This window comes from Anastrepha obliqua, chromosome 2 (assembly GCF_027943255.1).
Source record: "Anastrepha obliqua isolate idAnaObli1 chromosome 2, idAnaObli1_1.0, whole genome shotgun sequence".
NCBI classification, from domain to species: domain Eukaryota; kingdom Metazoa; phylum Arthropoda; class Insecta; order Diptera; family Tephritidae; genus Anastrepha; species Anastrepha obliqua.
The window spans coordinates 107,192,827-107,264,915 of NC_072893.1; the positions used below are offsets into that span (position 1 = coordinate 107,192,827).

The following is a 72,089-nucleotide window of genomic DNA, read 5'->3' on the forward strand; positions in this document are numbered from 1 at the left end:
CTCTTCTTTTTAAAGCTTATGTCATTAAATACGTAACTGAAGCAATCTTGAAGAAATTTGATTGCACACTTGACGACAAAGTTATTATTGTCACTGACAATAGCAACACGATGATGGATGCATTCCCGTCAAACGATCGCATCTACTGTATAAACCATCTATTGCATTGTGCACTTGAAGAGGCCATAGATGAAACTCCCGAAATAAGAGAACTGTTTGAAATGTCTACAAAACTTTTCAATTTCTTAAGAATTATTAGTGATACATTCACCATCTCCGTAGCAGATGCTACCTCCGATGGGTGGGAGACAAATTTCCATATGCTCTCTTTAATAGCCGATAACTGGAATGAAGCAGTCGAAATAAGTAAGCTGCTCGCGCAAAAGGATTCACACTTAATGGAAAATCTAAGCTCGCAACCTATTACTGAGTTACTAGATATTTTAAAAAACTTCATGAGGGCAGTGAAAATGGTGCGTTTCGTTAAATTACCGACACTTTATTTGGTAATGCTTAATGCATATCGCTTTAGGCACGTTTGCGAAGATATGAATGATGTGGATATTATAAAGAAATTTAAAGCAAATTTGCTACGATCCTTGGATATATTTCTTTTTCCATATTTGACAATACACCACAAACTCGCTTTGTATCTTTATCCCCTGGGCAGACCAATGATTTCGCGCCATCCAAAGGATAAAGACTTGGCACGAGCTGAATGCAAACGGCTTATGCAAACTTATATAGACGAACAGACTACAGAGTTAAATATCGTCGGTCATGGACTCTCACCCCTCATGTCTGGGGAATGTTTACCCTGCTACGACATCAACGAGGAAGAGATAACAAGGGAATTCCTTAGTATATTCAGTGAAGAAGATGCTCAAGGCGCATCAACAATTAAGCGTGAAGTTTTTGAGGAATTTGTGGTGCCATGCCAAGCGTTAAATAATGCCGAAGAAATTATAAATAACGAAATACAATTGTATGAGAGCGTGGGTGTTGAGGCCCGTGAGAGTTACAATCCACTTCTATGGTGGCATTTGCACCGAAAAGAATTCCCCTTATTGCATAAAATCAGTTGCAAAATATTCGCTGTGCCAGCCTCCAGTGTGGCTGCCGAAAAGTTCATTTCAAGGGCAAGACCTCTAATTTTTGAAAGCTGCAACGGAGACGAGGATTTTATGAACGGAGTGTTGTTCTTGCATTTGAATGTAGATGAAAGGGAAATGTTTTATAAAATAATGGATGAAAACTTTTAAAACTATGTGAATATTAATATTTTAGAAGCCATTGAGCGCATTGTGATAAATTATGTTGAGTTTTACGTTAGATATTTATTTGTATTGCCACAAAGTGCACCTTTATGTATTTGTATAAGTATTTATTTAACAAAAATGTTTTCCACTTTTATTGGCAATCAAAAACAAAAAAATTAATAAATTGTTTTTATGTTCATATCTACGTAAAATACTTTAAATAGCGTAGAATATATTTAGCCGCTATCATCCCAGTGTTTCATTTTCCGATTGGTTAGGAGAAACTGAAGTTAAAACTTGAAAAGGTCGAGCCAAAGAGCACCAGGAGATTTGGTGGCTTCTAAAACACTCAGGCTAAAAAGCCCATTGTATTTAAAGCTCTGGAAAGAGGGTAGATAGTCAAGGAGGGAAGGAGAAAAGTATCAGAAAAAGAGGTAGGAAAGAATAGAGACAGAGATAGAGATAGTTAGTCCTGTGAGAATTTTCCAGATTCTTTTCGAAACCAAAAACTCGTAGCCGTGCTCTAGCAAAGGCAGGACACTCACAGAGAAAGTGCTCAGTGCTATCCGCCTCCTCCTAGCACGACAGGCACATTGGGTCCTCAATGATTCCAATGGTGGCCAAACGCTGATCCCATGGATACACAGGACACATGTAATGATACCGACCATCAACCGCACGCCTTTCCTTCCAAGTTTTAGAGGAAAGTGCCACAGCTTTCTGTTCGCGCTTGTCACAAAACACTTTGCAGTTCTGCAGCGTTCTAGACCGGATCATTGTTGTTGTTGGAGCAGTACCTTTGCCCTGTCAGTGTAGTGTAATCACCGGTCGTCTTCGTCTAGCTCATCTAACGGTAGGCCCAGGAAACTAGCTGTTTCGACGGGTTGGGTCCAGAGGGATAGAGGTGTTAGATGAGTGGGTTTGATGGGGCATATGAAAAGATGGTTAGTGTCGTGCCGGGTGCCTTCACATGCCGGACATATGTTTAGTATGTCGGGGTCGATTTTGGATAGGTAGGAGTTTAACCTGCTCCGATAACGGCATTCGGAGGTCGGGAGCTTAAGAAGGTGGTGAGGATCTCCCAATGAATGTCGTTTATGGTCTGTCTATAAACTGTCCGATCCTGGAGTGGTCTGTCTGTTTTGTCTAGGATCTCGTCCACGTAATTTAGGAAGTGCCTCCTGATGTGCCTGGGAGGTGGCTCAGGCTCAAGCAGATGTCTGCATGGGTGAGGCCTACGGTGACACCCTAGCAGAAACTGCTTGCTGAGCAGCTTGTTATGCTCCTTCACAGGTAGCATATGAGCCTCGTCGTGCAGGTGTTGTATGGGGGACATCAGATGACGTCCTCTCGCGGTCCTTATTGCAGTATTTTGGCAGGTCTGGAGCCTCGTCCACTGCGTATCACTGGTTCCAGGCGACAAGACAGGCACAGTAAGGTTAAGAACCGGTCGGCCTATTGCTTTGAAAGTCGACAGCAACATTTCTTTGTCTTTACCCCAAGCGCTGCCGGCAAGCGACTTGAGGACCTTGTAACGATTCTGTATTTTCGTTGCAATAGCGGTTGGTTGCGCTGAGAAGGAGAGCAAGCTGTGAAAGGTGACTCCCAATATTCTGGGGTTGCTTACCGTCGGTATAGGGGTATCATCGACGTGTACCTGAAGTTGCAGCTTGACCTCCTCTGTCCAGGTGGTGAAAAGGGTCACCCTGGATTTAGTGGGAGAAAGTTGTAGGTTTCTCGCAGTGAAGAAGCGAGAAAGGCGGGCGAGGTAGTCGTTTACTTTGGTGCACAGGTCATCAATGTCATTGCCCATTATCGTACAGTCGTCGGCGGATGAGACCAGAGAGACTCCCTCTGGTGGCTGGGGGAGTTTCGAAATATAGACATTAAAAAGCAAAGGTGAAAGGACACCACCCTGCGGTACTCCTTGTTTTATTTTTCTCTGTTTAGACGTTTGGTCTAGAAATATCACCGACGAGGGACGACCACTCAGGTAGTTCGCGGCCCACCTCTTCAGCCCTGGCGGGAGTGTCGACTGTAAAATGTCACCTAGTAGCGTGGCGTGGCTGACTGTATCGAAAGCCTTTTGTAAATCCAACGCTACTAGGACAGTCCTCTCGCAGGAGCGGTTTTAGTTAAGTCCGCAGTTTACCTGGGTGTTAATGACGGTGAGTGCCGTGGTGGTGCTGTGCACTCTTCGGAAACCATGCTGGTATGGGGCTGGGGTCAGTTGTTCTGTGTTTCCACTTATCAGGTATGATGAGAGTGGCCATAGACAGGTTGAAGACCTTGGTGAGGAATTCTACTCCCAGTGGACCCAGCTTTTTCAGCATTAGCATGTTTAGTCCGTCAGGGCCAATGGCTTTAGATGGTTTCATGAGTTTGATGGCCCCCTGAACCTTGTCGCTGGAGAAAGCAAGCGGTGCACTGTTGTGTGTCAGTTTGTGCAACCGTCTGGTAGCACAACTTTTGGATCTGTCGGCCGGAGGATGCAGTATAAATTGCCGGCTAAAGTAGCTCGCGCATCTCTTCGGATCCGACGAAGTACGACCGTTCAAGGTGATATCCACCTTGTCGTTGTGCTTCGTCGGGTTCGACAGGGACCTTACGGTGGACCAGAGCTTGCTCACACCAGAGGTGTAGTTGCAGGACTTCAGATGCTCTTCCCATTTAGTCCGCTTATGTCAGGTTACCTGTTGCCGGATCTCCGCATTGATCGGCTTGGCGTAGGTGGAAATTGGGGCGGATGTCCCAGATCCGTCTAGCGGGTATGAAGCGAGCCGCGGCGGCTGTGATCGCCTTACGGAATACGCGTTCGCCTGCGCGCACATCGGTGGGAATGGGTAGAGCCGCAAAGATGTCCTCAGTGAATTCCGCGAATCTAGTCCAATCAGCTTTGTGGAAGTTGATGTATGACCGGTGATCCGCGGAAACAAAGCCGGCAGGTTTCTCGACCGGATCATCACTTTTTATATAGATTGCCTACATAATCGCTGAACCAATTCATGATTCCTGCGGAACTGATTCCGATTATTCCGGGGAATCGCTGATCCACGGTTGGCCAATTCATCGGCAAGTTCGTTTCCTTGAACACCGGAGTGTCCTGGAAGCCATATAAGTACAAGCCTGTTTTGTCTTGCGACAGAATTAAGCTTCTTCTTACACTCTTGAATAATCTTTGAGGATTGCTTCGCGTTCTCCAGGGCCTTCAATGCCGCCTGACTGATTGGTTAGGTACAAGAAATGTCATACAAGCAGTCTAGCTGGAGATGTTCCTATTTTTATTATTAGGTTGGGGAATAAGTTCGTAGCGTTTTTAGCGAATACTTTTATTTAAACAAAAAACAATAATTACATCAATAAGTTAATCAATTATATATTAGCCGTTGCTATTTACAGCCTTCTGCCCCTTCTCGACCAATTTTTGATGCCGTTCCGCCAAAAATCATCTGGTCTGGTGTCAAAGAAGTGCTTGAGCCAGTTTTTACGGACCTCTTTCTTATCGAAAGTAACGTCCTTCTTATGGTTTGACAGCGGAGCGGAAAAGATAGTGATCGGTCGGTGCGGTGAATACGGGGAATGCTGAAGGACCTCCCATACGAGCACTTGAAGTACGGCTTTGACGGCTTGTGCAACATGTATGGTTTGATCATAACGATCAGGTCGTTTCAGTTGCATGGTGTAGCGTTCAGTCAGTATCTCCTGGAGCCACACACCCCTTTCTTTGTTTTATATTGATGTTTAGGCACCATTTCTCATCTCCCGTGACGATTCGATACAAAAAGAGTGGGCGAGATGCTGAGAAGAAATTTGAAGGTGACTTTCTTTTTATTTTCCTTTGAGCTCGTGAGGCACCCAGGCTCACAATTTTTCTGTAAATCCCATTGAATGAAGGTGATTGAGAATAGTTTTATAATCGCGGGTGAAGGTGATTGATAATAGTTTTATAATCTCATGAACGCAATCCTCAATTGCCATCTGCCAGTAACCACTTTTTAAATCAAGCGTGGAAAACCATTTTGGACCAGATAAAGCGTCGAGAGTATCATCTATTCGTGGTAATTCATACTTATCCTTTTCGTGGCTTCATTCAGCCACCTATAATCTACACAAAACCGGGTACTACTATCATTTTTTTTAACGAGCGCAGCAGGTAATTTTTTACAATCACCTTTGAATATGTGGCCGTATTTCTTCCTTAATTTTCGTCGTTCCTAGTCCTCTCACTTCATGCAATAAGTCCTTATTATGCCGGCAGTTTCTCTGCTTGCTTCTTGGAATTCATTGCTACCCTGTTGAGATCTGTCGCAGTTTACTAAGGCTTCTACAGCCTGACATTCATTCATTCAGATCTCATTTATTCAGAATTAACTGGTGACTTGAAATTATTTAGCACCCCACTGGAAGTCGCTTCGCTCTTCTCGTTTTTACTAGTGCTCCAAAGATTATGTTTCCTGTCTCTTGGAGAGCTTCCACGACGGAACAGCCTCCACATATTAGTCCATATGACAGTTTCAGATTTTGGCGGTTTACAGTTACCTTTCTGGACTGTTCACTGTGCTCATACCCGGAACTTGAATCCCAGTAACAGCCTCCTTCTGATACGACGTTACCCTTGTACTTAAATCCAATTTAAAACCCGCGGCCGTATGCTCCACTGGAAGCAGATGATAGCAATAAATAAGTAATATAAAACCGTGCAGCAACATGAAATATACGCCAATTATTACATCATTCATGATTTCAGCCAGTAAAAATGTGTGAACAACTGACAAAGCTCCCATAACAACCTCGCAAACTACCTTTCTGGAAATCGTAGCTTTCTCTGCTGCAACTGTCTGAAGCTTGTTCCCACATTACGGTTTACCAAGCGTGACCGGATAGCCGAGTTCGTCGCAAATGTGTTCAGGGTAAGCACTTGAGAGCGACCATTTACAATTCCCCTTACAGTCAGGTTTTTGCTTTTCCGTCCAATTTGCGAGGCGGAGGCTCTGGACCATTCAGTTGTGGGAGCCAGTTCGCGCACTTTAGAGCTGGTTGGTTTTAGTTTAACACCTGCTGAGCATCAAGAGCGTCGTAGTCAGACCCAGCGCTTCGCTTCCTTCCCCCTGAGTGCGTCTTCAGTTGGCTGTGTGGTATAGTAACAAAGAAATGCCTGCCTTATAGTGAATTCCCTAAAAAAGTATGTTAAAAAATGGTAGTGTTTGTGCCAGAAGCTAGGCGAGTTTATCGCATCCGAAATATAGCCAGATCTGGCAGCAAGCGACTTCCACCCTTTCATGCATTGAACTGAAAACTTTTCTTAATGGTACAAAACTGGTTTTAAGAGAAGCTTGCGAGAATGCATTGCTCAATTTTTTTACCAATAGAGACGGCGATATTTAACTGTATGGAGAACATGCTTCGGCCAATGGTACCTTGCAGAATATCTCAAAACGTAATCTCGATGTATAATGAGCTGCAACAGGTTTTCCTGCACTTTTTGCTTAGATGGCCATGTTTATATGTTGCAGTTTTACATGTAATGAGTTTTTAATAATATTGATTTTAAGATTTCAATACCACCAATAATATTTGTACGAGGGGTGCCTTTTATATGTCGCGATTAGAGAAAAAAAAACAAATTTTAATCATCGAAAATCACTTTATTGTTTTTCAAAATATTCTCCATGAAGATCTATACACTTTTGCATGCGTTTGAACCAATTGTCGAAGCACTTTTGCCACTCTGAATGAGGTACCTCCAAAACATGCATTCTGAATGCCGCAACCGCTTCTTCAGGTGTCGAAAAACGTTGATCTCTCAGTTTGTTTTTTACGTACGGGAATAAAAAGAAGTCATTCGGTGCCAAGTCAGGACTACGAGTATACGGCGGATGACCCATTAATTCGATGTTTTGGGTGCTCAAAAATGCAGTTGTTTGAGCCGATGTGTGAGAGCTCGCATTGTCCTGGTGAAGAGTGATCCGTCTTTGGTGATTGGTTTTCCTAATTTCTTGGAAGACAACTGGCAAACAAATGGTTGTGTACCACTCAGAATTTACTGTTCTGCGTTGTTCTAGTGGTACGGTTGCGACATGTCCAGTTTTTCCGAAAAAACAGGCGACCATTTGTTTGGAAGTGCTTCGTGCGCGAACAACTTTTGTTGGACTTGGCTCATCTTGAAACACCCATACAGTCGACTGCTGTTTACTTTCGGGCTCATACGCGTAAATCCATGATTCATCACCTGTCACGATGTCATAGACGTGTTTCGAAGCCCCGCGATCGTATTTTTTGAGCATTTCCTTCAACCAATCGACACGAGCCTTTGACAAATTTTGAGCGATTGACAAATTGTGTGGGATCCAACGCGAACAAATTTTTTTGACAGTCAAATGTTTATGCAATATTGAATGTATGCTGGTCCCACTAATGCCTAAGATTGTCTCAATCTCACGATAGGTCACATGACGATCTTGCAATATCAGTTGGTTTTCGGAACAACAACTGATTTTGGACGACCTTCACGAAATTCGTCTTGGAGTGAACTACGACCACGATTGAATTCACCATACCAGCGATAAACACTGGTCCTTGATGGAGCTTCATCGCCAAAAAATGAATTAAGTTCATCCATGCAATGTTGCTGAGTTACGAGTAATCCACGTCGAAAGTTGTAAAAAATAATCGCACGAAAATGTTCACGACTTAATTCCATTTTTGGACCGAGATGAATCTTTTAAGTTACTGTAAACAACACAAATAGCGCTGGTATTTCAAAATGTTCTGAGTACGTAAAAGCCAAAAAATGTCAAACTTTGCGATACAGCTGTCAGTTGCCAGATTTCAACACCAGGGTTGCCAAATCCCGAAATATAAAAGGCACCCCTCGTATATATATGTGTATGAATAAAAATAAAGTGATTTGAAATATTTAAATTCACTAATCGCATTTCGTATTTTGTTAAGCAAAAGTGTTACATATTAATGAAACCCGAAGAGAAAAATTACGTAGTGGGCCTGATAAGACAAGTTGGTTATGGCTTAACTTTTGATGTTCGGGGCGAGGAATATTTAGAGGCAACATAGCCATTCCTAATAATTCACTACATAAAATATGAAAAATTAGTTATTTCTTTAGTTACTTAAAATAACCAAACAAAAAAACATTGTATAAAATATGTTTTAAGAATATCTTAAATGTGGGTGTACACAGTCAAGAGTAAAGTGGTCGGAAAGCAAATTTCTTATTGCCGCTAAAATCATTGATGTATAGTCCAGCAATTCTATAGAAATAATTATCAGCACTTTAAAAATTAAATTAATTAAATTAAATGATATCCAGCTGGAACTGTGGATCTCTCAAATGAGGGAGATGTTGAAGAATCTCTTTTTTATAAATAGTATAACGGGTGTGCACGCAGAGAATACATTCACTCTTGGAACGAAAGTAGCTGGCGGGAAAGTCTCTCACTCTCTATAAATGTGACATCGACCATTGAGAATGCACACACATAAGTACTTTCTTGAAGAAACCGAGTAGGTCAGTTAGGTATGAAGAGCGCAAAGCTTAACTTAGTAGAAATTATTGTGTACAAATAAACTCGAATTGAGCGAATAGTGGAGAAAATAATATAATAATTTAATATTCGACAATCTTTAAGCTAGAATTGTGTTGAGAGGAAGAATTTATATTTATATGTGGAATAGATAATTTTCAGAAAAAAACTTCGCTGTGGTTGAAGCGCAAATTACGTTCATCTAAATTAGTAAAAGGTTTGTCCCAATGAGAGGAGCTTTGAGGCCTGTCAGAATAATCAGCTTTAAGCTCCGAAATATGAAGAATTGTTCGGAGCTAATGACATTCATAACGAGTAATTAATTAGTATAAATAGTTTTATTTAAAATTGAGAATTAACGCTGGTAAAAGGCAAAAACGATTGAAAACATACAAATCAACGCGAGGCATTTAAATGCGGAAAGCCTAAAGTGCGGTGAAGTAAAACTAAACGGCATTCGATACTTTAAAGCGCGTTAAACAAAGGTACAATTTTGCAGCAACAACACGTCACACGTTACTTTGCGACGAGTAGAGAAGGAATGAACACCATTAAGGGTTTTTCGATTCGTCTCGCATTGTGTTTCGTTAGAATTCAGTTTATTTTCAATTTATTTCCTATTGATTTCCAAGTGGATTCTTGTACGTATGGTGAACTGCTGGTGTTGCTGGTTTCAGATATGGTCTTAGATTTGAAGTTTTTTACGATTTGTCACATTGGTAAACGTTAGGTATCTATTCGAGTCAGGTCATTCAACTGCCTTTGAGTTGATTCCATTATTTTGCTTGCCAAATAAAAGTAGCTGAATTGAATGCATTAACAAACTCATTTAATCTACTCGCTATCGAAGGCCGTAATTTGTGTTCTCTCTGCTGATGTTTTTCTCGATTCGTTGAGTACCGCTGCTTTGAGTCCGTTTTTAAGTGCAAGGCTCGCGCATTACAATCAACAGCGCTAAGCTTTCTATATTCACACAGTCGTCCAATCAGAAGTTTTTCAGACCACAGATGACTAGATGCGAGGCGTATTCATTAAAGTTGGTGACGCAAGACCAACAACAATTTGATTTGATAGAAATATCACGACAAAAGGATGCAGAAAAGAAAGAGAAAAGAACGCCACGCACAGCCAACATGCAGTTGGAGCAAGAAGTATACGACGATAGTGCAAATGGATCGGCTTTTCATCATTTCGTTTTATGCTGACCCGGCGAATGCACTATGGGGGTTTTTTTTTAATTTTTTTGGCATAAATCACAAATTTAAAGATAATGACTTAAATTTTTACAGGTGAATCACGTAGATTAAAGTAGAATTTCGGTTTTTGTTTATTTTTTCATTCGATTACGCCTACACCTCCGCCCTGAACATGGTCTTTAAAATAATGTGACAATTTATAGTAAATTTGTGTTTCCAAATATTTCATTTATTTCGCGAATTTGTGCATTCTTAAACAATACGTATTTATTTAAAATTAATTAAATTATTTCTTTGTTTTATATTAAATTTGTCTGGGTGTATAATTCCCCTCCAAAATGGCTTAGGTACATTTTTAAACTGCATATATGTGTTCTAAGAAGAAAGAAAAATATTACGTAACTTACAAACAGCTTATGAGACTACTTACTACCAATATGAACTTAGTTTTCTTCAATTTTAATATATTCTTCTTCAGAAGTAATCACATCAAGTTCAATATCTTCGTCATATTCTTCATCTTCTACCTGATAATCTTTGTCATTATTTGTTAAAATATTTAAAGATGGCGATTGAAGCAGCGCGAAAACTTCTTTTGGTATGTCTTTCTTTTTATTTTTGTTTTGTCGTTCTTTTAAAAAGATAGTGTACAAAAATGGGTCCGAAGTATCTAAGGCTCTGTTAAAAATATCTGTCATATTATCCAGCCGACTGCATTTTCTTGCATGCCTCCTTCTATCGCTCTTATAAAACTTATTTCGGGATTCGGATGCATGTTCCCCAAGACAGCCAACAGAAACCAAGGAGTTTTTTATTATTTGATGACCATGTACTAGTACCTTGTGAACAGTAGGAGACATAGGATACCAAGGATAATTATAATGGTACAGTTCAAAAACCTTTCCACAAAAGATTTCAAACATGCTTGAGCTAATTTCATGCTCATAGGAAATGCTCACTAAAATTATATAGAAGTTTTTCAGTAATTGTTCTTCAACATTTAAAATTGAGGCTAATAAGGCTGCGTCAGAAAATGCCCTCCTTGCTGTGTTGCCATCATTGGAGTTTCCGCTGCCGTTTGGAATAGGCTTGTCTACATCGAGGCCCATTTCCTTTAAAAGTGCCCTTTGTATTAATTGTTTTCGAGCTATTAATTGAGGTTTATCGCAATCTTTAACGTGCCACTTTTTCATCTCGACTCTATATGAAAGTTTCAACACAAACCCGAAAAAGCGGATCCAAGCATGCAAAGGGTTTGTGTTTTGGGCTTGAAAACTTCTGAATTAATATCTTTAATATTAAGTAATTGCTTTGCAGATGGGACAAGACTGGCATGAGTTGTATCCCGACATTATACCTATTTAAAACTTTCCCATCAATTAGGGTCATTTGTCCTAAATATTCCACAAATATCTTTTTACCATTATACCCGTACATATGTATATGATTTCAGATTTCGAATCTACCTTAGATTCATTCAGACTTTCACCAATTTTTTTTAATATATGCTGCTTAACTGCGACTTCTGCCCGATTATTTTTGATATAAATATCTAGCAGCTCTACATTTCCGAACGTATATCCCTCTGTAAAAGGCGATTTTATCAAAAAGGGGCAAATTTGTGCAAACAAAGTTAGTTACATATTATTGTGGACGTTTTAGTAAGTAACTCTACATTTAAAACTCTGTGCACTTCTGTGCGCCTTGGAAGTTCTATTATACGAAACGCACCTATACTTGTTAAGACTAATTTAAATAATACGTATGAATAAAACACGATATACAAAATCTAAACCACACTTAATTGAAAAAATGTTACTAAACTATAATCTTATATACCTGGACTATGACCTTCCACCATTTAAATTTGGATTCTTTGTTTTATTTGGATAACTCGAGCAATCAAACTTTTTTCAATGTATTCCACTAAACTGTGCACAAAGCGAACACGATAATCAGCTGACTTTGAAGGCGTACCGTTCAATCAGTGTGACCGTAAAAAATTTTAACGACTAATTTCTCAACTAATTAGGGTATGGTAAAAACAAAAATAAAGCTTATTTTAAAATACAGGATACGTTATTTTTTTAATACATGCAAAAAAAAACGCCAAAAACCCCATAGTGGAATGGAAAAAAAGGTGTACTGATGCCACCTTTAATATATTCGCATTGACCAGATGCGAAACTCTCGTTAGAGCGCTGGCAAAATGTGTATTTTTGATAACTTTTTAAAACAAAAAATTGGGGATTTTCAATTTTTTACTGCACCATTGAGGTTAGTATTCAGCGATCGGTTGCCAGTAGGCTTATAAAGGGGTTTTCAATTGGCGCGGGTCGATTTTGGTGCCCTGTGGCAGCCATTTTGTTTTGGTGACATCTGTCAAATCTTTTGTTTATTATTCAGTTGCTTATGGCAAATCATCATGGCAAGTTACACGATTGAACAGCACGTTCAAATGATAAAACTTTATTATCAAAATCAGTGTTCATTAACGCAAACGTTGCGCGCATTGTGTCCATTTTTCGGTAGACGTGGTGGCCCTTCCAATTTCTTAGGGCCCATATTGAACCATATGGACCTAGACGACATGTAGTTCCAGCAGGACGGCGCTACGTGCCACACAGCAAACGCCATTTTATTCCATTTCAACATCTACCCGCCCTTATTGAAAAACCCTTTATTAGCCATATTCACATACATACAATAAAAATGAGCACAATCAGCATAAAATGCATGAGCATGAAAAACGTAAGTTCCCACGACAGTCGGTTCTACGTAACCGCAACGAGCCAGATTTATACCCGGCCATGGTCATGTATGGGGATTGTTTATGCTGCTACAACAACAACAACAACGACGAAAAACGTTATTATAAAGAAATACATAAAATATTTTAATTTTTGAAAATAAAATAAAAAGTGGGTAACAAAAACCAATTTGTGAAACAACAAACAGAATGAGATAAAACAAACTAAAGTTAACAATAACATTTAGCGAAGATAATTTTTAATTTTTTATGACTTAAAAATAGTTAAGAAAAGTATGATGTTTAAATAACTCAGACTAAAGATATCACAAATCGAGTTCAGTTCAATTACAATACATATATTGAACTTTTAAAGGAAAGAATAAAATATTTACATATAAACTTAATTACATAAACCAACACCTAGTGTTGAATACAATTACGTGCATATAAGTAAAATGAATACAGCAATTTGACAATACTAGGATGTTCAAGAAGTTTTGCGGCTCGATAAGAAAGGACGTTGTCACTACCTTAAATTTTGTTTTGTTATGTTTCTGCACTCTTCATATGAATGTGTGTGAAGTTTCATTCCAATCTGCCATTTCATTCTTTGTTTACGAGCCATATAGTATCGACGTTTTACAGTATTTTCTACAATGGAGAAAATCAAGTATCGTGCAGTGAATGAATTTTTATTTTTGGAAGGTTTAAAAGCTCAGGAAATTTTTAAACGAATGTTGAAAGTGTGTAAGGACTCTTCGCTTTCAATTAGTACCTACAGTAGAAAGGTGAGTTGCTGAATTTCAACGTGGTTGTGTAAGCCTTATAGATGATCCACGTGAAGGACGTCCAAAAATAGCAACAACACCAGAAATCGTAAAGAAAATATAAGAAATCGTATTGGAAAATCGTCAGTCGGCATATTTTGACTGAAATATTGGGTTTCAGAAAACTGTTTGCATAATGGGTGCCTCATTTCCTAACAATGGAAAAAAATTTTTTTCAAGAGTTACCGGCAATTTTGTTTTTCGGCTTAAAATCGATTTTTTTAACTATATAAGAATTTTTTTTTTTAAATGCTCATAACTTTGTCAAAAATGAACCGATTTTAATAATTCTGTATTCAAAATGATCGTCATTACTTACACGAGCGACTTAATGTAAATAAACTCGAAGTTATCAGAACAAAGCTCCTGTCATCTATATTTTAGCTCAGTCTTGTTTATTTGGACTTTATCTTGTATATCGCCAACATAATCTCAATTTTTTTGTAAACTAGGCGGCCACTGTAGCCGAATGGGTTGGTGCGTGACTACCATTTGGAATTCACAGACGTTGGTTCGAATCTCGGTGAAACAGCAAAATTAGGAAAAAAGTTTTTTCTAATAGCGGTCGCCCCTCGGCAGGCAATGGCAAACCTCCGAGTATATTTCTGCCATGAAAAAGCTCCTCATAAAAATATCTGACGCTCGGAGTTGGCTTGAAACTGTAGGTCCCTCCATTTGTGGAACAACATCAAGACGCACGCCACAAATAGGGCGAGAGGCTCGGCCAAACACCCAAACAGGGTGTACGCGCCAATTATATAATATGTATGTATATATATATTAGGGCGGGTCGATTTAAAAATCGCTCATTGCTCTCTGAAAATCGTATTCTAGGGATCAAAATAAGAAACTTTGCCGAAGGAACCATACCTCTAAAACGAATTCTGATGTCCCCCAATTTGAGTCGAACGAAAAATCCCACTTTGACCCATTTAGAGTGCTCCAATCGAGTCCAAATGTATGACCGACCCCCACTAACTTTGGACGGCCGATCCACCCATGCCAGTGGCACACCCCCTGGAACTCCCCTGGAGGATTTCCCATACAATCATTTCAAAATATCACCATTTTTGGCCTTTGCATGAGAAAAGAAACTAAAAAGTTCGACCCAAATTGGGGGATATCAGAATTCGTTTTAGAAGTATGGTTCCTTCGGCAAAGCTTCTTATTTTGATCCCTAGAATATGATTTTCACAGAGCAATGGGCGATTGTTTTGCCTCCCCACAAATCGACCCGGCCTAATATATTATATTATAATATATATATATATAATATAAGGGCTGTCATGCCCCCGGTTACGTCAGCCAGTCAGCTGATTCCTTCAAGTTCGTTAAGAGCCGGTTAACGGTCTGATGTTGGCCACACCTCTAAAATTTTTTCAGCATGGGTTGTATTAAGTTTTGTTTACATATGTTTGTTGACAAACAACTTTTTTATTTTTAGTTAATTTTTATTTAGAGGATAAGAAGATAACACTTTGTTTACATTAACCTAACCTAACTAAATTACATATTTCTTTAATATTCATAATTAATACTAAATATTTCTAATTTGCTACTTAATATGGCTTAAGGAGTCAAGAACTACATAAATTTTCATCCCATTTGCTTCACCGTAAGCCCACTAATATATTTGCATTCTGTACTCGTCGTTTTTAGCGGTAGTGGCCTTCCCTAACTATGATACTCTCTTTTTAGTTCTCTAATACACCTCATCTACAACTACAATTACGATATTAAAAGGCCAATTTCCGCAGCTGTTTCATCGGCTTCTTAACAGGAGAGAATTTAGAAATTTAACAGAGCCGAGATGAGTGCTGATCAGGCTTCAACGAGCCAGGTAAGAAACAAGAAATGCTTTCATAAAACCACAGTATTTTGATTGATTATAAGCAAAAAAAGATCATAACATATATATTCTTACCTATGTTTGTAAAAATAACAAAATAAAAATAAACTTTTACAGTAACTTTTTAACACTCATAGTTAGATAATCGTCTGAATTTGGCATCCCCGCAAAACTAATACTGCTATGTAGATGACGTTGCTCAACACCAGCAGCGCCGTCAGAATTGGGAAGGACCTCTCCGAGCCGTTTGATACCAAACGAGGTTTCAGACAGGGTGACTCGCAGTCGTGTGACTTCTTTAACCTGATGTTGGAGAGCATCGTACGAGCCGGAGAACTTAATCGCTCAGGCACAATTTTTTATAAGAGCGTACAATTGTTGGCGTATGCCGATGATATTGACATCATCGGCCTTAACAACCGCGCTGTTAGTTCTGCCTTCTCCAAACTCCAAAGCGTGGTGGTGAACGAGGACAAAACGAAGTACCTCCTGTCTTCAAACAAACAGTCGGCGCACTCGCGTTTCGGCACCCACGTCCTTGTAGACAGTTATAATTTCGAGGTTGTAAAAGACTTCGTCTATTTAGGAACCAGCATTAACACCGATAACAATGTCAGCCTTGAAATCCAACGTAGAATCTCTCTTGCCAACAAGTGCTACTTTGGACTAAGTAGGCAACTGAGCAGTAAAGTTCTCTCTCGACGAACAAAACTAACACTCTACAAGACTCTCATCATGCCTGTCCTAACGTATGGCGCAGAAGCTTGGACGATGACAACATCCGATGAAGCGACGTTTGGAGTGTTCAAGAGAAAGATTCTGCGTAAGATTTTTGGACCTTTGCACGTTGGCAACGGCGAATATCGCAGACGATGGAACGATGAGCTGTATGAGCTTTACGACGACATAGACATAGCGCAGCGAATAAAGATTCAGCGGCTACGTTGGCTGGGTCATGTCGTCCGAATGGATACAAACGCTCCGGCTTTGAAAGTATTCGATGTGGTACCAGCTGGTGGCAGCAGAGGAAGAGGGTGGCCTCCTCTGCGTTGGAAAGATCAGGTGGAGAAGGACTTGGCCTCGCTTGGTGTGTCCAACTGGCGCCGGTTAGCACGAGAAAGAAACGACTGGCGCGCTTTGTTAAACTCGGCCAAAATCGCGTAAGCGGTTATAGCGCCAATTAAGAAGAAGAAGAAGTTAGATAATCGTACATTGTAATACAAAAATTGAAGTACTCGGCACTTTTCACTTGCAAGCAGCATCGTCTTTCGGTGCAGAGCTGAATTGCAGCAGTGAGCAATATTTTCTAACAGAAAATGTTAAAAATTGTAATTTCTGGGTAGCGGCTATTCATTAAGATAACTATTCACTTTGTCATTTAATGGAAGCAAATCATATTACCATGACGTAAATTCCAATAGATGTTTTGAATATTTTCATATGGCTGAAAAATAAAAAATTTTCGGTAAAAGCTTGGCTTTTTTCCTTCTTTTACTTGCCGAAGCCGAACTGAACTTATGCGATCGAACATGGCTGAAGCCGAAGTTCTCTATTAACATTCTCCGGGTATTTAAAGTTCGGTCCGGACCGAAGTTAGTCCGTGCATATTGGAATCTAAGATCGATATAGTAAAATCTTTTTTTGTGTTGTAGAGTAATAGAATTTCCAAACACTTTTGTAACATTTTAACTCATATATAAATACATATATTTTTTTCAGGCACCTAAGAGCGGCTCACCATTACGCATCATTAAGCAGAAACTCTCAGCTAATGTTTATCGAATGGTTTCGAATAAAAATGAGAGCACATCACAAAGCAGTATATGGCAAATGTTTGCGAAAATCAAAACTGACACTGGAATGTTTATTGAAAACTTTGTTGTATGTAGTAAATGTAGTAAAATATTTGTATTCACCGACAACATTTGGAAGTTGCTTAAACATAAATGTTATGTCACTATGAAACTCGAAAAGACACATCAAATTTGGACTAGTATTGAACTCAAAATGAAGGAGAATTTAGAACGCATATGTTTGCAATGGACAATTGACAATTGTCGACCAATTGATACGATCGAAGACTCCTGGACACAAAAGCTTGCTGCATATTTAAGAAATATTGGGGCGAAATATGGACAACCTCTAAATATGGAAGACGTATTGCCTGAAACGGTATCAATATCGCAATATGTGCAGAAATTATACACAAACTATTTTGAGGAAGTGAAGACTGAATTGAAGTGGATGCAAAGAATAGGTTATGGCTTAACTATTGATGTTTGGAGCGCGGATCAGTTAGAGAAATCATATGTTTTCCTAGCGATTCACTACATAAAAAATGAGAAAATAGAAAATCGCTTTTTGGGAATGCATAGGATTCAAAGTGCTATTTATACAAGTGAGTAATTGAAAAACCTTGAAAATAAGTGCTTTGTGGTGTGCCGACATCATACAACGCAATACAAAATCATCTGTAGTTAAAAAAATCAAAATGCATTTTTTAAAGGAGATTTTCTCATGGTAGAACTGGCACAAGTTTATTTCTTTTTTGTTTTTGGCTCTTCAATTTTTCGTAACACTTGGAAGCACAAAACCCCATCCAATTGGTCAAACTTCATCCGACGCTTCTGTTGTTTTTCGATCTCAATCAAGCAAACGCCGGCGTGAAACTCTCCCCGAAGCTTGGATGTGAGGATGGCGGACCTGCTCTTTCAACGAGTGGTGTTTTTGTTTGTAATTGGCATGAATTAACAAATAATTCACTCACTCTCAAATGAATTACTTGGAAGAAGAAGTGTTTGCGTGTATATGCTTGGCCTTGGAACCACCAGGCAGCAGAATTCAAAGTATTGAACGCAGGCGTCGTTTTACCTGTACAAGGTGAAGTTAGAGTTTAATAAAAAACGGTCTTGAAATTCGTTCCTTTTGACCAAAAATTGTACTAAAATGATAATGATAATCAGACACTTGCGGGTTAATTGAGATAATATTATAATTTGATAGATGAAAATGTTCTGATTTTTTGTGTGAAAATAACGAGTGCATATGGCGATCAATTTAGCTTTAAAAGGAAATTTAGCACGATGAGTCCATTTTTCCTTATGGCCATGGAGCTTTACTCGCTGGCTAGTCAAGAAAAACTGTCACACTATCCTCATTCCGCTATAGTCGCGTACTTTTTGGTTTTGTTGCTATTCTATGCACAATTTCGAAAATAATTAAAAAATTGAAAAGAAATTTTCACAATTTTTTTTTTGTTTAAATGTATTCAATATCAATTTGCGTTCCAGTTGTTCTCGTTTTTTTGCTTTCGTAAAATTTCGCCTTTTCATTCAACATACTTTTCTCTTCGCATTGAGCCCGAGGCGCAGGGGGAATCTGCCTTCCAGTTGTTCTCGTTTTTTTTTTTGCTTTCGTAAAATTTCGTCTTCTCATTCAACATACTTTTCTCTTCGCATTGAGCCCGAGGCGCAGGGGGAATCTGCCTTCCAGTTGTTCTCGTTTTTTTTTTTGCTTTCGTAAAATTTCGTCTTCTCATTCAACATACTTTTCTCTTCGCATTGAGCCCGAGGTGAAGGGGGAATCTGCCTTCCAGTTGTTCTCGTTTGTTTTTTGCTTTCGTAAAATTTCGTCTTCTCATTCAACATACTTTTCTCTTCGCATAGAGCCCGAGGCGCATGGGGAATCTGCCTTCATGCTTATCTCATTTTTTTGCTTTCGTAAAATTTCGTCTTCTCATTCAACATACTTTTCTCTTCGCATTGAGCCCGAGGTGAAGGGGGAATCTGCCTTCCAGTTGGTCTCGTTTTTTTGTTTTCGTAAAATTTCGCCTTCTCATTCAACATACTTTTCTCTTCGCATTGAGCCCGAGGCGCAGGCAGAATCTGGAATTAAGTATTAATTGCAGAGTTTATTAATTGGGTTCTTGTATGGTAAATTGAGCGCAATTAAAATCTTAGTCACCTGAGTTTGTAAATTGCATAGCCTGCGCATGGCGCCGATAGTTTTGTAGCTGGAGAAACCGCGAACATTTACACGAATTAGTTTCTCTGCTACCCCTCCAAGCGTCCAAACTGTGATATAATATAGGTTGTCAAAAAAGTCTTGCGGTATTTTTATTGAATTTTCAATTGTTCATAAAATTGGTTATAATAATGCGATTTAAGTCAAATATGCGCCGTTTTGTTCGATGACGAGTTCCCAACGAGATGCCAACTTCATAATGCCCCTCTGAAAGAAGCTCGCTTCCCTATTGTCAAAAAACTCGGAGAGCCAATTTTCACAGGACTCTCTTGTGGACAACTTCCGACTACCAAGCTCGTTCGCCATGGACAGAAATAGGTGGTAATCACTTGATGCGAGAACCGGACTATACGGTAGATGAAAAAGAACCTCCCATCCGAGCTCCCGGAGCTTCTGGCGCGTCATCAAAGATGTGTGTGGCCTGGCGTTGTCCTGATGGAAGACAATTCGGCCTCTGTTGTTCAAAGATGACCTCTTCTGCATGAGTGCTGCATTCAAGCGGTCCAGTTGTTGGCAGTACAGGTCCGAATTGAGCGTTTGGCCATAGGGGAGCAGCTCATAGTGGATGATTCCCTGCCAATCCCACCAAACACACAGAAGAACCTTCCTGGCCAACAATCCAGGCTTGGCCACCGTCTGGGCAGCTTCACCGCTTTCGACCACGACCGTTTGCGCTTCACGTTGTCGTAAGTGACCCACTTTTCATCGCCAGTCACCATCCGCTTCAAAAACGGGTCGATTTTGTTGCGATTCAGAAGCGATTCGCATGCATCCATACGGGCAAAAATGTTTTTTTGCGTCAAGTCGTGTGGCACCCATATATCGAGCTTCTTTTTGAATCCCAGCTTCTTCAAATGGTTTATAACGGTTTGATGACTCATGCCCAGCTCTTGGCCGATGCTACGGCTGCTACTATGCCGGCCTCTTTCGATCAATTCAGCGATTTTATCGCAATTTTTGACGACAGGCCTTCCGGACCGTGCCGCATCTTCGATCACCTCTGCACCAGAACGAAAACGTTGAAACCATCGTTGTGCGGTGGAAATGGAAACTGTATCGGGTCCATAAACTGCACAAATTTTATTGGCAGCATGAGATGCATTTTTGCCTTTATCGTAGTAGTACTGTAAAATATGCCGTATTTTCTCTTTATTTTGCTCCATGTTTGCGACGCTATAACTCACGAACGACTAAAAGCAAACAACAATTAATCAAACACGTGTTAGTCCGTGAAAAGAGCTTTCCAAAAAGCTCTAGCGTGAACCGATGCGACGAATACAACTAGAACTACGCGCTTGCAAAGACAAGCTTGCGGAAATACCGCAAGACTTTTTTGACAACCTTTATTTCTGTACGTAACTGTACGGTGGAAAAGAATTGTAAGAGGGAATAATTACTTGATATTTTCCCCATATCCTAAGCCGCATAGCTGCGAAATAATTTGAATTGGTTAGAAATGCAGTTTAAGTATTAATTAATTTGTTTATTTATTTATTTACTTATTTTTAATTTTTTTTTTTGTTCATTTGAAGTGTCTTCACTTATTCCCAAATCTCTCAGACGTCTACCATTTAAACATTTTGATGGGTCTTCTTTTTAAAGGTGACGACATTAAATCCGCAGCTGAAGAAATCTTGAAAAAATTTGATTGCGCACTTGACGACAAGGCTATTATTGTCACTGACAAGGGCGAAATCATGATGGAAGCCTTTAAGTCGAACAATCGAATTTACTGCCTAAACTATCTACTACAAAGCGCGATGGATGAGGCCATATTTAGAACTCCCGAAATCGGAGAACTGTTGGAGACGTGTACAAAACTTTACAATTTCTTAATAAGTGTTAGTGATTTATTTACCATCTCCGATCAATTTGTTTCCCAACGATGGGAGACAGATTTCCGTATTCTTTCTTCACTAGCCGATTACTGGAATGAAGCACTTGAAATATGTAAGGGACACGAGGGCGAAGAGTCACGCATAATTGAAAATCTAAACTTGCAACACATTATTGGATTACTCAAAATTTATAACGTTTACGAGTTGCCAACTAAAGACCTGGATTGTGGTTACATTCCGACGATTCATTTGGCAGTAATTCATGTAAAACTCTTAGAGAGGCTTTATGCCAATACCTTAAATAATTCGGATATAATAAAGAAATTTAAAGAAAATTTGCTAGAGGTCTTGGGAACATTTTTCCTGAGCAATATGACAATACACCACAAACTCGCTTTGTATCTATTCCCTGCACTCAGAGAACTAATTATGCTCAGTCCAAATGATAAAGAGTTGGTACGAGCTGAATGCAAACGGATTATGCAAAGATATATGGATGAAGAACCTTCCGTGGCAAGTTTGGTATACGCAACACTGCAAGCCGAACATGAACAGTTAATACTAGGATTCTTCAATATGCTCACTGTAAGAGATATTCAAGAAACAAATTTAGTTGATCCTGCAGCTTTTGCCGATTTTGTGATACCATACGAAGGGATGGATAATGCCGAGGAAAAGATAAATAACGAAATACGAGAGTATGAGGACACCAATGTCACAGTTCATGATAGTTTCAATCCACTTAATTGGTGGGATGTGTATAAGCCACAATTTCCCTTATTGTACAGAATCTGTTGCAAAATATTCGCAGTGCCAGCCACGGCTGAAGCTTGCAAAGCCATAATAGAGAAAGCAATACCCCTAATTTTTGAATGTGAAAGCAGAGACGATGATCTCCATCCAACATTTGTGAATGATGTGCTGTTCTTGCATTTTAATGTAGAAAAAAGCAAATTGTTTTATAAAATAATGGAGGAAAACTTTGAAAAATTTGTGAATATTGTAGAAAACACGTAATATTGTGATGTATGATGATGATAAAAATAAGTTCTTTATAAAAAAATATCTGCCGAAAATTCACTTAAAACTGTAGATCCCTCCATTTGTGGAACAACATCAAGACGCCACAAATAGGAGAGGAAGCTCGTCTACACACCTAACCAATTATTTTTTTTTTATTTTTATTTATTTGTTTTCTATTTATTTTTTTTATATGGCAACAAACCGCACATTTATGTATTTATGTAAGTATTTATTTAAGACTTTATTTAAAATAATTTGTTTTGCACCTTTACTGACAATCAGAAAGAAAAAATAAAAATAAATTGTTTGCATGCTCAGATTTTTGTAAAATACTTCGAATTGCGTATCATATCTTTAGCGCACATCATTCCAGTGTTTCATTTCCGGATAGGTTAGGTTTTGTGCGCAGCGCACATAGGTAGATTTAAGCTATTTAGGCGGCCATAACTGGATTTCAGAAAGTTGTCACAACTACAAAAAAAGCACTCCCACAACTTGAAAATAGACCGAGGAACAACAATTCAACCTCCTACGGTCCATCCCATACTTTGCATTAGCTGTCAGTTAATCAAAACATAGCTATTTCTGAAACGCACGTTATCGTTTTGTTTAACCGCTGTAAAATCGTATGTTTCGCAATTAGCTCGCCACGTGCATAAAAGTTAGCTGCAGATACTTGCAGATAGAGGGTCATATAAAGGTTTTGTTACACGCTTGTCTAAAGTCAATATAAAAATTATTGCATTTGTTTTGATTTCTAAGCCTATTTTGCTTATTTTAGGTATTGCCAGCTCATCAGGCACTAGACAAGTAACTCGTCAATATCTCTACAATCAAATGCAAGGGCAGAATTTGACATCTTTGGAGGAAAAATTAGATTTCTTAGAAGATAACCTGCTGTCTTGTCATGCATATTCAGCTGAATATGTGCAAACATTTAAAAGCTTTTCTTATTTTAAAGCACAGCTTAAGGAAAAGTGGACTAAAGCCAGAAGAAAGAAGGACGCTTTTCTAAAAGCTAACCAGTCTTGGTTAAATGGAACAATCGAAATTCCAAAGAAGTCACATTTTCGCCCTGGCCGTCCATTGAAATCATTCGAAAAGTGTAGTGAGTGAAGCAAACGTAAGAAAACGGAAGAAGTCCGTTCCGTGGTAGAAGATACAGTTATTATACATGCTGCGCAATCCACTCTAATAGCAAAAGGGCAGAGGGACGCCTCGCAATATTCTGAAAGAAATCACAGAATCACCATCACGCGCAGCAAAATATAATACAAAAGTGCATACAAATAATCAACAAGCCCGAGGAGAGGTAATATATTGACACCACATGCAGCCTTAGCTATGTTTATAGAAGCAGACTTAACAAGAGAGCAATATGAAATAATTCGTAATACAAACCCTTACCTTTATCCCTGTTACGATCGCTTATTAGAAGCTAAAAAAGAATGTTACCAAACGCAAATACGGGTAACTAGTTCTTACGCAGAAACGGACTTGCAAAGCCTCATCGATAAGACAATTATGCGCTTATCAATGTATTTAGAGGAGGTGCTCCTCACTCTAAGCGAGGACGAAAGAAATTCTCTTACAATAATATGCAAGTGGGGATGCGATGGTTCCCAGCAAGCTAAATATAAAAAAAAAACATTGAGGATACTTCTGGTTCGGATGCCAACATTTTTCTTAGCTCTTTTGTGCCACTACAAATCACCTATGGAAACGAAAACAGAAAAATTGTTTGGCAAAACCCTTCTCCTTCATGGTTCCATGTGTAGAAGTCCCCGAAAGTGGGGAAAGTTACTGATCGCCATTCACTTGGGAGTGGCCAGGACGATTGTTCTGCATATGGTTCAAGCAGCTCAAAACGTGCGGAATTAGCCCACGTATCCTCTGGGTAGCTTCCGAACACCCGTTCGGGAGTGAGCTAACATGAGTTGTGCATTGGGTTTGGGACCCGCCACTTAAAAATCCCCCCCAATGAAAACTTTAAAAAAGCCTCGGATGAGACCTCCCTATACTGATGACGACCCCTGCAAACGAACTAAGGACTATGATTTGAGGGCCTGCACCTGGAATGTACGATTGATGTCCTCGTGAGATTAAAGGCTGACATCACTGCCATCCAAGAGATGCGATGGATGGAGCAAGGTAAGAAAACCATAGGACCTTGTGACGTCTACTACAGCTGCCATGCAAAGGAGCGCGAATTCGGTGTGGGATTTGTTGTGGGAGAGAGACTTCGTCACCAAGTACTGTCGTTCCATCCGGTGGACGAGCGTCGCGCAACAACCCGCACCAAAGCGCGATTTTTTAACATCTCGCTAATTTGCGCCCACGCCCCGACGGAAGAGAAGGACGATGCGACCAAAGATTCCTTCTATGAGCGCTTGGAACGTTCATATGAGCGCTGCCCCCACCACGACATAAAAATCGTGCTTGACTACTTCAACGTCAGGGTGGGCAAGGAGGAATTTCTGGTCCCACAGTCGGAAAATTCAGCCTGCACAACGAAACATCCGGTAACGGACAGAGGCTGATCGAATTCGCCGGAGCCCGAAACATGGTAGTCTGCAGCACCAGATTCCAGCATAAAAAGATACACCAAGCTACCTGGCTGTCTCCTGATCGAAAAACGCGAAACCAGATCGATCATGTTTTGATAGATGGACGACACGCTTCTAGTGTATTAGATGTACGTACGATCCGAGGACCCAACATCGACTCGGATCATTACCTTGTTGCAGACAAACTGCGCACCGCCTCTGTGCAGTAAAAAACGTACATCTACCTACGCAAATAATGTTCAACATCGAAATGCTGCAATCAAAACAGACAGCCAGAAGATTCGCCACTCGACTCCCACTCCTGCTCTCAGAGAGCACTGCCCAACAAACCGGCATGCACGAGCAATAGGAGCAACATTTCTCGTTCACTACGTACCGCCGCCGAAGAAGAAATCGGATTCCGGCGAGCTCGAAAAAACAGTTGGTACGACGAGGAATGTTATGCTGCCGCTGAAAGAAAGGATGCCGCGTACAGAGCCACGCTGCGTTCGGGCGCAACGCGAGCCATGTGGGATCGCTACAGAGAGCTAAAAAAGGAAGAGAGACATATTATCCGACAGCAGAAACAAGAGGCCGAAATACGTGAATGCGAGGAGCTTGAGATGATGGCCAACAGGACTAGCGCCCGGAAATTCTACCAGAAAGTTCGGCGGCTTACAGAAGGTTTTAAGACCAGGTCGTTTTCGTGTAAGAACAAAGACGGCGAACTGGCGACTGACATCCAGAGCAATCTTAAATTATTGGGGGAACACTTCTCGAACCCGTTAAACAGTGACAGCTGCGCATGTCACAGAGAATGTGAAGATCCCGATACCCCAACCGTTGACGACGGAATTGTCGTTCCGCTACCCGACCATGACGAGGTGAGAACAGCGATAACGCGGCTAAAGAACAATAAAGCCGCGGGCGCCGACAGACTGCCGGCTGAGCTATTCAAACATGGCGGCGAGGAGCTCGTAAGGTGCATGCATCAGCTCCTATTCAAAATATGGTCGAATGAAAGCATGCCTGCTGATTGGAGTTTAAGTGTGCTCTGCCCAATCCATAAGAAGGGCGATCGTGCAATTTGTGGCAATTACCGCGGGATTAGTCTTCTAAACATCGCCTACAAGGTTCTAGCGAGCGTATTGTGTGAAAGGCTGAAGCCCACCGTCAACCAACTGATTGGCTTATCAGTGTGGCTTCAGACCTGGAAAGTCTACCATCGACCAAATATTTACAATACGCCAAATCTTGGAAAAGGCCCACGAAAGGAGAATCGACACAAACCATCTTTTCGTCGATTTCAAAGCTGCATTCTACAGTACGGAAAGGAGTTTCCTGTATGCCACGATGTCTGAATTTGGTATCCCCACAAAACTAATACGGCTTTGCAAGATGACGTTGCTCATCACCAGCAGCGCCGTCAGAATTGGGAAGGACCTCTCCGAGCCGTTTGATACCAAACGAGGTTTCAGACAGGGTGACTCGTTGTCGTGTGACTTCTTTAACCTGATGTTGGAGAGCATCGTACGAGCCGGAGAACTTAATCGCTCAGGCACAATATTTTATAAGAGCGTACAACTGTTGGCGTATGCCGATGATATCGATATCATCGCCCGTAACAACTGCGCTGTTAGTTCCGCCTTCTCCAAACTGGATAAAGAGGCAAAGCGAATGGGTCTGGTGGTGAACGAGGACAAAACGAAGTACCTCCTGTCATCAAACAAACAGTCGGCGCACTCGCGTATCGGCACCCACGTCACTGTAGACAGTTGTAATTTCGAGGTTGTAAAAGACTTCGTTTATTTAGGAACCAGCATTAACACCGATAACAATGTCAGCCTTGAAATCCAACCTAGAATCTCTCTCTTGCCAACAAGTGCTACTTTGGACTAAGTAGACAATTGAGTAGTAAAATCCTCTCTCGACGAACAAAACTAACACTCTACAAGACTCTCATCATGCCCGTCCTAACGTATGGCGCAGAAGCTTGGAGGATGACAACATCCGATGAAGCGACGCTTGGAGTGTTTGAGAAAAAGATTCTGCGTAAGATTTTTAGACCTTTGCACGTTGGCAACGGCGAATAGCGCAGACGATGGAACGATGAGCTGTATGAGCTTTACGACGACATAGACATAGCGCAGCGAATAAAGATCCAGCGGCTACGTTGGCTGGGTCATGTCGTCCGAATGGATACAAACGCTCCGGCTTTGAAAGTATTCGATGCGGTACCAGCTGGAGGTAGCAGAGGAAGAGGAAGGCCTCCTCTGCGTTGGAAAGATCAGGTGGAGAAGGACTTGGCTTCACTTGGTGTGTCCAATTGGCGCCGGTTAGCACCAGAAAGAAACGACTGGCGCGGTTTGTTGAACTCGGCCAAAATCGCGTAAGCGGTTATCGCGCCAATTAAGAAGAAGAAGAGAAAATTGATAGTAGAAGGTTGTTTCACACTCGTTTTTTTATATATAAAGTTTTTTTATTTAGCGCACATAAATTTTCCTATATAATATAACAAATAATAAATGTGTTAGAATTAAGTATTTCTCAATAGAAAATAAATGAAAACACACAAGCCTTTTTAATTTTAGTTTTTGTTTATTTGCTTAAGTCTATGATTACTGGAATCATACATATATTTCATCTCCATATGCACATATAAATGCTGATTCATGTGTAAGCGCATCACCCACGAACGGCTTTTCAGATTTTTTTAAATATTTTTCTTCTACTAGTATTTTGCTTCTTTTTGGCTTAGGAGGTTTGTAAAGAAAAAATTTGTGAAAAATTGCGTTGACATTCATAACACAGTGCGACATAAAAAATCAAACCGCACCGGACCTTTTTTTTCTGAAAATATACCTATTCAATAGCAAAACCCTAGCTGGGTTTTTAAAAGTTAGCTCGATTTTTTTTTTATTGCGTTTTGAAGTTTTCTATTTTCATGAGATTTTGGAGTTTTACCTGTACGCTAAATTTGACTTATAAATCGATTTTTGTTTGATTTAATCGATTTATTTTGTCATAGCTTGATGCAGAAATTTCGTACATGTACAAATAAACTTATTTTGAGAAGAACCTATATCTCAATATGCAATTTTGAATACCAAAATTTCGAAAAATTTTATGTTTTTACCATTTTTTACTGTAATTATGAAAATAATTAAAATTTCTCACTATTTCTTCTAGCAAAAATGTTGCAAAATGTACTAAAAAAGTCATGTATAAGATAAAAACATAAAACTGAACTTTAAGTTTGTTATTTTCTAAAAAAATAAATTTTTAACAAGATTTTTCTTCATAAAAATAATTTTTTTATACTCTGCTTTAAATTTTTTTTTAAATATCTAAAAACTCTGTAGGTAAAAATATTAAATAGATTAAGTAAAAAGAATATAGACTTGAATTCTTATAATTTTTTTTTTTATTAAAATAAAGAATTTTTACGTACTAAAACCTTAGAGACGAGCTCTTTTCGACAATGATTGAATTTCAACATCATCATTATCAGAGTAATCAGATTCATCAGTAAAGAATTCCTTGCCTGTCTCTTCTTCTTCTACCTCATATTCTTTTTCCTCCTGGTTACTCCATTTTCCTTCATTTTCTTCCTGGTCGTATTGAAAAATATGTTTACTCCACCAACATATTTCGGCTAGTATGGCACCTTAGAACAGGTAAAATCGTTGGGAACAAATTTTGGAATTTCTAAAACAAACATTTCCTGATAAGACAGACTACAACCTTCTTTATACTTTTTATTTTGGAATGTGTGCTAGCCACTTTTCTATGTACTTAACAGGCTAAAAGTCTTGTGAGACCAATCTTGCTTTTCACTACTCACGATCACATTTTGTTACATCCAATATTCATTGGAAAACCGTATCTGGAAAAAATACTAGCAAAAATAGAAAAATCTGAAAATGTGTATAACGGGTGGTTACGTATAAAATTATTTTCATAATTACAGTAAAAAATGGTAAAAACATTTTTCAAAATTTTGGTATTCAAAATTGTGTATTGAGATATAGGTTCTTCGCAAAATAAGTTTATTTGTACATGTACGAAATTTCTGCATCAAGCTATGACAAAATAAATCGATTAAATCAAACAATGGTCGATTTATAAGTCAAATTTAGCGTACAGGTAAAACTCCAAAATCTCCTGAAAATAGAAAACTTCAAAACGCTATAAAAAAAAAAATCGAGCTAACTTTTAAAAACCCAGCTAGGGTTTTGCTATTGAATAGGTATATTTTCAGAAAAAAAAGGTCCGGTGCGGTTTGATTTTGATGACCCCAAAATTGTCGCACAGTGTAAGCGGCAAAGTCTTAACGAAGAAAACGGCTACAATCTTATAAAGTATGTACATGGAATTGTAATTTTTAGGAAGTAAATCAAATTAGGCCGCCATAGCCGAATGGGTTGGTGCGTGACTACCATTACTAAGTACGTAGGTACGAATCTCCATGTATGAAACACCAAAATGATAGAGAAAGTGTTTTTCTAATAGCGTACGGCCCTCGGCAAGCATTGGCAAACCTCCGAGTGTATTTCTGCCATGAAAAAGTTCCTTAAAAAAAGTGTCTGCCATTCGGGATCGTCTTAAAACTGTAGGTGCTTTCATTTTTGGAACAACTTCAGGGTGCACACAACAAATAGGAAGAGGAGCTCATCCAAACATGTAACAGAAGTGTACGCGCCAATAGTTTATATTTTTTATTTTTGTTTTAGTTTCGCGGCGTTATAAAATTCAGATATCGCTACCCGCAAGAAGTTTCATGCTCTACAAATGCGGTTTAAAATTGGGTATCGATTATCCTTTCATGGGTCCTTTACGAGGCTAAGTCAAATCATGTTGCGTCAAGGGTGATCGATTGTTGATCTCCCAGATCTGAAGCCAAACTGGTTAGGTGCAATAAACTGGTAGATGCTGGGCTTCAACTTTTCTTTCAATACGCTCGATAAAGCCTTTTATGTGATATTTACAATACGGGTTTCGCGGTAGGGCATACTCCATAACGCAAGTAAACGCCCTGGGCTTGAATCCTATAAGTCGCTGAACTTGTTGGTAGAATTCCCCGGTGTCTTTCCTACCAGCGTATTTCGATCTCCCATTTTTTAATTTAAATAATCTCCTCCCTTCCTTTATAAACTTCTGGTATTGACCCTGAATCGCCATTTTTTCTGTAACTCCTACCAATTAGGAATAGGTATAATTTTCGGAATGTGGCACCAAAACTGTCTTCCTTTTCCACACTGGCATTGAAGTGGTCAAGCACAATTTTTATATTGAGACGAGGGTAAGTTCTGCCCCCTCATCGAGCCGAACTTTGGTTGCATCCTCCTTTTCCTTTGACGAAGTGTGGCCGCAAACAAAGCTTTGATACGGATTTTGCGAAACTCTCGTCCATCGTAGTGATTGTAATTACTTGGCGGCGTATGCTGCCTCTCATCACAAGTTCGACATTATTCCGTCCATTGCATTTGATGAATTAAGTTGATGTCAGCCTTTGCTCTTACGATGACATCAACCAGACGGCAAAGCAAGCAAATAACGGTAGTCAAAACTGTGCGACGCATACGTCCCAAATGCGCTTGAAAGGTTCAACCCATTTTACCTCCTTCTAGAATAACTAAATAAAAGACAATAAAAATGTTCACAAAACCCCTTTGGGCGGTAATTTTCCACGATTTCCTTTACATTGCTTTATGGGGCTCACTGCATTTCGTATCCCACACATGCACACACTTTTCTTTGTTTCATATTTCTCCTGCTATACGACGGTCGTCTCAACAGCGCTGAAGTGCTTTATGTGCCTGCACGTTTCTGTGCACCTTGGAGTATTCTGAGCACAGACCTGGAAGGTCCAACAAAGCGCTGCATGCTACTAATTGTGAGTTGGTTGGATCGTCGGTATTGCGTGTGCACTCACTGTTCTGCAGCAAATTGAAATCTTTGCTTGTATACTCGTAAATGTTGTAAAAATGTTTATTTTGTTGTTTCATTGGATTTTGCCTTTTCTATGCGCCATTAGAAAATAAATACCATTAAACAACTACGGGTGTGTATTCTTTTGTTGTTGTAGGAAAGGTTTGGGTTTAGTTATATGGCTAGTTCCAATATGTATGAGAGGTACTAATAGAGCACTTAAGCATTAGACTCTTAAAATAAAATATAGGGATCTCTCTTCTTCCAGAACTCATGGCCTGTTTGTAGAAGGCACCCGTTTATTTCTTTGTGGCTCGTTATTTCAATGAAAAGTCCCTCTGCCATTACAACTATCACGATCCTCCTACCCTCGAGGAACGAGTGGGAATGGCACGATGTAAGACGGGATGAGTCCATCCATGTATACACAAATGGCTCAAAGCTCGAGTACAGCGTGGGCGGAGGTGTATATTCCCAGCATCTGGGAATCTCCTTAAGTTTTCGGCTTCCCGACTACTGAAGTGTCTTTCAAACTGAACTGATGGCAATAATGAAAGCCGTGACACTGGTACAGTGCGATGCGATACCTGGAGATGATAGCGACATTTTTACTGATAGCCGGCGATAAAATCCCTCCCAAAGCAGTCGTCAACCTCCAAGGTAGGCATAGAATGGCGCGAATCTCTTAACGAGATGGCTGAGTCATTTCACATAATGAAAACATTTGTTCCTGGCTATTGTGACATTAAGAGGACCTGCAGAGCCGATGAATTAGCAAAACTCGGCACCAAATTGACCGATGAGTACATAGACAATGAAGAAATCGTAAGGAAAGCAAACAAAAGATGGCGTAATGAAGCCACCTGCAAAATCGCTCGTCAACCGTGGCCGACTCTCAATGCTAAACGCACAGAATTTCTACTAAGAAGAGGTATGCACAGTTATAACGGAGTATTGCCTAATCGGTAGGTACGCCCGGAGAATCGGTGTGCAAGCCCATGACTTCTGCAAAAGTTGTCTAACGAGGAAGAGACAATCTTGCACCTTCTTTGCTGTTGTCCTGCTCTCTCCAGACGCAGATTTACCATTCTAGGCAGTTCATTTTTTAACGAATTGGAAGATCTCAGTTCTGCCGAAATAGGAGGTATTCTAAAATTTGTTGTCCCATGGCATTTAGTTCCGAGGCTACATCACCTCTACCCAATACATCAACTAAATCGTTCCAAGATATGCCTTAATGCCCTGGAACCCATATGAGTTGAATGCGAATACGCCCTCCTGGTTGATTTAAACTTTTGATCAGCTTAAGTACTAACCTCAAAGAATGGCAAGACCGTAAGTGTCGCCTGATTAACGCTCGGAATAGCAATCCACTCAATTCGGCAGGTTTTTGCGTGATTGATCGGTGCGCATAGACTTCCTTTTTGTCTTTTGCTTCTCCATTTACATTATCTCAAGTCGTACTTTCGGTCGGTTCAATAAGCACCCGTGTTTGGTGATAGAGGGGTTTCCTGAGGGAAGTTCGTGTTAACATAGGGTGTTGACATCTATCAAACGACGGGAAAACAAAATTCAGACTGACTCATACGTTATTTTGGGCTTGGCATCTATTCAAGTAAGAAGTGTTTCGTGATTTTCGCTAAGATGGAAAAAAGTAGTACCCGCTTTTTGTTTTTGAACGGGAGATTTTGAAAGGAGATAAAATCGAAGTTGGATGTTGTCTATAGGGACGTTTCGCCTTCTATGCTCACAATAAGATATTGGTTCAACGAATTTAAGCGTTTCCGCTATTGACGAGGAGCAACCAGGACGCCAGGCAGACTTGGTTACCGTGGAAATCATTCAAAAAGGCCACGACATGATCGACGAATGAAAGTGCGCAAAGTAACAGAGGCCATAGGTGTGTCGGTCCTGGTGTTTAATATTTTACACAATAACTTGGCGATGAAAAAATTGCGGCTGTTAACTTCGAACCAGTGTTTGGAGCAATTTAAGCGAGATCCGAAGGAATTTTTGCGTCCAGTTGGCATGAAACCTGGATTCATCATTACACACCAGAAAACATGGGATTTCTCCCGGAGCAGATTCCAAAGAAGGTGAAGGTGAAGACAGGAAGACAGTCCCATCTGACTGAAAAGGTCATGGTGACGTCATCCTCATGGATTTTTAGGAAAAAGGAAGCACGATCACTGGTCAATACTCTCTCTCTCCCTCTCTTAGCTTCACAGTCTTTGGTACACCATAGCTTCAGCAACAATCCCCCTCCAATTCAGTCTCTCTCTTGCCTCATTTCTCCAATTACGAACGTTCATCGCTCTTAAATCTGCTTCTACGTCATCAAGCCATCTCTTTCTTAGTCGGCCTCTCTTTCGTCCTCCAATTGGATGCAAAGTAAACACCCCTTTTTTGGATTTTTTCGTTGCGCATTCTTATGATGTAGCCAATTCATATAATCCGCTGCGCTTTAATAAAACATATTACATTTTCACCAATAAGTTTTTCAATTTCGTGGTTCGCTATTCTTTCGGATAGCCAAGCGCAATCCAGGCACTGGGTTCAGCTACAACAACCTCTAAAGTAGTGGAGCAAAGCAGGAATAGCCTCACCACCTTGAACGAAAACCATAAAGTTACCTTAATCTGGGTCCCGGTACATTGGAGCATCGAAGGTAATGAAAAAGCGGACGAACTGGCAAGAAGGGGATCTGCCACGAATAACGCTCTTGCAGAATCGGTATTCACACCATTAGGTGCAGTCAAGTGTGCAATTTCCCTAAAATACCTCCGAATCGCAGATTGTAGATGGAGAGACCAGACGAAATGCAAATTCAGCAGGACGTTATGGCCCACCTACAACCTCAAGCAATCGTCGACATTGATAAATATGAAACGACGGGACGCCTGTAGACTAACGGCAGTATAACTGGCTTCTGGTCTATCGGAGAACAAGCCGCCAAAATGTACACCCCTCACAACACATACACATACAACTGTGACTTGTAAACAACCGGAGAAAAAGGAAACAATCTTCCATTTCCTCTGCGAATGCCCTGCCCTATGGAAGGACACAATGTTAACCCTGGGTAAACTGCTGTTCGGAGTCTGGAACAGCTGTCTGGCTTAGATGATAAGGTTCCTGAACCGCACAGACTGGATATAGTCATGCTGTAAATAACTGGTAAACAAGTTGGTAACGAGGATGTTGGATTCTGGAAGAATCACCACTTAAACCAACCAACCCACCAACCACACATAGCTTAATATTTTTATTTTTTCTCGTTGTTTTCTTTGTGCTGATTATTTCTCAGATACTGCTAATAAGTTAGTCAAAATAATTGCAGTGCAAGGAGTGAGTTGCTAAGAACGTCATATAAAATATTTATTTGTGCCAATAATTCACCAAAAGGTACGAACTGCATTTTTTGCTGTATTTCCATATCATCATTTTGTGAAAATTGACAATTTTTCAGCTATGGAGCGAGGCAAATACTGTCCCGCTGAACAGCACAACCTTATCAAAAAACTAATTCCGAAACCGAAAACTTACAAAGAAGTTGAAGATATCATGGGCTGTTCAACGGAATGATTTGTAACGTGTGGTTAGGTGTTCAAAGAATAATCCTTTTGCACCGGCTACTGAAATTTAAAGTGGATTGGAGCTGGACGCAAGAATGGAAACTAATCGTAGACGTTTGCTGGCACTGAACTTGGCAGCTCATAGCCCAAGAAAAGTGCCATTACTGACTAAAGGGTATGTGGCACAAAGCCTAAAGTTTGCAAATGAGCTCTTCGATTTGCCCATCGAGAAATGGCAAAACATTTTGTGGACAGACGAATCCAAAATCGTGCTGTTTGGTGCAAGAGGATCTCTACAATACATCAGACGACCTGCTCATTCCGAGTACAACCCGAAATACGCAAGGAAATCTAGTAAACATGGAGGATCAAGTATACAGATTTGGGCATATTTTTCATTTTACGGTATTGGACCGATATACTGGATAAAGGAAGCCATGGATCGTGCTGAGTATGTTCGAATTATATAGGAAATCACGCTTCCAAATGCCATTGCTTTGGGTCACAATGCCACAAGCAAGTTGGCGCAACAGTGGTTTCAGAGAAATAGGGTTGACGCTATGAAATGACCTGCCCTGTCTCCACACCTCAATCCAATAGAGTATTTGTGGTGCGATGTAAAGGAGGTAGTTACTGATGCTCATCCAACAAAACAGAATCAGCTTTGCGAAATAGAAAAGCGGGCATGGAAATCGATACCTAACGAACGATGTGAAAACTCGTTAATTCGATGCATCGGCGATGTGTTGCGGTAATATCGAACCAGGCCCGTGCGCAGAAAATTTCCGAGTAGGTGGTTTTAACTCAAGTTACGTAATCAATGAAAAAAGAAAAAAAAAAAATTTTTAGAGTACAGAAATTTTATTGTCAAAAGTAATAATCAGCTACATTTAGGTATGTAATAAATTAACTCTTCGAGGTACTGAAAAAAACTCTTTCAAAATTATTTGCGGATCGATTTTGACATCGCGATGTACATTGAGTGAGGCTAAGCCGTTCAGGCGATCTTCAGACATTATTTGAGATCAACATACGTTTTCAGTCGTCGCAAAGTTGAGAAGGATCGTTCATTCGTCGTTGTTGTCACAGGCAAAACTGCCATCACGCGAAGCATCTGGTTAACATTAGGAAACGCATCTTCATTACAAATATCGAGTGTTTCAAGTGAGTTTTTTTATTTCCTTTCCGGCAATGAGCTTCCGCCAAAGTTGTACTTCGTTCACCCAGATTTCATGGGAATCGTCGTGCAAAATTGAACAGTATGGTTGGAATAGTTGAGCGCAGGACTCTTCCTCGAAAATTTGCATTTTGTTGGGAAAAAGGCAAGCGAAATTTGATAAAATATTGCGGTGATTTAAGAATCGAGATTGCAATTGTACCAGAAGCGAATCAATATACGGTATGTAGATTGTTCTGCGGAAATAATCTTCAGCTGAATCAGCTTGTACGTTGGAACGTTGGGTCTGTTTCGACGCAATCCTTGGCTTTCGCAATTCAATTTCATATTGTTCGCTAATTTCGCTCACGCTTTTGAAAATTTGTCTAAACTCACCCTCAGCGTTTTCTCTTCTTTCCATCAAAATTTGTTTCGCTGCATCAGCCAATTTGATAGCCTCTCCCAGATCTTGATTTTCTCCTTGAAGTACTCGACTCAGGGACAATGTGAGAGAATGCACCGAGCTCAAAATATGCATGGATATCTGGAAATTTGCGGTTTTTATAGCTGAAAGCAATAGAAAAGTTCCAGACGAAGTCGTTTGGTCTTTCCAGGTAGTAGAAATCACTTCAAGAGCGCGAATCACTGCTGGTTGCAAATGAAGATATGCTGCGACGGACTCGTGCTGCTCTACCCATCTGGTTTTACAAAATTGTTTCAATTTCTTTACTCGAGATTCCGATAGATGTTCGTTTTCATTTATCGCACCCTGAAGGGCATTTTGGCGTTTCGGATAAATGAAGAAGGAATGGATATTAAAGATAAATTATTATTTAATGCTTCTGTGATTAAGTACTATGAGATTTATAAAGAAATTTATAAAATGTCACAGTTCCTACTTAAGTAGCAACACTTGCTTTGTGAGTTGTCGTCGGCAAAATTAGAAATAGATTTTGAGGGGTTCAAAAGTTGATTTCGTTCTCATTGTGTGTGCACTACTATTATTTTTACCGCAGCTGTATCTGTACTTCTATAAGTGCTCTTTTCGGCCAGTTAAAGGTGTGTGGTATTAACCTAAAACTATTTTGTCTGTGTACATATGTATGCATGTGTGTTTGTGTGTATGATTTTAAGTGAGCAACAAATGCGCATTTTTATGGTAGTAAAATAAAAAATTACTGACCAGCTTAATCAGTATATGTATGGATAATAAAATAATCCGTAAAAATTGCGGTTCATATATTTTTAATAACAAAGCGTTCAAGCCACAAACAAAATTGTCATAAAAGCTTAACCGGCAATGAGCGGCGATGAGAAGGCAAATTCAATTTGTTGATTTTTTTTTATAAAGTAATATTTAATGGAAAGTGTGCGATGGTTGGAGGAGACGGGTGGGAGCAGTTATTAGCGTTGCTGAAAATTGAATTAAATGTGGACAGGTGAACGAACCTGGGCAAGATTAAGCGGCGGCAACAGATGTCGCACACAATTTGCGTGCTAAAATAGACATAATTACGCCCATGTACATACACAGGCTCATAAATAAATACATGTGTATGCATCTATGTATGCATGCATGTATATTAAGGCGGGTCGATTTAAAAATCGCTCACTGCCCTCTGAAAATCGTATTCTAGGGATCAAAATAAGAAACTTTGCCGAAGGAACCATACCTCTAAAACGAATTCTGATGTCCCCCAATTTGCGTCGAACGAAAAATCCCACTTTGACCCATTTAGAGTGCTCCAATCGAGTCCAAATGTATGACCGACCACCACTAACTTTGGACGGCCGATCCACCCATGCCAGTGGCACACCCCCTGGAACTCCCCTGGGGGCATCCCCATACAATCATTTCAAAATATCACCATTTTTGGCCTTTACATGAGAAAAGAAACTAAAAAGTTCGACCCAAATTGGGGGACATCAGAATTCGTTTTAGAGGTATGGTTCCTTCGGCAAAGTTTCTTATTTGGATCCCTAGAATATGATTTTCACAGAGCAATGGGCAATTTTTTTGCCTCCCCACAAATCGACCCGGCCTAATGTATATATATGTAATTAATATATAATAAAAAAATATGAAATATTGAAAAAATGGCAACAATGGAGGTGCATTACTAATTCTATTGTTTTCCTTCTAAATAAATAAATTTACCTTTTTCAGGAACACCGAAAAAAATGCACAGACGGGTGTTTTATTATGCGTGTAGAACTTCGAAATGTGTGCCTAGCTAAGGACTTTGGCAATATTTATCTCAAAACAGTTTTCAATAAAAAAATTACGCGAATAAAAAAATTCACAAATCAATTTAGCGAAAGAAGGGAGAGAAAGACAAGATCATCCTTTTCATTGATTTTACTAAATATTCAGATTAGGCAGGTAGGTGAAATGGTTGAAGTACCAGACTGGCACTCCACAAGAGGCACTAAAGCGCCATTTTGGATACCGATGTGAGATCTTCCACAAGCAGATAGACACAGCAACCCAGAGCTGTTGATGTAATGGAGAAGATTTATGGAATTTTGGTTCGCGTAATGCCCCAGACTGTCGAAGAAAGAAGCGCCTTAGTCATCTACCAGCCAAACCCGGATATTTACAAAGAAAGTGCTCAACTATCCCTTTCTCTGAATGATTGGCACAGCTGCTGCAATAGGAATTAAATGGTAACCATCGTTCAATGACCGGTAAAAACCTCCTCAAGCTACGAATTTAGAAAGTGAATGGATTTTATGAATTCCCCAGCAATTTCTGCGTTCTGCGGTTATTGTACTGGAGCAGCCATAAGATTTTCGAAATAGCACATGATGAAATGGAACTCCACCTGTTCTATGCTATTCTGCGAAATACGTTGTGCAATTCCCCTTTAACAACAATTGGTGGATGTTGATGACCGGGTGGAAGACCTATGTATGAAAAAATCAAAATAATTTCTCTCTATGTTCTCATGTCTTGGAAGCCACAACTCCATGGAGCTGAGTTAGTGCAAAACGACATTAAAAGCAGCAGTGGGACAAGCTCTTCATGCTCCCGTATAAGCAGTCCTTTATACCTTCCTCAGTTTAGTGATATTATAGCCTTTCCGAAGCGCATCCCACCAAACCAGGCACCTGTACGTTAAAATTGACAGAACCGCAACCCTGTGGCTTAAGTTCCCAATTTTTGCCGAACAGGAGTAGAAATCTATGCTGGCTCTCTTTACCCCGTTTTTTAATGTGTAGCTTCCAATGGAGCTTGGAGTCAAGTATCACCCCAAGATATCTAACTTTTGCTGAAAGCTGGCGAACATGGTTATATAACCTTGAAAGTCTAAAATCCGCAAGCTTATATTTTTTGATAAATAAAATCAGCTCCATTTTATCAGAGTTGATTCTGAGACTACAACTGGCAGCCCAGCAACTGAGTACAGACATTGATGACCCTTCCAAGATTAAAGCCATAACTGAGGGGAATGGTTGGTATAACATTAAGGCCAAGTCATCGGCGTATGCCACTTCCTAAACCCCACCACTCACCCAGAAGTGAAAGGGCACCACCCTGCGGCGTCCTCCTGTGGACATATCTAGAGTATTTAGCTTCTCCTGCCACCGCAGGCATACAGCCTAGCTCGGAAGAGATCCAGTGTGACAAATATGCAAATTGCATAAAGTTTGAAGGTTTCATTTATATAATTTAGCTCAAAGAATGAACATGAATGAATAAGTTCGTGCGGTTTTTTGAATTTCGGATCATTCCCATGGCTTTTAAACGTTTGGAAATGGTTGATTGATCAACTCCCAAAGTTTTTGCAACCTCTTCTTGCGTTTGAGCCGGATCTTGATCGAGCAATTCCTCCAATTCGGTATCCATGAACTTTGGCGGCGCGGCCAAAATCACCACTTTTAAAGCGTGCAAACCACTTCTGGCACGTTCGCTCAGCTAGAGCATGCTCACCATAAACTTCCACCAAGATACGATGACTTTCGGCTGCTTTTTTCTTCATATTAAAATAATGAAGAAGAATTCCCCGCAAAAACACATTATTTGGCACGAAATTCGACATTTTCAAGTGTGGTAAAAATATTGTTGTTTACGCTTCAAATAAAAAACTTATACTGACGTTTGTGCCTTACGACAGTAGCTCTCCAATGAATGTTTGGAAATGTGGATCGATGGAATAATAATCAAGTTACGCCATCTGTTGTAAAACCGCACGAACTTATCCATAGACCATTAACAAATATCAGAACTCGTAAACTATTGTAAATATTAAACGAATATCGTCATGCACTAAGTTTTACTAGCCACTGGACTTAGATTTAGAAGAAAAATTCTGCTTTCAGTTTTTATTTCTCCAGCATTCCCAACATGCGCTTTAATTTTTTTTTTTTTTTGGTTTGTTGAGTCTCAAACTATCTTTAAAATTTGTAAAACTTCAACAAATTTTAAAAAATTGTCCTCTGAATTTCAAACTTTTTGATCCGAATTTTTAGTTACTTTTTAGGTACGACGTTTTAGGGCTCACTAAATTTTAGTGTAATAAAATATCATATCGGCCTTAAAGGCCGCGCTGTTAGTTCTGGGTTTTCTAAACTGGGTAAGAACGAGGTCAAAACCATGTAACTCCTGTCATCTAACAAACCCACACGCCACTTTCGACAGTTACGATTTTGAAGTAGTAAGAAATTTCGCCTTTGAAAGCCATTGGGGAATCTCTCCTGCCGACAAGTGCTACTTTGGACTAAGTGGGCAATAGAGTAGTAAAGTCCTATCCCGACGAGCACAACTAATACTCTACAAGGCTCTCATCATGCCCATCCTAACGTAAGGTGCAGAAGCTTCTTCTTCTGCTTAATTGACGCGATAACACGATTTTGGCTGAGTTCAACAAAGCGCGCCAGTCGTTACTTTCTCGTGCTAACCGGCGTCAATTGGAGTGTTAGTTTTGTTCCTCGAGAGAGGATTTTACTACTGAATTGTCTACTTAGTCCAAAGTAGCACTTGTTGGCAAAAGAGATTCTAGGTTGGATTTCAAGGCTGACATTGTTATCGGTTTTAATACTGGTTCCTAAATAAACGAAGTCTTTTACAACTTCGAAATTATAACTGTCTACAGTGACGTGGGTGCCGATACGCGAGTGCGCCGACTGTTTGTTTGAAGGCAGGAGGTACTTCGTTTTGTCCTCGTTCACCACCAAACCCATTCGCTTTGCCTCTTTATCCAGTTTGGAGAAGGCAGAACTAACAGCGCGGTTGTTAAGGCCGATGATGTCGATATCATCGGCGTACGCCAACAATTGTACGCTCTTATAAAATATTGTGCCTGAGCGATTAAGTTCTGCGGCTCGTACGATCCTCTCCAACATCAGGTTAAAGAAGTCACACGACAGCGAGTCACCCTGTCTGAAACCTCGTTTGGTATCATACGGCTCGAAGAGGTCCTTCCCAATTCTGACGGCGCTGCTAGTGTTGAGCAACGTCATCTTGCATAGCCGTATTAGTTTTGCGGGGATACCAAATTCATACGTAGCGGCATACAGGAAACTCCTTTTCGTACTGTCGAATGCAGCTTTGAAGTAGATGAAAAGATGGTATGTGTCGATTCTCCTATCGTGGGTCTTTTCCAAGATTTGGCGTATTGTATATATTTGGTCGATGGTCGACTTTCGAGGTCTAAAGCCACGCTGATAAGGTCCAATCAGTTGGTTGACGGTGGGCTTCAGCCTTTCACACATTACGCTCGCTAGAACTTTACAGGCGATATTGAGAAGACTAATCCCGCGGTAATTGGCACAGATTGCAGGATCGCCGTTCTTATGGATTGGGCAGAGCACACTTAAATTCCAATCGGCAGGCATGCTTGCAGAAGCTTGGACGATGAAAATATCCGATGAGGCGTCCCTTGAAGTGGTTGAGAGAAAGATTCTGCGGAAGATTTTTGCTCCTTTTGCTTCACTTGGTGCGCCCAAAATACGACGGTTAGCACGAGAGAAAAACGACCGGCGCGTTTTGTTAGCTTGCTTTGGCTTTAGAGTTTTTTTGTTTTTTTGCTGACGGTCGTTTGTATGTTCTTCTATGTATACAATTCTCCACAAGTTTTAAATGGTTTTTGTATGAAAGAAAGTGCGCAAGGCCCTCAGCTGGAAAAAGTACCAAGCATTTTATTGTACTGGAATTTACTGAATTACAAAACTGCATATCTACTCGACTACTGCACTGTCTCTGGCTTTGCAGTCTTTGTAATCAGTGGGGAGATACCCGTCGATCTCATGGCTCGGGAACGAATGGATGCGTGGGAGAACACGAGGGAAGACCACGTCATAACTAGCGTCACGGAAGGGATATGACAAACCATGCTGCGGTGTCAAAGCCGATGGAACACTGAACCGAGTGACAGAAGGACGGGGAAACTCATTCCATGAATTGGCAAATGGGCCTAAAGGAACTGCGGAGAAGTGAATTACTGCCTTACTCGGTTCCCGTCGAGTCACGGATACTTCCGGATACCGCATGGGGAAGTAAATTACTTCTTTACTCAGTTCCCGTCGAGTCACGGATACTTCCGGATACCGCATGGGCAAGTTAAGCGATTCCCAGTGCATATACTGCGAAGGACCGAGCGATGACGTTGAATATACATTTTTTATTTGTGAAAGATGGCTCAAGGAAAGATATGCTTTGAGGAAACAGATTAGCGACATTGCGCCGAGCAGCACAATCAGCAAAATACTCAAACGCGAGGGCAGCTGGAAAGCGGCGAAGAAATACATGGAGAACGTACTACGGAAAAAACGATAGACTTTGACACAGTGCAACAAAGCGAAGCCGCACAGATAGACACAAGAAAGCGAGCCTATAGCATGAAAGCTGGCTACAAATGCAGTGGAACTAGATGTTGGTGAATAAAATTGGTACATTACGGATGCCGTTTCGGGCCGTTCCGAAGAAATATATTGTAGAAAGTAGTCCCGGGAAGGGTGTCTTCCCAGAAGAAGATTTGTTTTAGTGGTCACACCAGCCGAGGTAGTAGACGACGGTCGCTGTAAGTGCGAAAGCATTTAGAACCCTGGGTACGTTCGCGAAAATGTATAACTGCAGCAATACAGCAACCCTGTTGCTTATTTTGCACTACGCTGCTGATACTCAGCTGTTATATTGCTGTAATGTTGCAGGTATCAATTTGAGAAAAAGTTTTGATTTCAGATCGCAGTAGAATTGGAAATTAATTTAATAATAGATGAGATTGAGAAAAGTGCTGATAGTTTTTTAATAAATTTTGAAAAAAGGAGGAGGCACGCAAACAAAAAAAAGAATTTTCTTTTTGAAGAAACTCTTAGGAGAAGACGAATCGTGAAGGTCTAACATTTTTGTATCACGATTGAACTATACGACGATGACGTATTCCTTTTCCACTGCATGTAAGTATTAAATTTGGCTTTATTTATAATTTAATTTTAATAATGTGTTTAGAAACTGATAACTGCCTTGCACCCTTTCTGGTCAATGCTGGGTACAAGATATTCATTGAAACAGGCAATGTACCTGACTCTATGGAAGCTAAGTAACAGCCGAATTATATTACATTTCGTCAGCTCTCTGACCAATTCAATGTGGGGAAGGGTACAGCTCATAAACTCTTTTACAAAAAGGAAATTTGTTGGCCTATGGTCGCAGAGCAACAGAATGTGATGGAAAAGTTCCAGGAAAAACGACCCAATTCGTTTTCCTATGTTGTAGGATGTATGGAATCCACTGTAGGAATCCACTTTAAAATCCATATGTAGGAATCCACTTTAAAATAAATACTCCAAAACAAGATGCAGTGAGCTATTACGACCGCAAGGGGCATTTTTCCATAATAATGCAGGTAAACAATGTATATGTACATATAATGTATATAAGGGACATGTGACTAAATTTTTTCAATCTTCTTAGGCTATTTGTGATAGCAGTCTTCGATTTCGAGACGTTTTTATTGGTTATCCTGGAAGTTGTCATGATGCTAACTTATGGAAGAATAGCCCAATTTACCAAAAAATCACGTCGGGAGAAGTTCAGCTCGCTAATGGGGCAATAATTTTAGCAGACTCAGCTTATCCGATAGGAAAATATTTAATGGTGCCATTTAGGGACAATGGGCATCTTTCTACCGAAGAAAGAAGATTCAACTACTACCTCAGTTCAACGCGTGTATTAATAGAACAGTCCTTCGGCGTTTTTCGAAAAAAATTTAAAATACTAAATCACATTGATGCATCAACTATAAAGAAAGCTTCTAAAATTATAATGGCCTGCTCTATATTACAAAATTTTATCATAACCCCCGATGGCGATTCAAGTTCAGCGGATATTTTGAACAGCATTAATTTAGATTAAAGCATAAATTCTGCTCATGTTCAAACCTTAGAAGCTGTCGAAAATATTACTGAAAGCAGTGAAGGAGTCATAAAAAGAAACGATTTAAAAATGTTATTTAAGTCTTAAATTTGAGGTTTATTAAAAGAAATAAAGATCAACAAAAGAAAGGTACAATTTATTGGAGGTTGAATTAGTTTTAAAGGTCTTTTTTCGAAGATTTGGGGCTTTATTGTGAAAAAACGGTACAAAATATTTTATTCGAAGTATTGGCCATCGCTAGCTAAAACTTTCGCCCATCTTTCGGGCAATTTCCGGATGCCGTTTCTCCAAAATTCTGGCCGCTGCTTGGCTATCCATGACTCAACCCATATTTTGGTAGCCTCGTACGAGGAGAACCGCTGGTCCGCCAAATCGAGACTCATATGCCGGAACAAATGATAATCGGAGGGAGCTATGTCTGGACTATACGGCGGGTGGGGTAACACTTCCCATCCAAGCGTTCCAAGGTATTTTTTGACAGGTTGAGCGACATGCGGCCGAGCGTTGTCATGTTGCAAAATAACCTTGTCGTGCCTTTTTACCGTTTCCGGCCGTTTTTCTTTCAATTCCCGGCTTAAACGCATCAATTGCAGTCGGTAACGATCCCCCGTGATTGTTTCGCACGGTTGGAGCAGCTCAAAATATACGACGCCGACCTGATCCCACCAAATGCAGAGCATGATTTTCTTGCCGTGAATATTCTGCTTGGCCGTCGACGTTGATGCGTGGCCGGGCAAACCCCATGATTTTTTGCGTTTTGGGTTATCGTAGTGGATCCATTTTTCGTCGCCAGTCACCACCCGATGCAAAAAAACCCTTCCGATTTTGTCGCTCGATCAGCAATTCGCACGTAAAAAATCGCCGTTCCACGTCGCGCAGCTTCAACTCGTACGGGACCCAATGTCCTTGCTTTTGGATCATTCCCATCGCTTCTAGACGCTTGCAAACGGTTGATTTATCAACGCCCAATGATTCAGCAAGCTCTTCTTGGGTTTGGCACGAGTCCTCGTTTACCAATTCCCCCAATTCCGCGTCCTCGAACTTTTTGGGCTGGCCAAGACGCTCCTTGTCTTCGGTGTGAAAATCACCACTTTTGAATCGTCGAAACCAGTACTCACATGTTGAAATCGACGGAGTATGGTCTGGGTAGGCCTCCTGCAGCAATTCACGGGCTTGGGATGTATTTTTTTTTTTTCAAATTGAAGCAGAAAAGCAAAGCTTCCCGCAAATTGCATTTCGACGGCACGAAAGTTGACATACTCGGAGCACGAAAACACTGCGATGTTTATACTTCAGCGAAATGACAGATACTGATAAACAAAGCCTAGGGATGAGGCTTTGTCATGAATATATATTCAGTATTGCCAACGCGATAAAGTGATAAATAGCGCCATCTGTGTGTCACCTTTAAAACTAATTCAACCTCCTATAATTCATATCACCATATATGTGTTTTTGTACTGCGTTTACAAAACATTGCAAAATTATCTTCAAAAATTAATTTCGTATCAAAATTTGTTTAAGCATTAACGTCCTCTTAGCTAAAATGTCGCACAAAGAGTTTAGCACACCAATTTTCTCCTTTTCAATCTCATGCTTTTCCCTCTCTAACCGTAGTACATCCTCATGACGTTTTTGTTCCTTGCTGGCTTCTTCCTTAAAAAATGATATCGCCTCATTTGCCGTTTTCTTGGAACGTTTCCTTGCGCTGCCAACCTGCTCTTCCAAATCGCACTCGCTTTCATCACCCGATGGGCTTGCCAAGGAAGACTGCAAATTTTCCTCTGGCAGCTCAATTGAATGCCGACAACCGTACATGGCATCAAACCCGTCGAAGTACTTCCAGGTGGTTGCGTCCCGACCTGATTCTTTATTTCGCTTTTTTATGCGTTTATACGATGCTAACAAATTAAGAAATTTTCCCTGGAGTACTTCCTTACTATCAGGAACATCTGGATTTACTGCCTTCATGGAATCTAGGACTTTACCCCAGAGAACAGATATTTTCTTTTTACCGGCAGCGAATTCGGCCAGCATGTGCAGCCGGCATCCAATTAGTAGCTTGCTTATGGCAGTATTCAGTCTTTCGCTGCAAATAAAGTAAAAATATATTAAATTAATCGGTATTATAATTATTAAAGTGCATAAAACATGAAACACATAACAATTACGCTTCCCTTTCTTTTTCCATTGCATTTGTGTTAAGCTTGCAGACAAAAATTTTGTGTTGCCGGTTATTGAGGTTATTTGCGCGCGTGATGAGTAAATAGAACGTTTGACTTTTGCAAGTGTTGCCACAGATTCAAGAAGAACGTGATACTTTGCAAAATTTGCAACACTGCTGTTCTGATTGCCATCGCGAACGTACCCCTACCTCCAAAGAAAAAGCAAAAACTCGAAAATTTTCTAAAAATTTAGATTACATTTTTGTGACAATTTTTTGAAATTTGTATTTTTGTATTTCGAAGAAGGTTTGAAACTTTTTCTATGTTTATTTTTTCTATGGTTTTATGAGAAATTAACGAGAAATATTTTGGATATGGCAGAAAGATGAACTGAACGCAGACTTTTTCAGCCGAGTGTATGTACATATTTTTCAAGCTAATAATTGCCAACTCCTGTCTTTTGTATTTATTTGAAAAAATCTAAGCCACTTACTCAAAAAACACCAGTTATTTGCATATACACAAACACTGTGCACTATCTTAAACACTCAAATATGGACAGGCATCGCTTACGAATATAAATTTACAAATGACACACAGTTTTTATGCAAAAACAATTTTTTTTATTCCTTGATAAATTATACAAAAACAAATACATACAAAGCAGCATAAGAAAAGACAAACAGTTTTGAAAAACCAAATGATTAATTATCCCCGAAAAAACCAAAGTAATCGCCGATTTCTTTTTTATGCCTTTTCTTTAGTTCACTCAAAATGCAATCAAATCAATCATTAATCAAATTTTAATAGTCAGCAAAATAGCTTTACGATTTGTTTTATTATTACTACACTTTTTTATTAATTTAAAGATATTTGGGTGTTAGTAAATATGTATGCACACAGGTGAATATGCTCACATGTATGTATGTATGCATGCGTTTGCAAAGATGTCCATATTTAATCAGGCTCACAGTTTTAGTGGCAGCACCAAGTTTTAGTGTTTTTTTTTTGTGCAAGTGCAGCACTCCAGACATTAATTAAGTCCATTATACTACACTTGGATTCCCTTTTAATTTTCTTTAAATCTACCCGATCTCCGAAGAAATCTGAGTAGATCTTGTGGTGCCAAGGAGCCAAGATGGTCGCTTCTTAACACATCAGTGCCAAAGACCTCAAACCTGATTCGAGCGAAGGCGGGGCAGACACACAGGAAGTGGTCCGCCGTCTCATACTCCTCTTCACAAGCTGGGCAGAGTACACTGTCTGAGATGCCCAACCTTTCCATGTGCTTTGCCCACAGAAAGTGGCCCGTCATCAGTCCAACCAGCCGTCTGCACTCCCCTCTGCTTAATGACAGAAGGGTTTGCGACAGTCGATCGGACATGACAGGTAACATCAGTTTTGTCCATCAGCAGCCTCTCTCAGCCTGCCAAGCTCGCTTGTGAGTGGTAGCTACCCATTTGCTAACCATGGCCGTGATGGCCGCAGAAGGGAGTGGCAAAACGGGCTCTGGGCCAAAGAAGTTGGCCTCAGAGCACATCTTAGCTAAGGAGTCAGAGGTCTCATTACCCGCGATACCCACGTGTCCCGGGACCCATGTTAGCATCAGGCTATTATGTCTTTCGACATAGTTCAGCCTGGATTTACAGGACTTCACTACCCCTGATGTGGTTGGAGGGCTGTCTAAGGCCATAAGCGCAGCTTGGCTGTCGCTGCAGACACAGATAGATCTGCCTCTCCATCGTTTTTCCACAACAAAGTTCATCGCTTCTTGAACTGCATACACCTCCGCTTGAAACATAGATGCATGCATTCCAAGAGCAAAGTGCAGTTTTATCCCGCTGGATTCCACGTAGACTCCAGAGCCGGAGCCATGCTTGGTCCTGGAGCCCTCCGTAAAAATGCGAAAACAGTGTTTGCTGGGCTCATTTTCTGAGTCTTCCCACAACTGAGCCTCTGGTAGCACTACACTGTATCTCTTTTGAAGTACGACTCTGGATGGCATTGAGTCAAGGGGCATGGCAAGGACCATTGGATCGAAGTTCATGCCAACTCTGTCCAGTGCCGTACAGGGGCCGTACCAATTCCCATTGTGTTTCAGGTTGCAGATGGCCTTCAAGGCCTCCCCTTTGATGAAAACATCAAGTGGTGGTAGACTAATCTGAGCATCTAGTGCTGGGCCGGAAGTAGTCGTAGGAGAAAGACCCCACGTTTTTCCAAAAACCCCCTTGCATTGCCAGAAAGCTGTCAGTGCTTTGGATGCCTTTGTTTCAACGTGTGATTTCCATAGGAGCTTACTATCGAGGATTACTCCAGGATATTTAATTTACTTGGATAGCTGGATTGTGACTCCTTTTAGCTTAGGCAGAATGAGTTCATCAAGCTTCCTCCTTCTGGTGAAGAGGACAATACCAGTCTTGGCGGGATTTGCCGATAGCCCATTCGCACAGCACCAATTGTCAATCCGATCCAGAGTTTTCTGCACTTTCCTGCAGATGTTCATAAGCGAAGGGCGTGTTACCAAACTAGCAACATCGTCCGCATATGCTTGTGCGTAGACTCCCGCATCGTTTAAGGTAGTGAGTAGAGGATCGATTACCATGCACCAGAGCAATGGAGGCAGCACACCGCCTTGGGAGCAGCCTCTATTAACCCCGGATGATACTAGCAGATCTTCCTCCGCTCGCACCGAGACGATTCTTTGGGCCAGCAACGAACGAATCCAATTTACTAGCACCCGGTCTACGCCGTGCCTACTAGCAGAGTTACACATACTATCAAAAGTGGCATTATCAAACGCCCCCTCTATGTCTAAAAAGATGCCCATAGCGTAGTCCCTCCTGTCGATAGGCAGCTCTACCCTAGCAACAAGGTTTTGCAGTGCCGACTCGCAGGATTTTCCACTCTGATAGGCATGCTGAAATGGAGACAGAGGGTGAGCCTTCAGCGACTTCTGACGTATTCGCAATTCCATCAATCGTTCGAGATTTTTCAGCATGAAAGAGGTCATGCTGATGGGTCTAAAGCTTTTGGGGCTGATGTAGTCGTCTTTTCCAACCTTTGGGATGAAAGCGACTCTCACCATCGTCCAAGAGCGTGGTATGTAAGCCAGTGTCAGGCATGCCGAGAAGATTTTCTTCAGGGCTGTCACGGACTCTGCACCTTCCATAAAACAGATATATTTTGCATCGTTCCTTATGCATGTCCATATTATTAATAAATATTGTTCCCATGTGCGATGCAAAATATCTAGCGTCCATAATACCTTGCGTTGGCGAGACTTTTACTGCATGTACATGAAATGAAAAAGAATGTTACAGGATTACTAAAATTATTTATTTCCCTCAAACTTTAACAAAAAGAAATTACTTATTCTGGATAATTAAGTTCTTGGTGATAAGAGAGAGTGTTTGTTCGTGGATTATGTTAGTAAGCAAATTTAAAATACAAGTTTATGCCGCAAAAGTGATTTTGTCGCCTTCGAAGTACTCCCCATCACCTGCCAGCGTTTGATCCGGCTCTCGAAACATTTCTAGAACTTTTTTTTCTCTTTTTCTAGAACTTTTTTTTCTCTTCCGGCTGTTAAAACGCTTTCGAATTGGTAGTTTTTTTAACTTTATCAAGCAGACAAAAAATTTGGGGTCACATATCAAGTGAACTCGATGGTTGTTGGATGCTTTTCGTTTTGTTCTTGGTCAAAAAATCTACGGATAATGACGGCACTGCGAGATAGTGCGTTTTCATGGTGCAAAAACCACGAGTTGTTTTCCCACAAATCCTTTCTTTTTAGGCGAATTGCTTCACGTAAACAACTCAGAACGCTCAAATAATAATTTTTATTAACTTTCTGATCTTCTGGAACAAATCGTGGTGTACAATACCGCTGTAATCCATAAATACGGTGAGCAGCGTTCTCATTTTTGAATGGAGATGACGTAGTTTTCTGGGTCTTGATTCATTTGGAACTCTCCACTCAGTCGCCTGATGTCTGGATACACAATCCACAATCGCACTCATAAACTCACGTTTCGCCTCCATCATTACGTTTCACGAATGTTGGCTCGGATCCAACCTTGAAAATCATGTGATTGGCGATATTAATGCGATCACTTTTTTGCATTAAATTCAGGTTCTTTGGGACAAACTTTGCAGCAACACGTCGCAAACCCAAATCATTAAATACAATGTCCTGAACGGACTCAGAAGCAACGTCCAGGCTTTCTGATGGTTAATTTGCGGTTATTGATCAACTTTTCTTTCACTTTAGGGCGGGTCGATTTAAAAATAGTTCATTGCTCTGTGAAAATCGTATTCTAGGGATCAAAATAAGAAACTTTGCCGCAGGAACCATACCTCTAAAACAAATTCTGATGTCCTCCAATTTGGGTCGAACGAAAAATCCCACTTTGACCCATTTAGAGTGCTCCAATCGAGTTCAAATGTATGACCGACCCCCACTAACTTTGGACGGCCGATCCACCCATTCCAGTGGCACACCCCCTGGAACTCCCCTGGAGGGTTCCCCATACAATCATTTCAAAATATCACCATTTTTGGCCTTTACATGAGAAAAGAAACTAAAAAGTTCGACCCAAATTGGGGGACATCAGAATTCGTTTTAGAGGTATGGTTCCTTCGGCAAAGTTTCTTATTTTGATCCCTAGAATATGATTTTCACAGAGCAATGGGCTCACGATCTTTTCCGAAGCGTTCATGGCACTCGTAATGGCGATAAAATTTTGTTAGAAATGTTTATCACAGATGTGGCAACCTAACAAAAAACAGAACTCACATAGGTGGTATAAGTAACTCGGTTTTTAGTTAGACAAAAGTATGTGGCATGTAACTCCCCTATTCCCAATTGAATCACAATGCAGTTTTCTTCTGTCAAATTTCTGGTATGCGTACATTTGGTGAAGAAAATTTTAACAAAAAAAATTTGTGTTAATTTTTTTAAGAAAATTTTGTTGTAAAATACTTTATATTGTGTATGGAGCCCAAATATAATCAAGTTGGGTTTTTGGTTTTTTCACCGAAAATTTTAATTTCATTTTTAAAGGTAGAATACTTCAGACGCTGAAACAAAGCATAGAACAAATTTGGTGCGCCTTTACTTAGCAGACAGTTATGAGAAGAGATTACAGTAGAGCGTCGATTATCCGAAAGCCGGTCATCCGAAACGTCGGTTAACCGAAAGGAAACATGACGCCTTTTTCGGATATAAAGAATAAAAAAAAGTATGTACAAATGAAATAATAGAAACGTTTAATAGAACAAGGGAACATCATGATTTTGACATTTTCCGTGTCTTCATCGATAGCATGTTATATTTGGAACATTCATAGGTATTGACAGCGTTGTACATATGTACATACTTGCTTTCTGTCCGCGCTTTATGAATTTAAGTTAGTATCGCAGTTCCTAAATATAACAGCGTCGGTAGTGTTATCGTGCCGCGAAACGAACGCGCATCCGACGCCGACAGTTTAGTTTGGGTAATCTCTCATTAAAACACGAGCGGCCGGCAGAAGTACGGATCCGTCTAATCAGTTTGTTTCTCTATTGACGTTGACTAACTGCAGTGTTGTTTTAACGGTCCGTGCTGTTTTTTGTGCTGTGTGACTCCTAGCAATGCCGAAACGTGAACGAGTTGTGCTTAGTCTTTCTGACAAAGTTAAATTTTTGGAACGATTAAAAAAAGGTGCAAGTGGATCAAGTTTAGCTCGAGAGTTTGGTGTTGGGAATTCAACGATAACTGACATTAAAAAAACAGTGAATCTATCACAAAGTTTGCTTGCGTACTGGACAGTGAAGATTGAAGTTTGCATAGAAAAACAATGAAACACTGCAGTTTACTCATGGTTCATGCAGATACGTGCTCAAGGTCAACCAATAAATGGTCCTTTGATTTGCGAAAAGGCATTAGAAATGAACAGAAAGCTTGGCAGAAAGCAATGATTTTAAAGCATCTTAAAGATTCAAGTCTAGGCACGGAATTAGAGTGCTAGATATTCAAGGGGAAAAGCTGTCAGCTGACATTGAAGCTGCTGAAAAGTTCAAAGAAAGTTTTAAGAAAGTTTTAAGAGGTTGCTTGTAAAGCGTCTACAATCCAGATGAAACTGGTTATACTGGAAGAGAATGCCGACCAAATCCCTTGTCTCTAAAAAAGAAATGGCAGCGCCTGGATTCAAAGCAAGCAAATCCCACATAACAGCCATAGTATGTCGAAACAATACGGGCACACATAGACTACCTTTGCTGATCATAGGAAAATCTAAGAATCCAAGATGCTTCAAAGGAATAAAAAAACTGCCGCTTATTTACAAAAACCAAAAAAAACCCTTGGATGGACACTCAAGTATTTATCGAGTGGTATGACGCTGTATTCATTCCAGAGGTTAAAAAACATCAGATAGAAACTGGAGACACGGGAAATGTTTTATTAGTGATTGATAATGCTCCAAGTCATCCCTCAAACCTTTCACTTGAGAGAGAAGATGGAAAATTTAAGGTGATTTTCTTGCCACCCAATGTTACCTCAGTCCTTTAACCTATGGACCAGGGGGTGATCGAAGCCTTCAAACGTTACTACAGAAAAGCGTTGCTTCGTAGTGTCCTAATCGGCCAAGAAAAAGATAAAACAATTCTTGAAATCTACAAAGGTATTAACTTGAAGGATGCTGTTTACATGGCAGCAGAAGCATGTAAAGGATGTTTTTTTTAGAGGTTAGGTTTTCAAGTTGGCACTACTTTTTTCGTAGATGGTCTTTTTGACAGCTGTCACTTGATTTATGCTCAGTTTGGTTTGCCATTTTATAATGAATAGACTTACACCTGAACAACGTTTGTAAATCGTGCAAATTTATTACGAAAATAATGGTTCGGTTCGCGCGACGCATCGAAGAAAATTTTGTTCAGCGATGAAGCTCACTTTCGTTGAATGGGTATGTCAATAAGCAAAATTGTCGCATTTGGAGTGAACATAAACCACAAGCCATTGCTGAGACGCCGTTACATCGTCAAAAAGTCACTGTTTGGTGTGCTCTATGGGCAGAGGGAATCATTAGTCCATATTTCTTTAAAAATGAAGCCGGTCATAATGTTACAGTCAATGGAGAGCGCTATAGAGCCATGATTAATGACTTTTTCGTGCCTGAATTGGACGATGTTGATGTGGACGACCTTTGGTTCCAACAAGACGGCGCTACATGCCATACAGCCAACGCAACAATCGATTTATTGAAGGAAACTTTTGGTGAGCGCATTATCTCGCGCCGTGGACCTGTGGCGTGGCCTCCAAGATCGTGCGATATAACACCGCTGGACTATTTCTTGTGGGGCTATGTGAAGTCGCTTGTCTACGCAGATAAGCCCGAGACGATTGACGTCTTGGAAGAGAATATTCGGCGCGTTATTGCTGACATACGGCCCCAATTGCTGCAAAAAGTGGTTGAAAATTGGGCCTCTCGGCTGGAATTTATTCGAGCCAGCCGCGGCGGCCACTTGCCCGAAATCATTTTTAAAACATAATAGCAAACCCTTATCTTTATAATAAAGCTAAATTCTTGGCCATAACATTAAATTATATACGTTTTATTTCATCTTGAAAACCTAACCTCTAAAAAAACATCCTTTACTAATGTCAAAGCGACTACTCTAAAGAAATCCTGGAATAAGCTTTGTCCAGCAGTTGAATCCGAAGCTAGCCCTACATCTGAAGAACCAATAAATGAAAACTTTGTTTCAGAAATGGTTGAGTTGATGAAAGAGGTTTCAGGATTTGAAGAATGTGACCAAGAAAATGTGCATGAATGGCTAGAATTTGACGAGGATGATCCTGGCTACGAAATGTTGACAGACGACGATATAATAGCACAGGTTCAAGTTCCTGAAGATGACGACGATGATAACGAAGTTAATGATGACATCGCCCCATCTAAAAAATGTCCGTCCAACGAAGAAGCCTTTAAATGCTGATATTAAATGGTTGGAACACCAAGACGAATGCCATTCTGTGCAGTTGCTGTCTTTAAAACGCCTAAAAGATTTGGCGGCAAAAAAACGAGTCTCAAAACTTAAGCAAACAAATATGCTCGACTTTTTTTTTAAGATTAGTTTTGAACTATGTATTATCACATCTAAGTCACTTAACTAAAAAATGTTTAGACATATGTATGTATTTATGTACCGTGTGCGCAATCCCTACTTAAATGTGTATGTGTGTATTCATAATATGTACTGTACTCTAGTGTATCATTACTGTACTCTACTCTAAACCATCACATACATAATATGTATTCCTAATCCAATGATGTGTTTTATTAGCCTACCCTCAACATAGAATTGGAATTTCGCAAATGTTCGTTTATCCGAAAAATCGATTATCCGAACACCCTCTGCACCAATTGTTTCGGATAATCGGCGCCCTTCTGTATATGTATGTATGTAATTTTAATACAAATGGTCTTAAAAATCGACTTGCCGTAACGTGTAGAATTATTTTGAACCTATAAAATTTCGAATTTAATAAATTTCTGGACGTGAAATGCATGGCTGTGTTCCTGAATAGATAGCATTTCTTCCCATTTTAGAGAAAATATTATTTTTTGCATCTCAGTACGTTTTTGGATAGTTTTCTACTAGAATATTATAGTACATAAAACTTTTATCTACCACTGTGTGTACTTCACAGCCTCCTGTCTACTGTTCGTTCATCGGCGCAATGTACCGAAAGTCAGTGACATTTGTTATTCGGCAATTTCATAATAAAACTGATTGCGTATACATACGTACGTATGTATGTACCTGTGTATGTGCATACACGCATATATGCATGGGATGCGGTCTAGTAGAGTCACCTAATGTGAGAGCGCTTGTGGTGGGCGTTTAGAAACATTGACCGTGCGGTCATCCAACCAACCATCGGCTTTGTTTTTGCTCGCACCTCTGCGCTTTGTTCCATTCGCATCAGTCGCAAAGACACATTCGTATGTATGTATGTATGTACATAGATATTCGTGCAGTCAACAGTCAAGGTCAGTGGCGGCAAATTTGAGTGTCAGTAAACTGTGTTATATTGTTTGATTCATTTTGAAAACATGTGTCTGTATGTATGAATTTATATTTCATTAATGGGTATGAAACATACCGCTGTTATACTAATTAATAAATCATTACAAATTTCTCTTTTAAATTGATAGTTTTGTTAATAATAATGAACGAATAAAATGTAAGGTCCATGTGAGTTTGTGAGTGCAAATTTATTAAATTTCTATGCATGTACATACATATGTACACACATCTATCGTATAACCGACTATGCACATATTAGGAATATATATTTTCGGAACTTTACTGATCCCGAAAATTTTCGGCATCTTATTTTGTACTTTCCCGACATTATGAAGTTGCTGAATTTGTTAAAATTTATTAAAAAATAAGTGTAAAACACACTTGTGCTCATACAAGTAAATACCTAGGAAGTAAAATTGAAAAAAAAAATCGAAAATAATATAGCAACTCTTGATTTGAATATTTCGTAACCAAACAGCATTTGAATAAAGACCCTTTTTTTTGGAAATTAATTGTCTGGAGTGATGAGACTAAATTTAATATGTTTTGGGGCTGACGGAAGATCCTACTTGAGGTGTCCACACCTACAGGAACTGTATCCCAAGTGCAGTTTTTTTTTGTTGTTTTTTTTTGGCGGTGAGGTTGGGTTAAAAATGCCTTCGCACCATATAGTAACCGTCGCTACTACGCGTGTGGTGATTCCACTAAATATATCCCTCCTCTTCTCTTGGATTTTTCCCTCCACCCCGCGACTGCTTCCTCATTGCTTCGAGGTAGAGGGCCAAGACGGCGTCCTAAGAAGACAACTTACTTACTCACCCTGCGTCCAGGGTCGTCTGTTTTGAGAAACCTATGCTCAATGCTCTTCAGCATAACTTCCCATTTCGCGCTTCTTTTTTCGCATAATATCCTCTATAAAATTTGTGACGGCATTCCATTTTTCTTCGTCTATCATCATTTTCTCGATAATTTCTTCAGGTGTAAATACACAGACCTGTTCTCTCTACATACGTTCCACCTCTCGCATTTAAAGAAGGTGTGCTCCGCATCATTATACTAAGTATCTCCATATATGCAGTTTGGTAAAGTGAGCCAACTTTACCCATTCGCCACAAATACTTGCGAAAGGACCCATGTCCGGACAAAAACTGTGTGAGGTAATAGTTAACCTCGCCGTGCTTTCTTTCTACCCACTTTTTTAGATTGGGTATTAGTCTGGTTGTCCATCTACCGTACCGTTCAGAATTCCATCTTGCCTGCCAAAGTTTGAGCGTTTGGATTCTAAAATCGGAGAAACGTGGTACTGGGATTCTTGTGTTTTTTGCCTCCCATCTCCGTTTGCGCTCTTGTACTAGAATATCTATAGGGATGGTTCCGCTAATAACTAACACCGCTGCTTCAAATACTGTTCTATATGACGAAGCCACTCTGAGAGGGCAGGTGCGTTGCACAGATTGCAAAATTTTCCGCCGGCATTGCATTCGCTTGTTCTGCGTTGGACCTCCAAGGTTTGCCATGAGCTTACTTAACATGCCGCTTACTTTGGCTGCTCTTGTGGCAGCATGGTTTATATGCGCCCAGTAGGTTAGCCTTGTGTCTAATTGCACTCCTAGGTACTTGACCACTCTTTTTGTCGATAAAGTGGCATCGAGTACTTGTATGTCTACTTCTAATGGGATACGTCTGTTCGTTAGGGATACGTCTGTTTTCTCTGTGGCCAGCTTTAATCCATGATTTTCTAGCCATATCTAAACTCGGATCATCACCTGATTTAACTTCATTTTGGCTTCGTCAGTGTTTCGGGCGATTATTACAGCTGCAATGTCATCTGCGTATCCCACTAAATGCACATCCTCAGGCATCTCTATTTGAAGGATTTCATCGTAGCTTATATTCCAGAGTTCAGGTCCGAATATTGATCCTTGCGCCGCACCTGCTGTTATTTGTTTGGTCTTACACCCTTCTCGCGTTTCGTATAAGAGCACCCGACTGCTTAGATAGCTACGAATAATCTTCAATAGAATATTCGGGATCTTGAATTTTACCTTTAAGGCTTCAATTACGTCGTCCCAACTTAAACTTTTGAAAGCATTTCTAATATCCAGTGTGGCTAGTAATACTAAGCGTTTGGAGCATCGATTACCTGCCTGGGCATGTCCTACGCTAGCTATTACATCTTGGATGGCTCCTAAGGTAAAACTGCCACTTCTAAAACTATGCTGCCTGTCGAAGAGGCCGCCGCTGTTCTCTACGGCTTCTTTCCAATCCCAAGTGCACTTAAAAATAGTTAAATGCCTGGGTTGCTCTGATTGTACAACTTCAAGGGGAAATGAATGGAATCATATACAAGGGAGTCTTGCAAAAAAACTCATTGTAAGAAATCACTCCGCCAATTTGCCGCTTGCTCGGGTTTTCCAGCAACATAATGATTTCAAACTCTCTTCTCGAGTAGTAAAAGTGCCAATTTTATAGAAACTCCCAATAGATAACTTGTGGGGAATCGCAAAGAGCGCAAGAGCTGCAAGAAAAGCGGCAAATAAATCCTCTTTATGGCAGATCAACCAGAAGGAACGGTGCCAAATTATTCCAGTTCAATACCAGGGTCTGGTACAATCCATGAGTAATGACTGGGCGGAATTTATACTACGTGAGACGTTTCTATCGAAATATATTAGTAGAGCAAGGCACGGAGTTAATAAAAATATAAATAATTTTGTAGCGACGTGCACTTTTTCCGAATGAATTAATTATATGGGCACTAAATCTGTGGTAGAATATATTGTTTTGGTCTTAAAAGTTTATTGAACAACTGAAATATAAAAAATTGTATTAAAAATCGCATTATTTTAATTTTTCAAATTCAATAAAATTCGTGTTTTTGCCTAATAATATGAGTCGGCCGCCGTAGCCGAATGGGTTGGCTTCGGAATTCAGGGAACGTAGGTTCGAATCTCGGTTGAAACACCAAAATGAAGAAACAATTTTTTTCTAATAGCGGTCGCCCCTCGGCAGGCAATGGCACACCTCCGCGTGTATTTCTGCCACGAAAATATCTGCCATTCAGAGTCGGCTTGAAACAAACACCCAAAAAAAAGCATACATATGTATGTAAGACGGAGTATAGTTTACAACAGTGAGAGAGAGAAACGGGTTTGGCGTTAGAGTCAGTCGTCGGCGGACAGCTAAAGCTGAAGGTTGCAGTGAAGCAGGAGAGCGCAATATTTATTTTTCAAGTTAATATGGTTCATTTTAATTGAATACTTTTTTTTGCATATACATTCTTTAAAACGCAAATACATACCTACAACAACAAGGTGTAAATAAAGATTTTAATTATTTTTAAATGTATATATAAAATATACTCTTTGGACCATTTTGAAGAGCAAGGTCCGAACTAAAAGATTCACCAGTCTCGAGACTCTGAAAAAAGTCATTGTCCGTGAATGGGCCAAAATATGATACCTTCAAGACACATTCGGGCAGCTTGCGATTCGTTTCTGAACCGCCTCAAGGCCATAGTCAAAGCAAAAGGTGGTCATATCGAGCAAAAATAAATTGATTCTTAATTTTGTATTAGTTTCACACATTTTTACCAGTTGTTGTGACTAAAGTGGGATCCTTACTAAAATTTAACTGAATAAAAAAAGTTGACTCAACAATGCCGGGATTTTGGAAATTCAAACAAGACCGGAATCCCGGGATTGACATCTCTAATACATATTTATGTATGTATGCGCGCAAAAAAAAAGTTTGCCTAAGTTATTGTAACTTTTTAACTGGGTTGTTTGGCATTTCAATGCCAGCGGCTAGACAGAAGTGATGTGCAACAAGCGCAGGGTTTCGGGGTATACACAATGTGTGGTATGAATGCCTATGATCTGACTGTTGACCTGTGTCAATTTGCGGTATCTTCCCGTCACTATCAGTAGCTAAAATTCATTATCATCTGACGTAATGATTTTCACATTTCAGTAGCTTCTATAGAATGTAAAAAATACGTTGGTAGTTTAGTGAAATAAAAGCGCATAAAAAAACCTATTGGGACTCAGAAAAAATAAATGAAAAATTAGAAATTGCATTTTTAAATGGATTTGAATTTGCACTCGTTGTTGCATTGTGTATTCAATTTTGCGTTAAAAATGGAGTTAGTAGTGCCAAGAGCTCAGGAATGTTGCGGAACTGTTTCGGTAATGATATTCTAAAGAAAAAATACGCCCACGAATGGCAAGAATGCTTCAAAAGAGATCGTAGCATGACGAGCGTAATGGCAGACCGTCGACTATTATTTGGACGTTAAGAGCCATTTACGTGACGTAATTTGTTGAAAACAACGCGTGAATTTTGTACTATGAAAACGCCCCGTTGCTGAGTGCCATCATTATTCGTAGAGTTTTTACCGAGGACGAAGCGAGTACCATCCAAACGCCGTCAGATGAATCTAATATGACTCCCTGCGATTGTTTTCGGCTTGATTGGGTCAGAAAGCCATTAGAGGGGGAAAAAAGTATTGGAAGAATCGAAGAAGGGTCTAATAGCTATACCGAAATGATTCGAGAGTTGGATCAAACGCTGGCAGTTGATGGGGCGTAGTTTGAAGGCGATATTATCACATTTGAGGAATAAACTTGTGTTTTAAATTTTGTGAACATATTCCGGAAATTTTTTTATTATGGCGGTATAACTTAGCTCGGAAATTTTTTATATAGAAGAAAATGATCAACATCGTATACAAAAAAAATTTAAAAAATCAACGCGATTTTTGAGTGACTTCAAAAGTTAGACTCTATTATGCAAAAATGAAATGGCCTCTACAGGGGTTGATTGAAAAGTAATGAGCCTTATTTTTTTTAAGCAGTTTTATTAAACCTTTTGGCTTATACAACTAATATTCTTCAAAATAGAACCCGTGAGCGTTAATACACCGCTGGTAGCGGTCCTTCCACTGCAAGAAACATTTTTTAAACTCATCCGTCGGAATCGCGTTCAATTCGGCTGTCACAGTTTTTTGGATCGCCTCGATGGAGTTGAAACGCCTCCCCTACAGCTTTCTTTTCATGGCGCGGGAACAAGAAGAAGTCCGGAGGGGACAGGTCTGGGCTGTAGGGAGGGTGAGGAAGCACCGGAATCCTCATATTGGCCAATGCAGAGGTGCAGAGGAAAGCGGTGTGCGCCGGCGCATTGTCGTGTTGAATGGTCCAGTTGTTGACGAGGTCGGGCCGAACCCGGGTGACGCCGTTTTTCAGCCGAAGGAGCACTTCTTTGTAAAATGCCGCGTTTACAGTGCTTCCTGGAGGTACAAACTCCTTGTGGACGTTGCCTCGAGAGTCGAAAAAGATTATCAGCACTGCAAAATCCTAACACATTTTTGAAACAGCTTTCACGCGCGGAGCTTTCACCGCTGTTGCCAGCGAACTGGGACCGGTTTCTAGTGGAAAGGGAAGGTCCAACGATCATTTTCCCCCACCGGTTGCCACTACGGTTTATCGCTTGGCAGGCGCTTCACGGGCGATGGCTCATTACTTTTCCATCAAACCCTGTAGAACTGCACACAAAGAAGTTTTCTAAAGATTCTGGTCAAATATTTGAAAAATTGTATCACAAGTTTCTTGCAGATTATGGGCAAATTGATAGTGAATTACTAGATCTTAGATCTTTTATAATTCACTAAGAGCACGTGTAATTGGGGCTATTATTTATGTGCATATCCCGTTTTCCAATTACCCTCAAATTTAGTTTTCCAATTACCCTTAATTCCTTACCCTTAGACAGGGAACTTTGGAGACGGTTTCGTCGCGAAATGAGAGTATTGGGGTTCCCCTGAGAACCTGTGGTCTGCTCCTGGAAAAATGGGCCTCGAGTCAACTCAGCGAGGGCTGGGCTAGTGCGCAAATGTGCAAGGTCGCGAGATCCTTCTGGCCACGGGTAGATCGGGGACGCTCAAGGGAACTCTTAAGGCTAACAAAGCCCCAGCTCTCAAATTTGGTGGGCATCCTTACCGGACATTGTCCGTTAGGTGTTCACGCCGTAAGACTTGGGATTGCCTCAAGTCCGTTCTGCAGAAACTGTCTGGAGGACGAGGTGGAATCATCTCAACACCTTCTTCTCAGCTGCCCTGCTCTCGTCTGGCAAAGACTTAGAAATCTGGGCTCGCACTTTTCGCTACGCCTGTGGATATAGCCGGTGTAGATATCATAAATTTGGTGAAGTTCACCAGTAGCTTGTTACGGCTAACTACGAACGCAAATCAGCCCCCGTCGGCGCCGTCGTAAAAATGTATGGTCATTATCGTTTCTAATCCCAAGGCTCCTTATTCCTTCCCATCTCCTTCCTCCTCTCCCATGTATGGCACCACAACGGACGAATTTCCTAACATTTGTCCAAGTGAGCCCTTTAGCTAGGGCAGCCATTTAACCTAACCTAACCCTCAATTCCAATTACAATCCAACGAGCCACTAGCAACATTAATTATAAACGACAGCGAGTTGTTGTTGTTGTAGCAGTATACTTAACCCTGTCACCGGTCATCTTCGTCTAGCTCACCTAGCGGCAGGTCCACGAAACTTGCTGTTTCGACAGGTTGGGTGCAGAAGGAGAATGGTGTTAGATGAGTGGGTTTGAATGGGCATGAGAAAAGGTGGTTAGTGTCGTGCGGGGTGCCTTCACATGCTGAACATATGTTTAATATGGTGGTGTCAATTCTGGATAGGTAGGAGTTTAACCTGCTACAGTATCCAGAACGTAAAGGGCAGTGAGTCTTAAAGCTTGTTGGAAGCAAGCGAGACTTATAAGAGATTCAGAAAACATCACCGAGAGGAGAGCAGATTTAAAGGAACACCCTGAACGCGCTCAAGATATATGGCTTTGAAACAGTGCTGTCCAAAATGAAAAATGTGAGTGTATAAGTGAGGACGAGAGAATGGGAGCAGCCCAGTGGGAAATTTAAACCAAAATAAATAAATATTGGATTGGAGTAGCAAATTTTTGTGGGAGGAATCGAAATGCCTTTTAATATTACATCTATAGCTTCCTTTGAACGACTTGTAACATAAAAGGCATTGCAAGTCGCCAAAGGCATTTTCTAGCATAAAAAAGTTCTCACAGGGCATTATATTGCATACACTAAGCGTCGCGAACGAACTCGGTGTTTATTCGTTGCTGGTTTGCTAACGACTGAACGATGGAGAGTAAGAATACGTTTGATCAATTGATGTATGGGATGGACAGCACTGCTTTGAAAGAAATGTTACATATTCGAGATTTTAACTAATTTACCAGTAAAAACAGAGTGGGACACTTTACACACTCAATCGGAAATCCTCTTGTAAAATAAGAAGACACTAAAAACAGCTAAGTTATAGTCAGACCAGTTACACTCACTTGTGCCAGCGCTGTTTCCATTAAGCAAAGCACATCTGATAGGCTTTTTTTTTGGTGTGGCCTTGATCTCTACAAGCGTTGCGGTCTTTAACTCCCCAATCATGGCAAATATTCCTTTTACGAGTATCATTGGTCTTTATTCAGTTATTGCGAAAAGCAAAAAGTCGCAAAAGTAAAATCCAATGAATGCGATAGTTTAGGTATGATTACGGCGTTGCTGTTAGACAAAAAAACCAAACAAGCAATGACGCGTGAGCTGACGCATCATCGTGATGCAATTTTCGATAAAAAATTGCCATGAACACCAAAACATTTCTAACTTTTTTTAGATAGAGTAGAATGGGGTAAGATAGGAGAGCTCTTGCTACGGTGTTTTTGCATTGATTTTGAAAAATAATCAAGATTTTGAAAGGTTATTTATCTGCTAACATTTTGGTTATACTGACTTATGTTTGGCTAAATATTTTGGAAGCTGCATTCAATAAGACAAAGATACTTTTTTTCGATATTTTCAAAATCGGGGGGCACGATAGGTCACTATATGTGAGGGGAAAAGAACAATGTATATGGCTTGGAAATTAACGTTTTAACTTTTATTTATAGAGTATAAACACTGCACATGTTATAAAAGTTAGGAATTTTTCTTTAATTCATTTTTCTTCTCTTCTTTGGTCAATTTTTGGCGTTTTTGTATGAGCTTCTGCCTCTTTGCAGCCTCTCTTTCTTTTTTTATTTCGGCGGCAAATTGTTTTTTTGCTTCCGCGTCCGATTCCTTCTGAGCTGCAGCTGCTTGCTCAGCGCGTAATGACTCTAGAGCATCACTGCATCTGTGAGAAGTGCAGCTTTACGTCGCTTCCGGCCTCGATTTGATGGTTTGCGCAGTGGAGCTTTAGGAAAAGGCCGAATGTCCTCAATTGGAATTAATAGGTCGAGATTCGATCGATCTGGCTCTTGATCGGCATTCGATAAAACAGGCTCTTCATGGGCATTCGATGGACCAGTCTCTTGATGAGCAGTCGATGGACCAGCCTCTTGATCTGGTTCGTCCTCGTACGGACGATCAGTTACGAATGCTGGCGTGAAATCATCTTCCGAAAAAATGCCGCGACTAAATGGCCAAATGCGATAATATTCATGCTGGAAGCACCTTTCAACAAGGGTTCAGCTACAAGTTCAGCTATTCGGTCGATGGTAATAGGAATGCCGGAATGATTTAACATCCACGCCTTGCAGGAATGGTCAAAATAAGTTTTGAGCGGCCCAAATACTCCTCTATCGAGAGGCGGCAAACGATGGCTGGTGTGCGGAGGTAGAGTTAATACTTCAATATTATTATTCTTACAAAAGTCTAATCCAGCAATTGTCATGTGAGATTCGTGGTTATCCATGATGAGCAAAGTGTTTTCAGTACTGGATCGAATCGCATAATTGTTTAAGTGCTTCAGCCATTCCAAAAATGGCCATCCCGAGCCGTTTGCTACTCCTCTTGCATTCGCAGTGCCGTGCAGTAAAAATTTGTCCTGGAATTTTGCCCGTGGATAAATGAAGAAAGGCGGGATTGGATTATCTGCAGCTGACACCGGGAGTGTCATCGTCACATTCGTACCGCGTTCACCAGAACTTATTGCGCCGACACATCTGGTACCTTTAGACGCCACAACAAATTTGGATTGTGGACAGTGGACAGATCCTCTGGGACTGCCGGGATTGCGTTTTTTACGTCCTCTTCACTTCGTTTCGGCGCACCATTTTGCTGCAAAAACAATTAAAATTTATTTTATTCAATTAAAAGTAGTGACCTATAATGCCCCCAGACGGCTGACCTATAGTGCCCCCAAGCACATGTTTTATGTTAGTGTCGATATTTTTTTTAAAAACAAAAATATCAAAAAACTAACACATTATGTAATACGTGTTCAGCATTATTTTCTACGTAAAATAAAACTCACCTGACAAATATTTACATACATTAAATGCACTGCACCGTGGAATAAAAAAATGCTGTGTCGGAGAAAAGCTCACAAAAAACTAAACGACGCCAGAACTAGGATAACTAGTCAATGGTGACGGCCGAAATGACAGTCGCGAACGTTGTTCCCCACCACGTATTCAATTCACATAAGACGAGTAACCTCTGCAAAAACAGTGCGACGAAAACTCCACCTACCTATTGTGCCCCCATACCTATCTTACCCCATTCTACTCTATGTATGCCAATTTTGCAATTGCATATACATTTTTCGATAAATTGCCAAGTAAACCAAAATTGGACTAACCTTTATACCTTTGTACCTTTATGTATACAAAATGGCTAGTAGTGTCAACATGTGATATTTTGCTATTTTACTGAGATGAGTACCAAAACTTAAGAAAAAAAGAACAAGATCGTAATCGAATTTACATAGTCCGTGAAATTTGAAGTCGCCGTTTTTAGTGCAAACCTCGTATGCGTGTATGTATGTACTATATGTAACTCATGTCCGCTATACGAGAGACAGTGAGAATATTCTGCCGATTGGCCTACAGATACAACAAATACATAAGAGAAACTGTGAAAAGTGAGAAGTTAAGTGACGGCAAAGGTTGAAAAGCAGGCAGATGCTCAAAAGAATACTCCGAAAAACTTACTCCACATATCGAATTCCGGCGCTGTGTGTATGTACATATATTGCAAATGTATAGTAATCATATACATACACACACATGTACATACAAATGGGAATGTGGAGCAAACAAATTTTTAACACAATAGAAAAAGCGAAAGCTATAAAAAACGCGCCAAAATCAAGTCGAATGAGCGCAGAGAGTGCGCCAAAAGGCAGACCGCCGAACGCAAAAAGATTTAGTGTATAACGGAATACGATATTAACCGTAAATGCTGCACTGTGGAGCATCTACAGTGACTCACAGCTAATTTCGTGTGAGACAATATTTTTACTTCTCATTGAAAAATAAACAACCAAAAATGCAATATTACAAAAAAAAATTTTTTTGCATTTAATTCTTTATTCACTTCTTCGTGTAACGGGACAAAAACAATACTTGAAAAATGTTTCAAAATAAGAAAAAATATATTATAGCAAAAACAAAAAATTCATACAAAGTCAAAGTCACAGCTTATTTCGTGTATATACTAAACTTAAAAACAATTCTTATCTAAAAATTACAAAAAGTCTAATTAATATTTTGTTGGGTAGCCTTTTTGTTTTACCACACTTCTTAAACGAGAATTCATCGAAGAAACCAATTTTTTTGTGTAATCCGGGGAAATCTTTTACCATTCAGTTTTTAGGGCCTCTTTTAGGCCGTTTACGTTGGATATGTTATAAAGTCTGATTTTTGTTTCAAGCAGGTGCCATAAATTTTTAATTACATTTATATCTGGTGATTGGGGTGGCATTTGGAGCACATGTGGACAATTCCAAATCAACCATGCTTGCACTATACCCGACTTGTGCTTTGGGTCGTTGTCTTGATAGAAGCTGAAATTCTCTCTTATGCCCAATTTTTCCGCACTCTGAAGTAAATTTGCTTTCAAAATATTTAGGTATTGAATTTTGTCCATATTTCCTTCAATGAAGTGCAAGCTTCCAACTCCTGCTGCCGATATGCACCCCCAAACCATCACATGACCACCGCCGTGCTTTACAGTACCACGGAAATTTTGAGTTTGGAGCTCCATATTTGGTTTCCTCCACACGCAAACCTTTCCGTCAGACCCAAAGAGGTTATATTTACTCTCATCAGAGAAAATAACCGTATCCCAGAATAAGTCTGGCTTTCCAAGGTACTCCGTTGCGAACTGTATTCCAACCTTTTTATTTTTTGCGCTTATAAGAGGCCTGTTTCGAGCCGTTCGACCGTGAAAATCGTTGTTCCGAAGAATTCTGCGTATGGTTTCAGGGTTGCTCTTTTTTCCAAGGTACTTTTCTGCTCCCGCAGCTAAATGGGGTGCACTTATTTTTGGATCCTGCTTAATTTTTCTTAGAATCCACCTTTCATCAGCTTCATTAAATATCTTATTAGGAGCATTTCTGCCCTTATCTGCAATGCGATTCTCCCGTACGAAGCGCTGTATAATATTATATATTGGACTGTTGAAGGGCTCACCTCAACAATTTCAGCGATTTTCTTTTGGGTTTTGCCCTCCTTATAGTGTTTAATCACGATTTCACGCCTTTCAATTGATGCGCGTCGACCCATCCTGATAGCCACCAAAATAATAAGTGAAATAATTTCTAATAGCATATTAAGCAGGTAAAAAACAAATTAAAAGTCAATTGAAGTTTTGTATTACTCTTAAATAACGGTTAATTGAAACAAACGAAATAAGCTGTGACGACGATTTTGCAAGAGCTTTTGTTGTTGCTATATATTTTCTTCTTTGATAATATTTTTGAATTTTGTTTTTGTCCCATTACACGAAGAAGTGAATAAAGAATAAAATGCAAACAATTTTTTTTTGTAATATTGCATTTTTGTTGTTTATTTTTCAATGAGAAGTAAAAATATTGTCTCACACGAAATAAGCTGTGAGTCACTGTATAGGGTGGGCCATGTAAAATTTGCTTTTTGAATCGGCTATAAAAAAAAAACTAATCAATATTTTTTCAAATTTTTTTTTCATGTTGAAGATTGAACATTTTCATTTATGAATGAAATATAATATCGTTCAAATGACTGCCACGACTGGCTTTACAGTAGGCCATTCGATCAACCCAATTTTTAAGCACATTTTCGATTGTTTGGGCTCCAATTTCATGAATGGCAACTTCGATTTCGTGTTTTAAAGCATCAATCGTCACTGGATGGTTCGCATAGCATTTGTCCTTAACGGCTCCCCACAAAAAATAGTCCAACGGGCTTAAATCACAGCTCCGAGGCGGCCAATTGATATCGGAATTTCGGCTGATTATTCGGTTTTCGAAAACGGTAGTCAAAAGTTCGAGTGTAACTTTGGCAGTGTGACAAGTTGCACCGTCCTGTTGAAACCAAATGCCATTTACTGTAACCGCGGCTCCTCGCTCATTTGGCCCGATGATGCCGCCAGACCAAAAATCGCATCAAACAGTGGCTCGTTGTGGATGCATTTGCTTCTCTACAGTAACGTGTGGATTTTCTGAGCTCCAAATCCGACCATTTTGCTTATTGACGTAGCCACCGATGTGAAAATCAGAAAAGAAGAAGAAGACTCATCCCTTTAGAAATAGGTTTTCAATATTTCCCAATTTTGTTTAAGTAAATTATGAACACATTTGACATGTCATTTGTGTTACCATTCTCAAAACAATAGGTGGTTCAAAAAGCAATCGATGTATGGCCCACCCTGTACCTATATAGGCTTCTCGTATAGGTACTTATCGTTCTTTCAAAGTATCATATAAGCAAATATTCTTTGAAAAACAAAAATGCAAGTAGGTAAATATTCCTCTCAGGAGGCACTGGAAATGGTACAGGGTAAATGACGAGATTTCCATTGCCATATATGCAGAGGGTTCAAAAATGGACAGTAACTTAGAGGCACAGGTATTCTGTGAAGAACTTGAAGTTTTCTCCTTCTCGCTACCAAATTATGCTGACATCTTCCAATCCATAATACTAAGGTTTGAGAGAGTTTGCAAAGTATTGAGAAATATCTGCAAAGAAATGGAAAATGTATGACTATTTTCCAGGATGGAAAGAACACAGAAGGTGCTGCCTCCGCAAATCTTTACTTTATTCGTAGTGTATTTGAAAATTGAGTGACATCAGTACAGAAAATAAACAAATTTTTGTGAATGGCAGTGAAAATTGTGATTTTAAACTTGAGATTTTTTAATTTAAAAAATAATAAAACGAAAAGCATGTAAATGAAAGCACGAATGATAATAAAACCACCAAATAAATTATTTTTTGTTCGTTTTTTCTACCCATGACGACGGTGGTAAAGTTCTGCAGTGGGTAAGTACTTGAATTAACCTTCCGTTGGGCACCCGGGATGACCAAACTTTTCTGGCCGGATTTTTCGACTTTGGACGTGAATTGAACATATTTCTATTACAGCTAAAGGCTTGAGCTTCCAGGTAGCTTCAAAAATTTAATTTTCTATCGATTTATGGATAAAACCTTTTAAAAAGGTTCCTCGAACACGACGAAAAAAGACCAGACAACCCAAGGTTGTAAAAGATGTCAAACGGAGGGTTAAATTTGAGCATAATTTGCTTCAAGCACTTTACGAACACCGATTATACAATTTTAACCAGCATAACCTTTTACACTCTTTAATTCAATAATGTTTTAACCAAAACCATTACAACTGGTTAAACGTGGTGCCATGACAGCTATTATAAATAGACATGCATTAGGCCGGGTCGATTTGTGGGGAGGCAAAAAAGTCGTTCATTGCTCTGTGAAAATCGTATTCTAGGGATCAAAATAAGAAACTTGGCCGAAGGAACCATATCTCTAAAAGGAATTCTGATGTCCCCCAATTTGGGTCGAACTTTTTAGTTTCTTTTCTCATGTAAAGGCCAAAAATGGTGATATTTTGAAATGATTGTATGGGGAACCCCTCAGGGGAGTTCCAGGGGGTGTGCCACTGGCATGGGTGGATCGGCCGTCTAAAGTTAGTGGGGGTCGGTCATACATTTGGACTCGATTGGAGCACTCTAAATGGGTCAAAGTGGGATTTTGCGTTCGACCCAAATTGGGGGACATCAGAATTCGTTTTAGAGGTATGATTCCTTCGGCAAAGTTTCTTATTTTGATCCCTAGAATACGATCTTCACAGAGCAATGAGCGATTTTTAAATCGACCCGCCCTAGTGTGCATGTAATTTCTTCTGTTTAACAGTTTCCATTTGTTCACGGTTCTTGGGAAGATGCATTCTCAAGGATCTTAGATTACCGGGTTAGGCTATCAACTATGCTGTTCGGCCGTCATCGCGGACTCGGTATCAGATCTGGTGGCCGCTCATTTAACACATTCGTCGAACCAGTCGTTGTTCAGACTGCAACGAAATAACATGAACGAAGACTTTGTTGATTTGTTCTTCGTATATCACAAACACAAATTGCTGTCATGATCCATGTGACCTCAACCAATCAGTTAATTCTTTCGAATTCGCTGAGAAACATTGCATTCTGTACTTTTTGCTGCTTTTCAGATAGCCTATTAACCCTCTTTAGAAATAGTCATTGGTGCAACTAGGAAAATTCAAGTACAGGAAACCTTTTGCTATTGGCCAAGAATCAAAATTTATATGCACAAAAAAAAAAAAAAAATACTTGGCGCCTATAATTCTGTTAGGTGTTTGGTCGATCTCCTATTTGTGGCGTTCGTCTTGGTGTTGTTCCACAAATGGAGGCACCTGCACCACTCAGAATTTACTGTTCTGCGTTGTTCTAGTGGTACGGTTGCGACATGTCCAGTTTTTCCGAAAAAAGAGGCGACCATTTGCTTGGAAGTGCTTCGTGCGCGAACAACTTTTGTTGGATTTGGCTCATCTTGAAACACCCATACAGTCGACTGTTGTTTACTTTCGGGCTCATAAGCGTAAATCCATGATTCATCAGCTGTCACGTTGTCATAGACGTGTTTCGAAGCCCCGCGGTCGTATTTTTTGAGCATTTCCTTCGACCAATCGGCACGAGCCTTTGACAAATTTTGAGCGATTGACAAATTGTGTGGGATCCAACGCGAACAAATTTTTTTGACAGTCAAATGTTTATGCAATATCGAATGTATGCTGGTCCCACTAATGCCTAAGATTGTCTCAATCTCACGATAGGTCACATGACGATATTGCAATATCAGTTCGCGCACAGCATCAATGGTTTTCGGAACAACAACTGATTTTGGACGACCTTCACGAAATTCGTCTTGGAGTGAACTACGACCACGGTTGAATTCACCATACCATCGATAAACACTGGTCCTTGATGGAGCTTCATCGCCAAAAAATGAATTGAGTTCTTTCATGCAATGTTGCTGAGTTACGAGTAATCCACGTCGGAAGTTGTAAAAAATAATCGCACGAAAATGTTCACGATTTAATTCCATTTTTGGACCGAGATGAATCTTTTAAGTTACTGTGAACAACACAAATAGCGCTGGTATTTCAAAATGTAAAAGCCAAAAAATGTCAAACTTTGCGATACAGCTGTCAGTTGCCAGATTGCAACACCAGGGTTGCCAAATCCCGAAATATAAAAGGCATCCCTCGTAATTCTATGGATCTGTGTGTTTTTTCTAAATCCAAATTGACGATCCGGTATTATACGTTTTTTGTGCAGAAATTGGCTTAGTCGATTATGCACTAATTTTTCAGCAATTTAAGATATTGTCAGTACTGGGGTTTGGCAATGCAATAATCTCTGCCACTCTCCAGAGTTTCGGAACATATTGTAAGCGAAACATTGCATTAAAAACGTTCCGCACAAATACTCGTATGTACATATGTATGTATGCCTTGGTTAGTAGCTCCACTAATGCATTTCCTGTTATGATGTCATATCCGGGTGATTGTTTATGTTTCGTTTCTTTTTTGATGCGAGCTATTGTGTTGTGTGCATTCGTCCTTTTTTATTTTTGTAAAATCATAATGGAAGTTGTTTTCGAACTCGGTTAGTAAGCATTTTTAAAGATTTATTAAGAGATATAAATGTATTTTGTCAGCCAATAACGGGTGTTTTGGCACCTTTCACTGCAATAGTCCTTCGGTCGTTTCTCTATGTCGTATAGCTTCATCACAGGCTTGATTGCATCTAAGTAAATATTGGGTAGTCGAAAAAGTCTTTTCGTATTTCTAATTAAACTTCAACTCATTTTTTTTTATATTTATAATGAACTTTATTAAACCAAATATGTACCATTTTGGTCGACCACCTTTTGCCATGTTTCTTCTAGAGACATTATTCCATCAGTGTAAAACTTTTGTGGTTTCTCGGCGAAAAACTGCGACAAGTAATTTTCACAGGCTTCTCTTGAAGCCAACTTTACTTCATTAAGAGAGTTCTGCATTGACCGATACAAATGGTAGTCCGATGGTGCAAGGTCAGGGCTATATGGTGGATGCATCAAAACTTCCCAGCCAAGCTCTCCCAGGTTTTGCCGAGTCATCAAAGAGGTGTGTGGCCTAGCGTTGTCCTGATGGAAGACGACGCCCTTTCTGCTGATCAGTTCTGGCCGTTTTTTTTCGATTGCTTGCTTCAATCTCACCAGTTGTTGACAGTAAAGTGTAGTTCGAGTGTCGTTCGAGCAGGCTGGAGCAGCTCATAGTGGATGATTCCTTTAATATACCCACCAAACACACAGCATAACCTTTCGAGACGTCAATCTTGGTTTTGCGACCATTTCTTGAGCTTCACCACCCTTGCACCATGATCTTTTTCGCACATTATTGTCGTATTTGATCCAATTCTCGTCTCCTGTTATCATTCGCTTCAGAAATGGTTCGATTTCATTTCGTTTCAGCAAAGAATCGCAGATGTTAATTCGGTCCATTAAATTTTTCAGCGACAATTCATGTGCTACCCAAACATCGAGCTTCTTTTTGTAACCAGCCGTTTTTAAATGGTTCAAAGCCGTTTGATGATGAATGTT

General features: G+C 40.0%; 1 pseudogene; it reads left to right on the forward strand.

The window, feature by feature from the left end:
* The first annotated feature begins 34,720 nt into the window (after window positions 1-34,720).
* Window positions 34,721-43,918, forward strand: LOC129238321 (putative nuclease HARBI1; annotated as a pseudogene).
* Window positions 43,919-72,089: the final 28,171 nt, after the last annotated feature.